This window comes from Homarus americanus, unplaced genomic scaffold, assembly GCF_018991925.1.
Source record: "Homarus americanus isolate GMGI-L3 unplaced genomic scaffold, GMGI_Hamer_2.0 scaffold3993, whole genome shotgun sequence".
Taxonomy (NCBI): domain Eukaryota; kingdom Metazoa; phylum Arthropoda; class Malacostraca; order Decapoda; family Nephropidae; genus Homarus; species Homarus americanus.
Window position 1 is genome coordinate 1 of NW_024752884.1, and position 66,298 is coordinate 66,298.

Sequence of the window (66,298 nt, forward strand, 5' to 3'; positions counted from 1 at the left end):
CTTTGTGTGTGTGTGTGTGTGTGTGTGTGTGTGTGTGTGTGTGTGTGTGTGTGTGTGTGTGTGTGTGTGTGTGTGTGGTGGGGTTGTGGTGTGTGTGTGTGTGTGTGTGTGTGTGTGTGTGTGTGTGTGGTATGGTGTGTGTTGTGGTGTGTGTGTGTGTATGTGTGTGTGTGTGTGTGTGTGTGTGTGTGTGTGTGTGTAACCTTGGTGGTGTGTGTGTGTGTGTGTGTGTGTGTGTGTGTGTGTTCTCTACACGATAACTTCATTAAATATAGAACAATATTGATGGAATTTTGTGTGGTTACACACACACACACACACACACACACACACACACACACACACACCTCAAAATTAACACCAAATTAACACCATCGTTAAAGATAGCTAATTTAACTCACCTGCGAATATAAAAATAAACTAATTTGCATATACGTGTGTCGGTGATAAACGCGAAATTTAACACTTTGCTAAAATTGACGGCACTCTCGCGAACAAAAAGGCGCCGTATAATATTTAGTGTTAAGTGCGTGTTAGTGACAAGAGAGAGAGAGAGAGAGAGAGAGAGAGAGAGAGAGAGAGAGAGAGAGAGTCAAAATTGCGACGAAACACAACCAGAGATTATAATATTGATGTGTGTGTATGTGTATGTGTGTGTGTATACATACCTATTCAAACACACGCCTACACATGTACACATTTTAAACGCTTGTCCACATAAAATTCCAGTATGTGTGTGTGTGTGTGTGTGTGTGTGTGTGTGTGTGTGTGTGTGTGTGTGTGTGTGTGTGTGTGTGTGTGTGTGTGTGTGTGTGACCTGACGTACATGGGGTGTGTGTGTCGTTTGATCTTACATGTCTTAGGTAATCCGGTCGGTGTAATGGGGGGAGGGAGGAGGAAGGGGAGGGGAGGTTCTATGTGTTGTTACCTGGTAATGTTAAAGGGGATAAACACCCCCCCCTCCTCCCCTTCCTCCTCCTCCCCCCCCCCCCTCCTTCCTCCTCCTCCTCCCTCCTTCCTCCTCCTCCTCCTCCCCTCCCTCCTTCCCCTCCTCCTTCCTCCTCCCCCTCCTTCCCCCTCCTCCTCCTCCCCTCCCCTCCTCCCTCCTTCCCCTTCCCCTCCTCCTCCCCTCCTCCCCCCTCCCTCTCCCCCTCCTCCCCCTCCTTCCCCCTCCTCCCCTCCTTCCCTCCTCCCCCTCCTCCCCTCCTTCCCTCCTTCCTTCCCCCTCCTTCCCTCCTTCCCCCTCCTTCCTCCTCCTTCTCCTCTATTGACCCAGGGGCGATAGATCAATGGTTATGGTGATTGAATGAAATATTAACAAGTATGAATGTCTGTAGTCAACCTGTCTATCTATCTAGACAGACAGATAGACAGACAGATAGACAGACAGGCAGACAGACAGGCAGACAGACAGGCAGACAGACAGAGACAAACAGAGACAGACAGACAAGCAGACAGACACATAAACAGACAGACAGATAGACAGACAGACACATAAACAGACAAACAGACAGACGGATAGACAGACAGATAGACAGACATCCTGTCTGCGGATTTTCGGATTTGTAATCGGATTTCAAGAGAGAGAGAGAGAGGAGAGAGAGGAGAGAGGAGGTTCTAAACAAAGGAAAATATGAAGCAACGAACACACGCACACACTCTCTCTCTCTCTAGTAGTCTTCTTTCTTTCTGTCTTTCTTTTCTCTCTTTCGTTCTCTTCTTTCATCTATCTATCCATCTATCACCCACAATGCAACACAGACCCACAGGAAACCAGACAAACATACCACAGCCGTCATCTTTATTTACACATGACGTCACAGCCGCCATCTTTTGTTTATACAGATGACGTCACAGCCGTCATCTTTATTTACACATGACGTCACAGCGCCATCTTTGTTTACACAGATGACGTCACGTACGCCATTAATACTCACGAACCTAAAAATTATTTCTCCCAAATAAAAACTATATTAATAAAACATATATAATGGTTATTACACCTATAACCTCTATACCAGGTTAAATTATAGCAACATAATTATAGAAACATAAATTGTCGTGAAATAGTTATTATATTTTTGTTTATCAGGAATTTAATGTTTAATAGAAATGTTTAGGCTGTGTGAAATATGTGTATGTAAGTTGTACATACATACATACATACATACATACATACATACATACATACATACATACATAATATATACAGTACACATGTATTTAAATTCTTCTTTCTTTTTTTTCAGATTAATTGAAGGAAGGAATTCAATTTTCTATCTAATTTTTAAAGGTCAGTAAACTTTATTAATTTGTCTTGAGAAATTATATATACTTTGGAAAATATGAAAGTTTGATATTGTTTAGTTAAAAAGTGAGTTAAACATTGACTTGAAACTACTATGGAAAAGTTTGAAATACTTTCATGATAAAAACTTTAAAACTTTTGAAATATGAATGAAAAGTTTGAAAATTCTTTGAAATTAATAATACTAAGATTAATTACTTTGGATATATGATCAAAAGTTTAGAAAAAAGAGAATTTAAAACTACGTGAAAATATTTAGATTAAAATTACTGAAAAATAAAACAAATTGAAACTATTTTTACGTACCTGAAAATTAATAGAAAATATTAAAACTTTGAGAAATTGTTTAATTTGTCTTCTGTAATCTTATTGGTCAGAGCTGATCGAAATTCAACGCTATTGGTCAGTTCCCATCAAAACACATTCCTATTGGTCAGTTATCAAAAACACACTTATTGGTCAGATAACTTCAAAACACACTCTTATTGGTCAGCTGCCTCAAACACTTCCTATTGGCAGATAACTTCAAAACACACTCTTATTGGTCAGCTGCCATCAAAACACATTTCTATTGGTCAGAAATCATCAAAACACGTCCTATTGGTCAGCTATGATCAAGGAACAAATTAAAATAAATTATCTTACGTAAAATCCGATAAAAAATTAGAAAAAATAATAAAACGACTATTAATTGATCAATAGCTTTAATAGCCAAAAAAAAACAATTTTCAAGAATAAATACAAAATAAATTCAGAAATAAATCAATGATGAAAACAAACTAAGAATAAATTAATACAAAAAATCCACAAATATAGAAAATCCAAATAAATTCAAGTGAAATAAATTCGTGTTGAAGACAATGTTAACTACCCAGAAGATCATTATTTTAGTGGTGAATATTTTGATCCAAACACACTTCATCATTGGCTGCTCAGAAAGGTAAGAGTTTGTAATTATGTGTGTTAGGGAAGTTCTGTGTGTGTGTAAATCTTAGTCAGTTTTTCTAACCAAACCACACACACACACACACACAGACACACACACACACACACACAGAACACACACACCCACACACACACACACACACACACACACACACTGATCAATCATAGGAATTATATTTAACATTGCAGACTCAGAGAGAGAGAGAGATGAAAGCAAGAAAAAAAAAAAAAAGAGAGAGAGAGCTCTAATGACCCCCGAGAAACTCCCTCAATAGAAATATCTTTAAATTGAAAGGGGAGAGAACTCATTCTTCCCGACCTGGTAGGTAGAAGCAAGTAATGAGAGAGAGAGAGAGAGAGAGAGAGAGAGAGAGAGAGGTAAGAGAGAGAGAGGTAAAATTAGACAGACAGACAGAGAAATTCACCTTTACATAGAAAACAGTGTGGTCGTTCTTTTGGTTTATTAGTCAACAACAAAGGTAACGGTAGGGGCACCAAGGTAGATTGCCTTAGTGGTAGCTATGTAGGTAGTAGTAGTAGTGGTAGTAGTAGTATAACCCAACCTAAACCACACGTTAACCAACCAAACCCCCAACCAAAACCCAAACCAAAACCCAACCAAAACCCCAACCAAAACCCCAAACAAACCCAACCAAACCCCAACCAAACCCCAACCAAACCCACCAAAACCCAACCAAACCAACCAAAACCCCAACCAAACCCCAACCAAAACCCAACCAAACCCCAACCAAAACCCCAAACCAAAACCCCAACCAAAAACCCCAACCAAACCCCAACCAAAACCCAACCAAAACCCAACCAAAACCCCAACCAAACCCCCAACCAAAACCCAACCAAACCCCAACCAAACCCCAACCAAAACCCAACCAAAACCCCAACCAAACCCCAACCAAAACCCAAACCAAACCCCAACCAAACCCCAAACCAAACCCCAACCAAAAACCCAACCAAACCCCAACCAAAACCCAACCAAACCCCAACCAAACCCAACCAAAACCCCAACCAAACCCAACCAAAACCCCAACCAAAACCCAACCAAACCCCAACCAAAACCCAACCAAACCCCAACCAAACCCAACCAAACCCCAACCAAAACCCAACCAAACCCCAACCAAAACCCCAACCAAAACCCAACCAAAACCCCAACCAAACCCAACCAAAACCCCAACCAAAACCCAACCAAACCCCAACCAAACCAACCAAACCCCAACCAAAACCCAACCAAACCCAACCAAACCCCAACCAAAACCCCAACCAAACCCAACCAAACCTCAACCAAAACCCAACCAAAACCCCAACCAAAACCCAAACTAAAACCCAACCAAAACCCAACCAAAACCCCAACCAAACCCAACCAAAACCCAACCAAAACCCAACCAAACCCCAACCAAACCCCAACCAAAACCCAACAAAATCCAACTAAACCCCAACCAAAACCCAACCAAACCCAACCAAACCCAACCAAACCCAACCAAACCCCAACCAAAACCCAACCAAAACCCAACCCCAGACACCATTTTCTAACGTAAACAAGAAACAACAACAAAGGTCAACAATTAACACAAAAAAACAAAAAATAACAAAAAAACTAAAATTAAAGAAAAAAAATTAAATCTTTTAGTGGGGAAAATTAAGAAGAGGAAGTGAGAGTAAAAGGGCATCTGCATCCTATACCAGGGGTCTATTGTGCCTTTGTTCCACGGAGGCTTGAACCCCGTGGTCCTCCCAGAAGTATTTAATTATGGCAATTAGCTCATGAGGTAATTAATGGGAGGTCAGGTATTATATATATTTAATTATCTAGCTAATTAGGTGGGGGATGAGTATTTTTATTAATTATGTTAATGTGTATTAATTTGTGGTTAATTAGGGTTAATTATGTATTTGATTATGTGGTTAATTATGGGGTTAATTATGTGTATTTAATTATGTGGTTAATTATGTATTTAATTATGGTTAATTATGGGGTTAATTATGGTTTAATTGGTGTTTAATTATGTATTTATATGTATTAATTATGGGGTTAATTATGTGTATTTAATTATGTGGTTAATTATGTGATTTATTTATAATAATTATGGGGAATTAATTGTATGTATTTAATTATCTAGTTAATTATGTTTAGTTAATTATCTAGTTAATGGATAATTTAGACTAATAATAGGTATTTAATTATATAATACGTGATAATTGTGTCTTTCTTAGTTAATTGTTCTTAATGTTGTTGGATTAATTAAAAGTAATAAGGTTGTTGTAGTGTCTGAAATAGGGTAATTAGAGAGAAAGAGAGGGAGACAGAGGAGACAGTGAGAGAGAGAGCAGAGAGAGAGAGAAAAAAAGAAGAATGAGAGTGAGAGAAGAGAGAGAGAAGGAGAGATCATTAGCAATTTAATGGATGAAGTTCACCCTCGGGACCCAAGATGAGGAGGTCAGAGAGAGAGAGGAGAGAGAGAGAGAGGAGAGAGAGAGAGAGACGTCACTATCTTTTATCTTTAATCAATCAATCTCCTTTCCTAATCTTCCTTCCTCCTCTTCCTCCTCCTCCTCCTCCTCCTCCTCCTCCTCCTCCTCCTCCTCTTCCCTCTTCCTCCTCCTCCTCCTCTTCCTCCTCCTCCTCCTCTTCCTCCTCCTCCTCCTCCTCCTTCCTCCTCCTCCTCCTCTTCCTCCTCCTCCTGCTCCTCCTCCTCTTCCTCTCCTCCTCCTCTTCTTCCTCCTCCTCCTCCTCCTCCTCCTCCTGCCCTCCCTCCTCCTCCTCCTCCTCCTCCTCCTCCTCCTCCTCCTCCTCCTCCTCCTCCTCCCTCCTCGACCGATTCAGTGAGAGAATTTTTCACAGGTTCTCGTCGCGGCGAATGGTCCTGTGAAGTTAAACATAACCAACCAAATCCTAACCTAACCTAACCAAACCTAACCTAACCTACCTGCAAGTATATTTAATAAGTCTATATTCAAACTATGCAATTAGCTTGCAATGTGATTCGTAACAGCACAATTAGACACCTGTGTTGCAATCGTAATAGCCTGTAAGTACTAATGCAGTAGATTCATTTCTGGGGAGGGGAGGGGAGGGGTCAGGGGGGGAGGTCTGGAGGGTGGGAGGCTCAGGGGCGGGGTGGTCTGGGGGTGGGAGGGTCTGGGTGAGGTCTGGAAGGGGTGGTCTGAAGGCAGTGGGAGGGGTCTGGGGGGCGGGAGGGGTCTGGGGGTAGGGTTCTGGGGAGCGGGAGGGTCTGGGGGGTGGCGGGGTGGTCTGAGGGTGGCGGGGAGGGGTCTGGGGGGCGGGGAGGGTCTGGGGGGGGCGGGAGGTCTGGGGAGGTAAGTGGTGAATCGACATGTTAAAATTATTAGAGTTCATTGATGATATTGCAAATCATGCATAATTTTCATGTTATTTTCCAGATTGCAATGACACTATAAACACAGTGATGCATCATTGTGATTTGTTTTGGTTTTAATCTGTGAAGTGGTTCAGTTTCCTAGAGCCTGTGTTTGGTTAGGTTTGGTTAGGGGTTGGTAAGGTTGGTTAGAGTGTTGGGGTTTGTTAGGGGTAGGGTTTGCTAGGTTTGTTGGGTTAGGGGTTTAGAGTTTGGTTAGGGGTTTGCTAGGTTTGTAGGTTGGTTGGTTAGGGTTGGTTATGTTTGTAGGTGATAGGCTTGCTAGGGTTGGTTATGTTTGTTAGGTTTGGTTAGGTTTGGTTAGGGTTGGTTATGTTTGGTTAGGGTTTGGTTAGGGTTGGTTAGGCTTGGTGAGTTTGGTTAGGGTTTGCTAGGGTTTGGTTAGGGTTTGGTTAGGGTTTGCTGGGGTTTGGTTAGGAGTTTGGTTAGGGTTGGTTAGGTTGGTAGGTTTGTAGAGTTTGTGGTTGGTTAAGCTTGGTAGGGTTTGGTTGGGTTTGGTTAGGGCTTTGTTAGGTTTGGTTAGGGTTTGCTAGGCTTGCTAGGCTTGGTTAGGGTTGGTTAGGTTGGTTAGAGTTTGGTTAGGTTTGGTTAGGGTTTGGTTAGAGTTTGTTAGGCTTGTTAGGCTTGGTTAGAGTTTGGTTAGGTTTGGTTAGGGTTGGTTATGTTTGGCTAGGGGTTTGTTAGGTTTGGTTAGGGTATTATGTTTGGTTAGGCTTGGTTAGGGTTTGAAGAGGTTGGTTATGCTTTAGGCTTTGTTAGGTTGGTTAGGCTTGGTTGTGAGCTGTTGGTTAGGCTTGGTTAGGCTTTTGTTAGGGCTTGCTAGAGTTTGGTTAGGTTTGATTAGGCTTGGTTAGGCTCCAGAGTTTGTTAGAGTTTGGTTAGGTTTGGTTAGGTTTGGTTAGGGCTTTATTAGGTTAGGTTAGGTTTGTATGCTATTGCTGTGTATATAGGCACATTAGCCTTAACCAGTACTACACATTAGTATCCATTCGTAGGCGACCCAATGAACCCACCACTCTCGTAGAACTACCTCACTCGTGACTAAACCATCTTGTCCACGCGATAACTTACGAACGGACGGACGAATCATCCTCAAATTTGGTTAATCAACTATTCCCTTTATGGTATAGGGTCAGTTCGATTATTGATCCGATTCGATTATTTTAAGACGGGGATTAATGGCGTTCGGGGATGGATTGGGTGCTCGAGTTGGTCATAGATCTTTGTTGTTGTTGTTGTTTTGCCTTTTCCTTGTTTTTGTTTTTGTTCGTCTCTCTCTCTCTCTCTCTCTCTCTCTCTCTCTCTCTCTCTCTCTCTCTCAGTAACCATAAAGAAGCTCCTTATAACTTATAAAGCTTCTCGTTAGTTACCAAGTCTTTTCTTTCGCTCTAACAATGTTTACTTATGACCAGGCTCAAGATATTCCTCCCCCCACCCTCTCTGTCTTCTGAAATTAGGTATTATTATTACTACTACTACTACCACTACTACTACTACTACTACTACTACTACTATCTACTACTACATACTACTTTTTTCTTTATTAACGTGGCCTCCAGCCTCCCCCATAGCCACACCGCCACCATTTTATTATTCAATGTTAAATATCCTAATACAAGTAGCTATCCTATCTGTGTTGAGTTAGTTGAGCCGCAGATCTATGCGGCATTCAGTGACTGTTGCCTCATAGTCAATATCTGCAACTGTTGTCGGCTTTGGGGCCGAAGCCCGTTCCCCTGAGGCAGAGCAAAGCCGACAGAAGGACAGTCGACATCTCATCCAGGCTGTAACATAACTTCTAGGCTGCTGTTTGTTCGGAGATCACCTCCGCGAGTCTGGCGTAACATCTTTGCACTTGGTCCCATCCACCAGAGGTGTGAACACACTAGAGGAGTGAAGCTGCCTTGATCAACGTTCTGAATCTTCCCGTATGACCTTATCTTGTCGTTCTCGTTCCTCCCGCATCGAGCAGGTTACGGTGATACGCGGCCATGGGATAAAAAATCCTGATGTCGAAGAAAGCCGCTGTCCCCGCGTCCAGAATCTCGAGCACTGACGTCAACACGGCTTCATTAGATGTGTTTGAAGTCCTATGTTGGAATCTCACCGTCCAATAGAAGGAGGGTCAGGCTCACCATGACATCACTACAGATTTCTTCAACATATTTGCTGTCAAACTTTATCGTCATGGCTCATGCATATGAAGCCCCTTTTCTGCACACCCGTGATCGAGTCATAAGAGCCACACACATTGGCATCTGTAAATTTGTTTATTAAGACTGAAACCATTTGCCCTTATCGGTAACGTAGTTAACCAGTTCGAGGCGCCCACCTCCTGCGCCAAAGCTACTTTTTTTTCAAATTCTCTGGTACTTGCAGCAATAGTTGTTGCAGCTTATCACTTGCCGCTGTCGTAATGGACCTTCGAATCTTGTTTACCTTCACTGGTATCCACCTCCTGTTGCGTTCCGAGCTACGTGTCCGAGGGCTGCCGTGAGCTTAACTGTTTTATGTTGCTGGCACCAAGCTCCTCTGGATTGGTCAGTCCCATTCTCCCCAGTCTCGGTGGTAGTGCAAGGAGGATCTTCTGCTGGAGTTAAGTCAGGGTGTTTACTAATTTGGTAATAAAATTGACACTGATCGCTTTTCCAGAGGGTGGAGAGAGGGTCCGATATCAGGGATAGTACTCATCAGGTAGTTCCAGCGATGCTTGACTCGGTGGGTGAATGATGCAAAAGCCGCATGTGGTTCTGGGCCGTCCTTTGTTATATTGACCTCACTTCCACCGAACACTTCCATTGCCCGCTCATAATGTTCTGGCTACTACTACTACTACTACTACTACTACTACTACTACTACTACTACTACTACTACTACTACTACTACTACAATCCCCAGTCACCAATTCCCATACACCACACCTCCACCTAACTCCACCAAACTCCACCTAACTCCACTTTCTGCCCACAGGTGTATGGAAGCGTGTTGAAGCGGTTGCAGGGAGGGAAGCCGTGCTGCCTTGTGGAGTGGGGACCTTTGAGCCTTCCGATATGGTGTATGTTGTGTTAGGTAAGAAATGGCAAAAAAGAGCCGATTTATAGTAAGTGTGTGGTAGGTGTGGTAGGGTGTGGTGGTGGTGTGGTGGGGGTGTGGTGGTGGTAGGTGGTAGTGTGTGGTGGGGTGTGTAGGTGTGGGGTGTGTGTGGTGGTGTATGTGTGTGTGGTGGTGTGTGATGTGTGGTGGTGGTAGGAGTGTGTGGGGGTGTGTGTATTATATAAATATTATTATATATATATATATTATTATATTTTCCTCTTTCTCCTCCTTCCTTCCTTCCTTCCTTCCTTCCTTCCTTCCTTCCTTCCTCCACTCCTCTCCCTCTCTCACCTCTCTCTCCAAGGACCCTACACATCTGGGATTTATACACCATATTTCTTTTCACTTAATTAACAAAGAAAGTAAATTCTAATTCTAACTTTACCAACTAGAAACTTTCACCCAAATCTAACCTTTCACTTCAAAGAGAAAAGTTCACACGAGGAGAAATTTTTACCAGTAAATTAAAAAGGATTGCGGTATAGATTACTTTTTTTGGGAGGAAGTTTGTTAAAAAAGTTTGAGAAAAAGTTATGGAAAGTAGTTTAAGAAAGAGTAGTTTATTGTTCATATCTCTCTCTCTCTTCTCTCCTTATTCCACCTTTATCCCATTTTCTCCTGTTCCTGCCTCTCGTCAACACCATAACCTGTTTTAACATGCGTTTACTTCCTATCTTAGTATGCTTTACGCTACTGTTATGTGACCCGGAATGATTCGTCTTTTATCTTAAGGGGTTTGGGAGACAGAAGACAGACAGATAGACAGACAGACAGAGAGACAGACAGATAGACAGACAGACAGACAGACAGACAGACAGAGATAGACAGACAGACAGACAAAAGACAGACAGACAGACAGAGAGACGTAGGGGAGACAGACAGACTGGAGAAAGAGACAGAGAGAGAGAGAGAGAGAGAGACAGACAGACAGCCAAACAGACAGACAGACAGAGACAGGATACAGACAGAGAGAGAGAGAGAGAGAGAGAGAGAGAGAGAGAGAGAAGCAGTCTTTAAAACACCACCTACAGTAAATAAACACAAAGTTTATAGAAGCTTGAGGCTGGGCATACACGAGGAGGAGGAGGAGGGTGAGAGGAAGGAGGAAGGAGGAGGAGGGAAGAGAGAAGGGGAAGAGGAAGAGAGCAGGAGAAGAGGCAGGAGAAGAGGGAAGAGGAGGAGGGGCAAGAGGAAGGAGGAGCAGGGAGGAAGAGGGAAGAGAGGAGGGAGTGAGGAGTGAAGAGGGAAGAGAGGAGGTGAAGAGAAGGAGGAGCAGGAGGAAGAGGGAAGAGGGTGAGGTGGGAAGAGGAGAGGGAGCAGGAGGAAGAGGGAAGAGGAGGAGAGCAGGGAGGAAGAGGGAAGAGAGGAGGGTAAGAGGAGGAGGGAGAGGAGGGAAGAGGGGAAGAGGAGGAGGTGAAGAGGGGAAGGGGAGGACAGGGGAGGAAGAGGGAAGAGGGAGGAGGGGTAAGAGGGAAGGAGGAGCAGGAGGAAGAGGGAAGAGGAGGGAGGAGCAGGAGAAGAGGGAAGAGGGGAGGAGGTAAGAGGAAGGAGGAGCAGGAGGAAGAGGAACAGGAGGTGCGGGTGGGGAAGAGGAGGAGGAGCAGGAGGGAAGAGGGAAGAGAGGAGGAGCAGGAGGAAGAGGGGAAGAGGAGGAGGGGCAGAGGAGGAGGAGCAGAGAAGAGGAAGAGAGAGAGGTGAAGAGGAAGGAGGAGCAGGAGGAAGAGGCAGGGAGAGGGCAGAAGAGGAGTGGAGGAGCAGGAGGAAGAGGGAAGAGGGGAGGAGGGGAAGAGGAAGGAGACAGGGGAGGGAAGAGGGAAGAGGAGGAGGAGGAGCAGGAGGAAGATGGGAAGAGGGAGAGGGAAGAGAAGGAGACAGGAGAGGAAGAGGGAAGAGGAGGAGGGTGAAGAGGGAAGGAGGAGCAGGAGGAAGAGGGAAGAGGAGGAGGGTGGAAGAGGGAAGGAGGAGCAGGAGGAAGAGGGGGGAAGAGGGAGGAGGAGGCAGGAGGAAGAGGGAAGAGGAGGAGGGGTGGAAGAGAAGGAGGGAGCAGGAGAGGAAGAGGGGAAGAGGGAGGAGGGGTGAAGAGGAGGGAGGAGAGAGGAAGAGGAAGAGGAGGAGAGCAGGAGGGAAGAGGGAAGAGGAGGAGGGTGAAGAGAGAGGGAGGAGAGAGGAAGAGGGAAGAGGGAGGAGGGTGAAGAGGAAGGAGAGCAGGAGGAAGGGAGGGGAAGAGGAGGAGGGTGAAGAGGAGGAGGAGGCAAGGGAAGAGGAGGAGGGGTGGGAAGAGGAGGGAGGAGGAGGAGGAAGTAGTAAAGAGGAGGAGGGTAAGAGGAGGAGGAGCAGGAGGAAGGGGGAAGAGGAGGAGGGGTGAAGAGGAAGGCAGGAGCAGGAGGGGAAGAGGGAAGAGGAGGAGGGGTAAGAGGGGAGGAGGGGAGCAGGAGGAAGAGGAAGAGGAGGAGGGGTGAAGAGGAAGAGGAGGGGGGGGTGGGGAGGGGAAGAGGGAAGAGGTGGAGGGGAGGTGGGAAGAGAGGGAGGGAGCAGGAAGAGGGAAGAGAGGAGGCAAGAGGGAGGAGGGAGCAGAGGAAGAGGTAAAGAGGGAGGAGGGCAAGAGGAGGAGGAGCAGGAGGGAAGAGGGAAGAGGGGAGGAGGTGAAGAGGAGGGAGGGGAGCAGGAGGAAGAGGGAAGAGGGAGGAGGTGAAGAGAGGGAGGAGCAGGAGGAAGAGGGAAGAGGGAGAGGTGAAGAGGAAGGAGGAGCAGGAGGAAGAGGGAAGAGAGGAGGGTGGGAAGAGGAAGAAGGAGGGAGAGGAGGAAGAGGGGAAGAGGAGGAGGCAAGAGGAAGGAGGAGCAGGAGGAAGAGGGGAAGAGGAGGAGGGGTGGGAAGAGGAAGGAGGAGCAGAGGAAGAGGGAAGAGGAGGAGGGGTAAGAGGAGGAGGAGCAGGAGGAAGAGGGAAGAGGAGGAGGGTGAAGAGGAAGGAGGAGCAGGAGGAAGAGGGAAGAGGAGGTGAGGGGGGAAGAGGAAGGAGGAGCAGGAGCAGAGGGAAGAGGAGAGGGTGAAGAGAGGGGAGGAGGAGGGAAGAGGGGAAGAGGAGGAGAGGAGGAGCAGGAGGAAGAGGGAAGAGGGAGAGGTAGGGGAAGGAGGAGCAGGTGAAGAGGGAAGAGGAGGAGGGTGGAAGAGAGGGAGGAGCAGGAGGGGAGGGGGCAGGAGGAGGGCAGAAGAGGAAGGAGGGAGCAGGAGGAAGAGGGGAAGAGGAGAGGGGTGAAGAGGGAAGGAGGAGCAGGAGAAGAGAGGAAGAGGAGGAGGGGGAAGAGGAGGGGAGGAGCAGGAGGAAGAGGAAGGAGGAGGTAGCAGAGGAGGAGCAGGGAGGGAAGAGGGGAAGAGTAGGAGGGTGAAGAGGAAGGGAGGGACAGGAGGAAAGAGGGGAAGCAGAGGAGGGGTGGGGGAAGAGGAGGAGGAGCAGGAGGAAGAGGGAAGGAGGAGGTGGGAAGAGGAAGGAGGAGCAGGAGGAAGAGGGGAAGAGGAGAGGGGGGAAGAGGAGGAGGAGCAGAGGAAGAGGGGAAGAGGAGAGGAGCAGGAGGAAGAGGGAAGAGGAGGAGGGGTGGAAGGAGGGAAGGAGGAGCAGGAGGAAGAGGGGAAGAGAGGAGGGGGTGGGAAGAGGGAAGGAGGAGAGGCAAGAGGGAAGAGGGGAGGGGAAGAGGGAGGAGGAGGAGAAAGAGGGAAGAGGAGGAGGGAGCAGGAGGAAGAGAGGAAGAGGAGGGTGGGTGGGAAGAGGGAAGGAGGAGCAGGAAGAGGGAAGAGAGGAGGGTGAAGAGGAGGAGGAGCAGGAGTGAAGAGGGAAGAGGAGGAGGGAGGGGTAAGAGGAAGGAGGAGCAGGAGTAAAGAGGGGGAAGAGGAGGGAGGGTGGGGAGGAAGGAGGGAGCAGGGAGGGAAGAGGGAAGAGGAGGAGGTGAAGAGGAGGAGGAGAGAGGAAGAGGGAAGAGGAGGAGGGGTGAAGAGGGAGGAGAGCAGGAGGAAGAGGGAAGAGGAGGAGGGGTAAGAGGAGAGGAGGCAGGAGGAAGAGGAAGAGGAGGAGGTAAGAGGAAGGAGGAGGCAGGAAGAGGGGGCAGGAGGAGGTAAGAGGAGGCAGGAGGAAGAGGGAAGAGGAGTGAGGGGTGGGAAGAGGAGGGAGGCAGGAGAAGAGGAAGAGGAGGAGGTGGGGAGGAAGGGAGGAGCAGGAGGAAGAGGGGAAGAGAGGAGGTGGAAGAGGAGGAGGAGCAGGAGGAAGAGGGAAGAGAGGAGGTGAAGAGGAAGGAGGAGGAGAAGAGGGAAGAGAGGAGGGGTGGGGAGGAAGGAGGAGCAGGAGGAAGAGGGGAAGAGGAGGAGGGTAAGAGGAGGGAGGGAGCAGAGGGGAAGAGGGAAGGAGGAAGAGGTGAAGAGGGAAGGAGGAGCAGGAGGAAGAGTGGGAAGAGGGAGGAGGCAAGAGGAGGGAGGGGAGCAGGAGGAAGAGGGAAGAGGAGGAGGGGGAAGAGGAGGAGGAGCAGGAGGGGAAGAGGGAAGAGGAGGAGGGGGAAGAGAAGGAGGAGGCAGGAGGAAGAGGGGAAGAGGAGGAGGGTGGGAAGAGGAGGGAGGAGCAGGAGAAGAGGAAGAGGAGGAGGAGCAGGAGGAAGAGGGGAAGAGGGAGGGGAGGGTGAAGAGGAGGGGAGGAGCAGGAGGAAGAGGGAAGAGGAGGAGGGTGAAGAGGAAGGAGGAGTAGGAGAAGAGGGGAAGAGGAGGAGGAAGAGGAGGGAGGAGGCAGGAGGAAGAGGGAAGAGGAGGAGGTGGGAAGAGGAGGAGGAGCAGGAGGAAGAGGGGAGGAGGAGGGCAGAGGAGGGAGGAGCAGAGGAAGAGGGGAGAGGAGGAGCAGAGGAAGAGGAAGAGGAGGAGGCAAGAGGAGGAGGAGCAGGAGGCAAAGAGGAGGAGGTGAAGAGGAAGGAGGAGCAGGAGGGAAGAGTGGAAGAGGAGGAGGGTGAAGAGGAGGAGAGCAGGAGGAAGAGGGAAGAGATGGAGGGCAAGAGGAGTGGGAGGAGCAGGAGGAAGGTGAGGGGAAGAGGAGGAGGGGCAGGAGGAGAGGAGTAGGAGAAGAGGGGAAGAGGAGGAGGGGTAAAGAGGAGGGAGGAGCAGGAGGAAGAGGAAGAGGGAGAGGTGAAGAGGAAGGGAGAGCAGGAGGGTAAGAGGGAAGAGGAGGAGGGTGAAGAGAAAGAGGAGCAGGAGGAAGAGGAAGAGGAGAGGGTGGGTGAGGGAAGGAGGAGGGAGGAAGAGGGAAGAGGAGAGGAAGAGGAAGAGGAGGAATTATCCAAATCTGAATTATCAAAATCTGAATTATCAAAGCTGAATTATCAAAAATTGGGTTATCAAATCCGAATTATCAAAAATCTGAGTTATCAAAATCGAATTATCAAAAATCCGAATTATCAAAAAGCAGAGTTATCAAAAATCCGTTATCAAAGCGAATTATCAAAAAATCCGAATTATTCAAAAGCTGAATTTCAAAACCCGAATTATCTAAGCTTAATTATCTAAATTCAGTTTTGGGCTATGTATTCGAACTCTTTTCCACAAGGTCCGATAAATTGGTGTGAATTCAGTACCAGAACTCAAGCGATTTTTATGACGTGTTTCGAATTTTAGTAGGGAAAGGAGAGGTGAGGGAGGGAGAGGGAAGGAGGGGGGAGGGAGAGGGAAGGAGAGGGAGAGGAGAGAGAGAGAGAGAGAGGGGGGGCGATAAAATAAACAAAACGGGAAAAGAAACAGAGAGAAGGATAGAATGGGAGAAAGAAGGGAAAGGAAGGGAAGGAAGGAAGGAAGGAAGGAAGGAGGGGGGGAGGAAGATGATGTTAATGGGAAGGAGAGATTATGGAAGGGGGAGAAAGACGTAGATTGATGTTATTGGAGCAGGAGGAGCTGGGTGATGAGTAGATGGAAGAGACGTCGATAAATAGGGGGGGGGGGGGGAAGGAGAGAGAGAAAGAGTGAGAGAGAGAGAACATCTCATCATTTAAAACTCTGTCTACAAATCAACCAATCAGAACCTTTTTAACTTTGTAAACACACACACACTCCCCCTCTCTCTCTCTCTTCCTCTCTCACCTACCTAGAGCTATCTCACATTATCTCACTATTATCTCTTCCCACAGCTACGATAACCGCCCAGGCCGTCTCCAGCCATCAGATCAACGCCACACCATCAAGAGTGACCTACTCAGAGGGCGGGTCACCTTCCACCCTGGTCAGGTCCCAGCACTACACATTAGACCGGTTATGACCTCTGATGAAGCCAATTACACCTGTAGAGTTGATTTTAGGATTGGTAAGTATAGGTTGTTTTAATAATTTGGTGATTTTGGGGGTTTTTGTGATTTTTAGTGATTTTTGGTGATTTTTAGTGATTTTTTGGTGATTTTTGGGGGTAATTTTTATGTGATTTGGGGTGATTTTAGTTGATGTATGGGTGGTTTTTTTAGCTTCCAGGGGCTATTTTTGTAGGGAAAGACAGACAGACAGATTGACAGACAGACAGACAGACAAAGACAGACAGATAGACAGACAGATAGAGAGACAGACAGACAGAGAGACAGACAGACAGACAGTTAGACAGTTAGACAGACAGACAGTTAGACAGACAGACAGACAGACAGACAGACAGACAGACAGACACAGACAGACACAGACAGACAGACACAAAATTGGTCCACCTTTCGATTCTGGGCCAAGGTTAGGGGCCAGTGAACCGGCGGCTCAAGGACCGATTGGTCTTTGTTTATCGGTCCGTGGTCCAAGGGCGGGGGCGAGGGTTAATGGGTCTAGCCAGTGCAGTTAGTCGAAATGTCTGGAGACACCAGGGGCAGTATTTTGGTTTTTGTGTGTGTGTGTGAGATAAGACAGTTACATTCATACATACATACACGTACATACATACATACACACACGTACATACATACATACATACATACACGTACATACATACACACGTACATACATACATACATACATACATACATACATACATACATTACAGTATCTTATTAACTTACTTATAAAACCACACACACACACACACACACACACACACACACACACACACACATGTACGTGAGGTCATCGTACACCTGGCAACATCGACCCACTCTCCTCTGATGTGTCGAAAACATTATTATCGGAATACAATACAAGTTTGTAACCTAACCTACACCCCTCTCCCCCACCACCATTACAGTCTTGGTGTAGTTTCGTCTCTTTGTATTTATTTATGAAATTATTTATGTATTTTAAGATGGAAGTTATCGACAGCTGTCAGAGAAGGGTGGTGGAGGTGTGTTGGTTGCCTCTTTATGATAGTGTTATGGTTTTTGTTGGTGTGATGGGGTCTGTTAGATCTGGGGTCTGTTAGATCTGGGGTCTATTAGATCTGGGGGTCTATAGATCTGGGGTCTTCGATCTGGGGTCTGTTAGATCTGGTCTATTAGATCTGGGGTCTGTTAGATCTGGGGTCTATTAGATCTAGGGTCTGTTAGATCTGGGGTCTATTACATCTGGGGGCTGTTAGATCTGGGGTCTATTAGATCTGGGGTCTGTTAGATCTGGGGTCTATTAGATCTGGGGTTTGTTAGATCTGGGGGTCTATTAGATCTGGGGTCTATTAGATCTGGGGTCTCATTAGATATGGGGTCTATTAGATCTGGGGTCTCTTAGATCTGGGGTCTATTAGATCTGGGGTCTGTTAGATCTGGGTCTATTAGATCTGGGGTCTGTAGATATGGGGTCTATTAGATCTGGGGTCTGTTAGATCTGGGGTCTATTAGATATGGGGTCTATTAGATCTGGGGTCTATAGATCTGGGGTCCATTAGATCTGGGGTCTGTTAGATCTGGGGGTCTATTAGATCTGGGGTCTATTAGATCTGGGTCTATTAGATCTGGGTCTATTGATCTGGGGTCATAGATCTGGGGTCTATTAGATCTGGGGTCTATTAGATCTGGGGCCCATTAGATATGGGGTCTATTAGATCTGGGGTCCATTATTTCTGGGGCCCATTAGACCCAACACTAACACGTAATTTCCTATAACAACCAACTTCGTGTTTCCTAACTACCTTCTTACCAATTAGAACACAGATCCTCCCAAACGAGGTTTTATTGGCTGACTGAGCTCCTAGTTGCCACCTCTCTCACGTTTTCTTGTGTTGAAAAGCTTGTGATTAATGTGTTCATTGGGTCCGCTATATCGAGGGTCCGTTAAGTGAAACCTCCATATAACGGACTATAAGTAGATGATAGTCGTTATATCGAGGTTTCACTGTAATACCAATAATGAATTTGATTGGTCAATGTCCTTAGGTAATTAAAGATACAAGAGCTCCCATTGGTCCATTACTGAAAAGTGGGCGGGGCTTATACTTTACGTTAGATCAGGTCAGGTCAGGTCAGGTCGGGTCGGCCAGGTTACTTCAGGTCGTCAGGTTACGTCAGGTCAGGTCGTCAGGTCAGGTCAGGTTACGTCAGGTCAGGTCGGGTCAGGTCAGGTCAGGTCGGGTCAGGTTACGTCAGGTCAGGTCGGGTCAGGTTACGTCAGGTCAGGTCAGGTCAGGTTACGTCAGGTCAGGTCGGGTCAGGTTACGTCAGGTCAGGTTACGTCAGGTCAGGTTACGTCAGGTCAGGTCGGGTCAGGTCGGGTCAGGTCGTCAGGTCAGGTCAGGTCGGGTTACGTCAGGTCAGGTCAGGTTACGTCAGGTCAGGTTACGTCAGGTCGGGTCAGGTAGGTTACGTCAGGTCAGGTCGGGTCAGGTCAGGTTAGGTCAGGTCAGGCCGGTTACGCGGTCAGGTTAGGTCAGGTCGGTCAGGTCAGGTTAGTCAGGTCAGGTTGCGTCAGGTCAGGCCAGTGGTCAGGTTACGTCAGGTCGGGTCAGGTCAGGTTACGTGTCAGGTCAGGTCAGGTTACGTCAGGTCAGGTTCGGGTCAGGTTAGGTTACGTCAGGTCTGTTAGGTTATGTCAGGTCAGGTTGGGTTACGTCAGGTCAGGTCAGGTTACGTCAGGTCAGGTCAGATATAAGTAACTACAGTTTGTTTATAAGTTAATGGCCTTTATAAGTTAAAAGTACTTACGAGTTTGTTAATTAAGGTAGGGAGAAATTGAGAACTAATTTGCATATTAATTTGCATACCAATTAGCATATTGTATGTAAGTTTATTAAATTACTTCACGTGTCCCAAAACGTACATAGTGTCACATAGACGTGTGTATTCTCTCACACTCACACACCCACCTCCACTCTCTCTCTCTCTGTCTCCCTGTCTCTCACCTGTCTCTCACCCGTCTCTCACCCCCACAGAAGCATCTCGCCGTACTCACCACTCTACTGGTGGTCGTTCCTCCTGGTTCACCTGTCCTCACCCGTCTCTCACCCGTCTCACCCCACAGAAGCATCTCGCCGTACTCACCTCACTCTACTGGTGGTCGTTCCTCCTGGTTCACCCGTCCTCACCCGCCTCACCCCCACAGAACTCCCGCCGTACTCACCTCACTCTACTGGTGGTCGTTCCTCCTAGTTCACCTGTCTCACCCGTCTCACCCCCACAGAAGCATCCCGCCGTACTCACCTCACTCTACTGGTGGTCGTTCCTCCTGGTTCACCTGTCTCACCCGTCTCTCACCCCCACAGAAGATCTGCCGTACTCACTCACTCTACTGGTGGTCGTTCCTCCTGGTTCACCCGTCTCTCACCCGTCTCTCACCCCCACAGAAGATCCCGCCGTACTCACCTCACTCTACTGGTGGTCGCCTCCCGGTTCACCTGTCTCTCACCTGTCTCTCACCCCCACAGAAGATCTCGCCGTACTCACCTCACTCTACTGGTGGTCGTTCCTGGTTCACCCGTCTCACCCGTCTCTCACCCCCACAGAAGCATCTCGCCGTACTCACCTCACTCTACTGGTGGTCGTTCCTCCTGGTTCACCTGTCTCTCACCCGTCTCTCACCCCCAAAGCATCTCGCCGTACTCACCTCACTCTACTGGTGGTCGTTCCCAGTTCACCCGTCTCTCACCCGTCTCACCCTCTCACCCCCACAGAAGCATCTCGCCGTACTCACCTCACTCTACTGGTGGTCGTTCCTCCTGGTTCACCTGTCTCTCACCCGTCTCTCACCCCACAGAAGCATTCCGCCGTACTCACTACTCTACTGGTGGTCGTCTCCTGGTTCACCCGTCTCACCTGCCCTCACCCCCCACAGAAGCATCTCGCCGTACTCACCTCACTCTACTGGTGGTCGTTCCTCCTGGTTCACCTGTCTTCACCCGTCTCACCCCCACAGAAGCATCTCCTGCCGTACTCACCTCACTTACTGGTGGTCGTTCCTCCTGGTTCACCTGTCTCACCCGTCTCTCACCCCGAAGCATCTCGCCGTACTCTACCTCACTCTACTGGTGGTTGTTCCTGGTTCACCTGTCTCACCCGTCTCTCACCCCCCACAGAATATCTCGCCGTACTCACTCATTACTGGTGGTTGTCCTCCTGGTTCACCTGTCTCACCCGTCTTCACCCCACAGAAGCATCTCGTACTCACTCACTCTACTGGTGGTCGTTCCTCCTGGTTCACCTGTCTCTCACCCGTCTCTCACCCCCAGAAGCATCTCGCCGTACTACCTCACTCTACTGGTGGTCGTTCCTCCTGGTTCACCCGTCTCTCATCTCTCTTCTCTCACCCCCAAGCATCCTGTACTCACCCCTCACTCTACTGGTTGTCGTTCCTCCCAGTTCACCGTCTCTCACCCGTCTCTCCACCCCACAGAGCATCTCGCCGTACTCACCTCACTCTACTGGTGGTCGTTCCTCCCAGTTCACCGTCTCTCACTCTCTCACCCAGAAGCATCCGCCGTACTCACCTCACTCTACTGGTGGTCGTTCCTCCTGGTTCACCCGTCTCTCACCCGTCTCTCACCCCCACAGAAGCATCTCCTTGCCTCACCTCACTCTACTGGTTGTCGTTCCTCCAGTTCACCGTCTCTCACCGTCTCTCACCCCGTCTCTCACCCCCGAAGCATCTCACCTGTACTCACCTCCACTCTACTGGTGGTCGTTCCTCCTGGTTCACCCGTCTCTCACCGTCTCTCACCCCCACAAGCATCTCATGGTACTCACCTCACTCTACTGGTGGTCGTTCCTCCTGGTTCACCGTCTCTCACCGTCTCACCCCCACAAGCATCTCGCCGTACCCCTCCCACTCTACGGTGGTCGTTCCTCCCGTTCACCGTCTCTCACCCGTCTCTCACCCCACAGAAGCATCTCGCCTGCACTCACCTCCACTCTACTGGTGGTCGTTCCTCCCGGTTCACCCGTCTCTCACCCGTCTCTCACCCGTCTCCACCCACAGAAGCATCTCGCCGCTCACCTCCTCTACTGGTGGTCGTTCCTCCTGGTTCACCGTCTCTCACCCGTCTCTCACCCCACAGAAGCATCTCGCCGTACCACCTCACTCTACTGGTGGTCGTTCCTCCTGGTTCACCGTCTCTCACCGTCTCTCACCCCACAGAACATCTCGCCGTACTCACCTCACTCTACTGGTGGTCGTTCCTCCCGGTTCACCTCTCTCTCACCCGTCTCTCACACCCCCCACAAGCATCTCGCCGTACTCACCTCACTCTACTGGTTGTCGTTCCTCCCCAGTTCACCCGTCTCTCACCCATCTCTCCTCACCCCACAAGCATCTCGCCGTACTCACCTCACTCTACTGGTGGTCGTTCCTCCCGGTTCACCATCCTCCTCACCCGTCTCACCCCCACCAAAGCATCTCACCTCCCTCACTCTACTGGTGGTCTGTTCCTCCTGGTTCACCGTCTCTCACCGTCTCTCACCCCACACAGAAGCATCCCGCCGTACTCACCTCACTCTACTGGTGGTCGTTCCTCCCAGTTCACCCGTCTCTCACCGTCTCTCACCCCCACAAAGCATCTCGCCGTGCCCACCTCCTCTACTGGTGGTCGTTCCTCCTGGTTCACCGTCTCTCACCGTCTCTCACCCCCCACAGAAGCATCTCCGCCGTACTCACCTCCTCTACTGGTGGTCGTTCCTCCTGGTTCACCGTCTCTCACCCGTCTCTACCCCCAGAAGCATCTCGCGTACTCACCTCCCACTCTGGTGGTCGTTCTCCTAGTTCACCCGTCTCTCACCCGTCTCTCACCCCCACAAGCATCTCGCCGTACTCACCTCCTCTACTGGTGGTCGTTCCTCCCAGTTCACCGTCTCTCACCCGTCTCTCACCCACAAAGCATCTCCCTGTACTTACCTCCTCTGCGTGGTCGTTCCTCCTGGTTCACCGTCTCTCACCCGTCTCCTCACCCCACAGAACATCTCGCCGTACTTACCTCCACTCTACTGGTGGTCGTTCCTCCTGGTTCACCCGTCTCTCACCCTCTCTCACCCCCACAGAAGCATCTCGCCGTACTCACCTCACTCTACTGGTGGTCGTTCCTCCTGGTTCACCGTCTCTCACCGTCTCTCACCCCCACAGAAAGCATCTCGCCGTACTCACCTCACTCTACTGGTGGTCGTTCCTCAGTTCACCCGTCTCTCACACCCGTCTCTCACCCCCCACAGCATCCATCTACTCACCTCCTCTACTGGTGGTCGTTCTCCAGTTCACCTTTGCATCTCTCACCCGTCTCTCACCCCACACATCTCCTCCTCACCTCCCACTCTCTACTTGGTCGTTCCTCCCAGTTCACTCTCTCCCCTCTCACCCGTCTCTCACCCCACAAGCATCTGCATACTCACCTCACTCTACTGGTGGTCGTTCCTCCCAGTTCACCGTCTCTCCCCATCTCTCACCCCACAGAAGCATCTCGCAGTACTCACCTCACTCTACTGGTGGTCGTTCCTCCCAGTTCACCCGTCTCTCACCCTCTCTCACACAGAAGCATCTCGCCGTACTCACCTCACTCTACTGGTGGTCGTTCCTCCTGGTTCCTCGTCTCTCACCGTCTCACCCCAAAACATTCTCGCCGTACTCACCTCCCTCTACTGGTGGTCGTTCCTCCCAGTTCACCGTCTCTCCCGTCTCTCACCCGTCTCTCACCTCTCTCACCCCAGAAGCATCTCCGTGCTCACCTCTACTGGTGGTCGTTCCTCCTGGTTCACCGTCTCTCACCCGTCTCTCACCCCACAGAAGCATCTCGCCGTACTCACCTCACTCTACTGGTGATTTCCTCCGTTCACCGTCTCTCACCCATCTCACCCGTCTCTCACCGTCTCTCACACCCCACAAAGCATCTCGCCGTACTCACCTCCTCTACTGGTGGTCGTTCCTCCCAGTTCACCCGTCTCTCACCCGTCTCTCACCTCTCTCACCCGTCTCTCACCCCCACAAAGCATCTCGCCGTACTCACCTCCTCTACTGGTGGTCGTTTCCTCCCAGTTCACCCGTCTCTCACCGTCTCTCACCCCACAAGCATCTCGCCGTACTCACCTCACTCTACTGGTGGTCGTTCCTCCTGGTTCACCGTCTCTCACCGTCTCTCCACCCCACAAGCATCTCGCCGTACTCACCTCACTCTACTGGTGGTCGTTCCTCCTGGTTCACCCGTCTCTCTACGTCTCTCCACCCCACAGAAGCATCTCCTTGCTCACCTCACTCTACTGGTGGTCGTTCCTCCTGGTTCACCCGTCTCTCACCGTCTCTCACCCCACAAGCATCTCGCCGCCTCCTCACCTCACTCTACTGGTGGTCGTTCCTCCTGGTTCACCGTCTCACCGTCTCTCACCCCCACAGAAGCATCTCGTGTACTCACCTCACTCTACTGGTGGTCGTTCCTCCCGGTTCACCCGTCTCTCACCGTCTCTCACCCCCACAAAGCATCTCGCTGTACTCACCTCACTCTACTGGTGGTCGTTCCTCCTGGTTCACCGTCTCTCACCCGTCCTCTCACCCCACAGAAGCATCTCATCGTACTCACCTCCCTCTGGTGGTCGTTCCTCCTGGTTCACCGTCTCTCACCCGTCTCCACCCCCACAGAACTTCTCGCCGTACTCACCTCACTCTACTGGTGGTCGTTCCTCCTGGTTCACCCATCTCTCACCGTCTCTCACCCCACAGAAGCATCTCGCCGTACTCACCTCCCACTCTACTGGTGGTCGTTCCTCCTGGTTCACGTCTCTCTGCGTCTCTCACCCCACAGAGCATCTCACCTTACTCACCTCACTCTACTAAGTGGTCGTTCTCCCAGTTCACCGTCTCACCTCTCTCACCCGTCTCTCACCCGTCTCTCACCCCCACAGAACATCTCGTACTCACTCACCTCACTCTACTGGTGGTCGTTCCTCCTGGTTCACCCGTCTCTCACCCGTCTCTCACCCCCACAGAAACATCTCGCCGTACCACCTCCCACTCTACTGGTGGTCGTTCCTCCTGGTTCACCGTCTCTCCCGTCTCACCCCCCACAAAGCATCTCGCCGTGCTCACCTCACTCTACTGGTGGTCGTTCCTCCTGGTTCACCCGTCTCTCACCCGTCTCTCACCCCCACAAGCATCTCGCCGTACTCACCTCCCACTCTGGTGGTCGTTCCTCCTGGTTCACCCTCTCTCATCTCTCACCCCCACAGAAGCATCTCGCCGTACTCACCTCACTCTACTGGTGGTCGTTCCTCCTGGTTCACCGTCTCTCACCCGTCTCCTCACCCAGAAACATCTCGCCGTACTCACCTCACTCTCTACTGGTGGTCGTTCTCCTGGTTCACCCGTCTCTCACCGTCTCTCCCCCCCACAGAAGCATCTCCGTACTCACCTCCACTCTACTGGTGGTCGTTCCTCCCAGTTCCACCCACTGAGGGTCAGGGGTCTACCTGCTACTGACGGTGTCTTGGGGCCACTACAGGAAGGTCACACCTGGATATTACCTGTAGTGTGGCTGGGGGTGTGCCTCCTCCTGATCTACTGTGGCAGAGAGGTCATCAGGTAAGGTGTGGTGGAGGGTGGCTGGCATGTGTGTGTGTGTGTGTGTGGTGTGGGTGTGTGTGTGTGGGTGGGTGTGTGGGTGGGTGGGTGGCTGTGTGTGGTGGGTGGGTGGTTGTGGTGGGTGTGGTGTGTGTGTGGGTGGCTGTGTGTGTGTGTGTGGGTGGGTGGCTGTGTGTGTGTGGGGGGCTGTGTGTGTGTGTGGTGGTGTGTTGTGTGTGGGTGTGTGTGTGTGTGTGTGTGTGTGTTGTGTGTGTGTGTGTGTGTGTGTGTGTGTGTGTGTGTGTGTGTATTTGTCTATCTATATAATCCAAATTCTAAATCTCTCTCTCTCTCTCTCTCTCTCTCTCTCTCTCTCTCTCTCTCTCTCTCTCTCTCTCTCTCTCTCTACAGATCCTCGACTCAACGATAGAATCCCGAACGAGCTCGCTAACGACCAACCAACTACGGATACTCAAACTAGACAGGTCTTACCATAACAGCCAATTGGTTTGTTTAGCTTCCAATAACAACGTAACGGAACCACTTCAAGCTACCATTACTGTTACCTTGAACTGTGAGTGTTATGATGCCCTTAAACAAGCATATTTACCTCTAGGTGCCCTTAAACAAGCATATTTACCTCTAGGTGCCCTTAAACAAGCATATTTACCTCTAGGTGCCCTTAAACAAGCATATTTACCTCTTGGTGCCCTTAAACAAGCATATTTACCTCTAGGTGCCCTTAAACAAGCATATTTACTTCTTGGTGCCCTTAAACAAGCATATTTACCTCTAGGTGCCCTTAAACAAGCATATTTACCTCTTGGTGCCCTTAAACAAGCATATTTACCTCTTGGTGCCCTAAAACAAGCATATTTACCTCTTGGTGCCCTTAAACAAGCATATTTACCTCTTGGTGCCCTAAAACAAGCATATTTACCTCTTGGTGCCCTAAAACAAGCATATTTACCTCTTGGTGCCCTTAAACAAGCATATTTACCTCTTAGTGCCCCTAAATAAGCATATTTACCTCTTGGTGCCCTTAAACAAGCATATTTACCTCTTGGCGCCCTTAAACAAGCATATTTACCTCTTAGTGCCCCTAAATAAGCATATTTACCTCTTAGTGCCCCTAAATAAGCATATTTTACCACTTGGTGCCCTTAAACAAGCATAGTCTCCACATACTACTACTACAAAAACAACAACAATAATAATAATAACAACAACAACAACAATCATAATACAGTGGTGCCAAATCTACAATCACCCCTTAATCTCCCCCCCCTCCCTTATCTCCCCTTAGTACGGCCCTTAGTGACGAAGCTAGACGCCCCCCCTAAGGGCTTAAGGGTCGGTAAGGAATATGAAATCAGATGCGCTACTGCCGGTTCTCGCCCTCACCCTAACATCACCTGGACACTTGGCAGCGTCGCATCCCTCATTCCACTGGTGCCACATGTAAGTAAATAATTGAATTTTTTATTTATTTATTGTTTGTTTGTTTGTTTACGTCTCATGTGTTTGTGGAATGTTTGTTTATATAATTTTCTTTGTTTATTTACTTGTTTAGTTGTTTTGTTTGACCTAACCTCTCACTTTCACCAGATGGGCTCTTAACCACCTCTCACTTTCACCAAACAAATCCCTCTCCCACTCAACTAATCCCTCACCCACTCAACTAACCCCTCACCCACTCAACTAACCCCTTACCCACTCAACTAACCCCTCACCCACTCAACTAACCCCTCACCCACTCAACTAACCCCTCACCCACTCAACTAACCCCTCACCCACTCAACTAACCCCTCACCCACTCAACTAACTAACCCCTCACCCCACTCAATAACCCCTCACCCCTCGCTTCTTCCCTCTCAACCCCTCACCCACTCAACTAACCCCTCACCCACTCAACTAACCCCTCACCCACTCAACTAACCCCTCACCCACTCAACCCCTCTCTAATCCCTCTCACTTTCGACAGACAGAGCACGGGGTCAACATGAGTACCTCTCAGGTTAAACTGATAGCATCAAGGGGTCACCATGGTCAGCGAATCACCTGTACTGCCCATAATCCGTTGTTTCCTGCCTACACACTGAGCGATTCTGCCTTGCTTAACGTAACATGTAAGTATACTGTGTGTGTGTGTGTGTGTGTGTGTGTCTGTGTGTGTGTGTGTCTGTATGTCTGTCTGTCTGTGTGTGTGTGTGTGTTTGTCTGTGTATGTGTCTGGGAATGTCTGTAAGTGTCTGTACATCCCCATTCATCTTAAATCACCTCAAAACAACCCTTAATTACCATCAATCACCTCTAATCACCTGCTAATCACCTTTACAGATCCGCCAATCGCCACCATGGAACTAGGAAGGGGCGTGACGTCGACAGTTAAGGAAGGCGAGGATGTGTATTTTAATTGCAATGTCGACGCTAATCCTTCCACGTACAAGATCTCCTGGTCAAAAGAGGTAAGTTAGGTTAGATTAGTGTTAAGTTAGGTTAGGTTAGTGTTAAGTTAGGTTAGGTTAGTGTTAAGTTAGGTTAGGTTAGTGTTAAGTTAGGTTAGGTTAGTGTTAAGTTAGGTTAGGTTAGGTTACGACGAGTGTTAGGAGCCCACGACCTTGCCGGCGGTACACAGGCTGCCAAATCCACCGAACATTGCCCGTTAAAGTACCTGTAAAAGAGAGAGAGTGAAGCAACATTGTGGTGAAGAGAAAGGGAAGAAAGATTATCAACTAAAGGAGGAGAGTTAAAATGCCTTTGATTCCACCCTATCCAACAGAGCCACCCCAGATATGAGAGCAGTACTCCAAGTTAGGACGAATGAATCCCTTATATACTTGAACCAACTGTACAGGAGTGAAGTAGCTACGGCATCTGTACAGTATTCCCAGCTTTCAGGAGGCAGCTTTAGCTATGTTGAGGATGTGTGGCTTCAGTGACATATTAGAGGAAATGGTGAGGCCTAGCATATCTGTTTTAGAATTTGGCAACGATGATCGCGTCCTGAAATGTAATTGGTGGGACATCGTCTAATTTACAAAGTGTAATTGGTAAATATTGAGTTTTATTCCTATTGACTTTAACCAAGTTTGTATCTCCCCAGTCAGAGATGCTGCACAGACCCGCGTTGATAGAAGTAATGATATCAGTTCTAGAAACAGATCTAGTTTGAGAGTTAGGAGGAAGGGGAAACTGTGAGGAAGAGTGAAGAGTAGAATCATCGGCGTAAGAATGGATAGAATTAGTCGCAGTGTGAAGTAAATCATTGATAAAAAGAAGGAAGAGAGTTGGTGAAAGAACAGAACCCTGTGGGACGCCACTACTGGTAGAGAAAGAGCGAGAGATTGATCCCTCGACAACAACTGCCATGGATCGGTCCTCAAGGAAGCTAGAGATGAGAGAACAAAGTGGGGGAGAGAAACCAAAAGAGGGAAGTTTAGATAGCAAAGACTTGTGCCATACCCTGTCAAATGCTTTGGAGATGTCGAGGGCCACGACAAAAGTTCCCCATAATCCCTAAGAGAGGATGACCAAAGATGGGTGCAATAGGAGAGCAGATCACCAGTAGATCTCGCCCGGCTAAAGCCATACTGGTGATCTGACAAAAGAGAAAGGCATTCAAGGTGACGGAGAAAATAGGAGTTCAAGATAGTTTGGATAAGGATGAAGTTAGGGCGATAGTTAGAGGTTCAGTGGGAAGAGCAAGAGTCATTAACATAGAAATTATATTAAATTTCTGAGGGCTTATGTCTCTCTCTCTCTCTCTCTCTCTCTCTCTCTCTCTCTCTCTCTCTCTCTCTCTCTCTCTCTCTCTCTCCTCTCTCTCTCTCTCTCTCTCTCTCTCTCTCTCTCTCTCTCTCTCTCTCTCTCTCTCTCTCTCTCTCTCTCTCTCTCACCCCCTCCCACTCACTCCCTCTCACCACAACAGGAGAACCCCATCCTCCACTCGCCTGACGATGGCATCCTCCTGAGTGGGAACAGCCTGGCATTAAGAGGCGTCACAAGGCATCAAGCAGGGCCATACGTGTGTTCCGCTTCTAATGTGGAAGGTGACGCCCACAGCCCTCCTCTCAACCTCTCTGTCAACTGTAAGTATTGGTTGGTGTTTGGTTGGTGTTTGGTTGGGGTTGGTTGGGGTTGGGTTGGGGTTTGGTTGGGGTTGGGTTGGGGTTTGGTTGGTCGATAGATAGATAAATAGATAGATGGATTCTCAAAAGAGTTCTACATTAGAATTTTCCTCCTATGGGTGATGTGAGGACGTATCTAACTAACCAATCACAGCCACCCTTCACATAAAACTAACCAATCACAGCCACCCTTCACATAAAACTAACCAATCACAGCCACCCTTCACATAAAACTAACCAATCACGTCTCTCCTTCACCCCCATAGACTCTCCCGTATGCTATGAGTCTCCAGCAGCCAGCAGGGTCTACGCCACTGGGTTAGGTCAGGTCATCAACGTCTCGTGTGAGGTCATGTCAGCGCCTCGGACTGTCAGATATTCTTGGGTCTTCAATAATTCCATCACTTCACATAGACTTCCGGGTGACCAGGTCTTCGAAACGCCAGGTAATGTCTGTCTTTCTGTCTGTCTGTCTGTTTTGTCTTTCTGTCTGTCTGTCTGTTTTGTCTTTCTGTCTGTCTGTCTGTCTGTTTCTGTGTACATTTTTCACTGTTTCTTCTTGTCTGTGTGTGTGTGTGTGTCTTTCTCTGTCTGTCTGTCTGTCTGTCTGTGTCTGTCTGTCTGTCTCTGTTTCTCTCTGTCTCTCTCTCTCTCTCTCTCTCTCTCTCTCTCTCTCTCTCTCTCTCTCTCTCTCTCTCTCTCTCTCTCTCTCTAACCTAACCCAACCCCACAAAAAATCAAAATAAACAATCAATGACGTCATATCACGGCACGATGACGTCATAAACTGGTTCCCAATCCATGTGAAATTTCATCCATATATAAACTAGTAAATAAACTCACCACAGACACTTAAACAGACAGACTGATAACAGCAAACACCCCCACACACCCTCTAGGTTTATGGCGGGGGTTAAAATGACACACAGGAGCGATATTTAACACAAAACAAGAGAGAATTTAACAAGGGAGCCATTAACTAAATTTCCCGAGAGTCAGCTGGATATTGTTGTGTATATTTTCCTGTACTTGGACTGGATAAACAGACGATACCCACGTATTTTTAAGTCTGTCTGTCTGTCTGTCTGTCTGGTTGTCTGTCTGTCTGTCTGTCTGGTTGTCTGTCTGTCTGTCTGTCTGGTTGCCTGCCTGTCTGTCTGTCTGTCTTTCCGTGACGCATAAACAGAGACAGACAGATATATAAACTGACAGACAGATAGACAATGAATGCCAACTTTCCACTCTTGTATTCACTGCTACTGTAATCTAACGTAACCTAACGTAACCTAACCTCTGTAACTCACTGTAACTTACTGTACCCTCACTGTAACTCACCACTGTAACTCACTGTAACTCACCACTGTAACTTACTGTACCCTACACAGATGGCGGTAGTGTGGTACAATTCGTGGCGAGAACACATCAGGATTACGGTACGCTACAGTGTTGGGCCCAGAATACTGTAGGAAGAATGACTCAGCCTTGTCTGTTTCATGTGGTACCCGCAGGTGAGTGGGGTGTGAGAGGGAGTGGGGCTTAGAGGTGAGATCAGGTAGTTGAGTGGGATAAAGGTTTACCCAGGTGAGAGGGAAATCAGAGTGGGATGAGAAATATTATGAAGAGGTATTGTTATTATTATTATTATTATTATTATTATTGTTATTATTATTATTATTATTATTATTGTTATTATTATTATTATTGTTATTATTATTATTATTATTATTATTATTGTTATTATTATTATTATTATTATTATTGTTATTATTATTATTATTATTATTATTATTATTATTGTTATTATTATTATTATTATTATTATTATTGTTATTATTATTATTATTATTGTTATTATTATTATTATTATTATTGTTATTATTATTATTATCATTATTATCATCATCTTCACTACAGGGCGGCCGGAACACCCTGTCAGCTGCTCAGTTGTCAACAAGACATATGACTCCCTGGCTGTCAGCTGTCAGCCTGGATTTGACGGGGGGCTTAGTCAGCTGTTTGTGGCTAAGGTAAGAACCTAACCTAACCAAATCTAACTTAACCTAACCGAACCTAACCAAAGCTAACTTAACTTAACCGAACCTAACCAAAGCTAACCTAACCAAAGCTAACCTGGCCTAAGCTAACCTGACCTTGCACGTAATATTTTAAGTTGTATTCTCAAGTAAATGTCAAAAGTATCACTCCAGAGGTCACACTCAGAGGTCACACTCAGAGGTCACACTCAGAGGTCACACTTAGAGGTCACACTTAGAGGTCACCCTTCTACCTCAACAGGTCTTCGAGGCAGTTAGTGGCAAGGGCGAGGTATCAGTGACGTCACAACACCCCAGGTTCACTTTAGAGGGGTTAACGCCTGGTCTTGATTACGTCATCAAGGTTATGGCTACCAATGCTCTCGGCACCTCTGACCCCGTTAAGCTAGACGCCTTTACTTACAAGATGGCAGAAAATAGAATGCGTAAGTAATAGTAGCATTAGTAGTAGTAATAGTAGTCTCATCATTACTACAATATCATTATTACCACTATAATTATCATCACCATAACTTAACGTAACCTAACATCAATCCAACGTAACCTAACATCAATCCAACGTAACCTAACATCAATCCAACGTAACCTAACATCAATCCAACGTAACCTAACATCAATCCAACGTAACCTAACATCAATCCAACGTAACCTAACATCAATCCAACGTAACCTAACATCAATCCAACGTAACCTAACATCAATCCAACGTAACCTAACATCAATCCAACGTAACCTAACATCAATCAACGTAACCTAACATCAATCAACGTAACCTAACATCAATCCAACGTAACCTAACATCAATCCAACGTAACTCAAACTTAACCTAACCATTGTTTTTTGGTTCAAGGAGACGATCAGATGCTCAACACTGCTACCTCAGGGCCGGTGGCAGGGTAAAGCAAGTGGTGGTGATAGTGGTGGTAGTTGTGGTTGTGTTTGCTGTCGGATTTGCTGGGCAGGAGAACGGCGGCGGCAACAGCAAACAGGACACAGCAATCGGGACAGTTGTGTTTACGTCCCAGCCGACAGCTCTACCGCGAGAATATCCAGTAAGAATAACTAATTTGGGTGGAATTGGGATATTTTTTTAACATTTTGGGCGATATTTTAACGTAATTTAACGTATTTTAGGATAATTTAACGTAATTTAACGCCTTTTAGGATAATTTAACGTAATTTAACGTATTTTAGGATAATTTAACGTAATTTAACGCCTTTTAGGATAATTTAACGTAATTTAACGCCTTTTAGGATAATTTAACGTAATTTAACATATTTTAGGATAATTTAACGTAATTTAACGCCTTTTAGGATAATTTAACACAATCTAGGTTATTTTCCACATATTAAGTTAAATTTACATTGTGTAGTGTTAAAGTTATAATGCATGTTAATATGATCATTCTCCACGTTAAAAATGTTAATAAGACCCACTTTTTCACCTTGTCGAAGCCATAGTATTAGTGAGAGTCAACAGGGAGTCCCAGCAGGTTCTGACGGCTGTTATAAGACAAGATTCAAAGAGCCTCTTATAACAGGGATAAACACGAGTAAACACAACCCAGTCTTGTTTACGTCTGAGACTGTAAGGGTAACACTGGTTGGTAAACACTGATAGCACCTCGTAAACACAACCCAGTCTTGTGTTTATGTCTGTAAACACTGGTTGGTAAACACTGATAGCACCTCTAAACCAACCCAGTCTTGTTTACGTCTGAGACTGTAAGGTAAACAATGGTTGGTAAACACTGACAGCACCTCGTAAACACAACCCAGTCTTGTGTTTACGTCTGTAAGTAAACACTGGTTGGTAAACACTGACAGCACCTCGTAAACACAACCCAGTCTTGTGTTTATGTCTGTAAGGTAAACACTGGTTGGTAAACACTGATAGCACCTCGTAAACACAACCCAGTCTTGTGTTTATGTCTGTAAGGTAAACTGTTGGTAAAACTGTGAGACTGTAAGGTAACACTGCTGGTAAACACTGACAGCATCTAACACAACCCAGTCTTGTGTTTATGTCTGTAAGGAACACTGGGTAAACACTGATAGCACTGTAAACACAACCAGTTGTTTACGTCGAGAAAGGTAAAACTGGTGGTAAATGACAGCACCTCGTAAACACAACCCAGTCTTGTTTACGTCTGAGACTGTAAGGTAAACACTGGTTGGTAAACACTGACAGCACCTCGTAAACACAACCCAGTCTTGTTTACGTCTGAAACTGTAAGGTAAACTGCTGGTAACACTGAAGCACTGTAAACCAGTCTTGTTTATCGAAACTGTAAGGTAAACACTGGTGGTAAACACTGAAGACTCAAAAACCCTCTTGTGTTATGTCAAAACACTGTGGTAAACACTGATAGCACCTCGTAACACAACCCAGTCTTGTTTACGTCTGAAACTGTAAGGTAAACACTGGTTGGTAAACACTGACAGCACCTCGTAAACACAACCCAGTCTTGTGTTTATGTCTGTAAGGTAAACACTGGTTGGTAAACACTGATAGCACCTGTAAACACAACCCATCTTGTTTACGTCTGAGACTGTAAGGTAAACACTGCTGTAAACACTGACAGCACCTCGTAAACACAACCCAGTCTTGTTTACGTCTGAAACTGTAAGGAACACTGGTTGGTAAACACTGACAGCACCTCGTAAACACAACCCAGTCTTGTGTTTATGTCTGTAAGGTAAAACGTTGAACACTGAGCACAACCAGTTTTCGAGACTGTAAGGTAAACACTGGTTGGTAAACACTGACAGCACCTCGTAAACACAACCCAGTCTTGTTTACGTCTGAGACTGTAAGGTAAACACTGGTTGGTAAACACTGACAGCACCTCGTAAACACAACCCAGTCTTGTGTTTATGTCTGTAAGGTAAACACTGGTTGGTAAACACTGATAGCACTGCAAACACAACCCAGTCTTGTTTACGTCTGAGACTGTAAGGTAAACACTGGTTGGTAAACACTGACAGCACCTCGTAAACACAACCCAGTCTTGTTTACGTCTGAGACTGTAAGGTAAACACTGGTTGGTAAACACTGACAGCACCTCGTAAACACAACCCAGTCTTGTGTTTACGTCTGTAAGTAAACACTGGTGGTAAACACTGATAGCACCTCGTAAACACAACCCAGTCTTGTTTACGTCTGAGACTGTAAGGTAAACACTGGTTGGTAAACACTGACACCTCGTAAACACAACCCAGTCTTGTGTTTATGTCTGTAAGGTAAACACTGGTTGGTAAACACTGACAGCACCTCGTAAACACAACCCAGTCTTGTTTACGTCTGAGACTGTAAGGTAAACACTGGTTGGTAAACACTGACAGCACTCGTAAACACAACCAGTCTTGTTTACGTCTGAGACTGTAAGGTAAACACTGGTTGATAAACACTGACAGCACCTCGTAAACACAACCCAGTCTTGTTTACGTCTGAGACTGTAAGGTAAACACTGGTTGGTAAACACTGACAGCATCTCGTAAACACAACCCAGCTTGTTTACGTCTGTAAACACTGGTGGTAAACACTGATAGCACTGTAAACACAACCCAGTCTTGTTTTGTCTGTAAGGTAAAACTGGTTGGTAAACACTGATAGCACCTCGTAAACACAACCCAGTCTTGTTTACGTCTGACTGTAAGGTAAACACTGGTTGGAAACACTGATAGCACCTCGTAAACACAACCCAGTCTTGTTTACGTCTGAGATCAAGGTAAACACTGGTTGGTAAACACTGACAGCACCTCGTAAACACAACCCAGTCTTGTTTACGTCTGAGACTGTAAGGTAAACACTGGTTGTAAACACTGACAGCACCTCGTAAACACAACCCAGTCTTGTTTACGTCTGAAACTGTAAGGTAAACACTGGTGGTAAACACTGACAGCACCTCGTAAACACAACCCAGTCTTGTGTTTATGTCAAGGTAAACACTGGTTGGTAAACACTGATAGCACTCAACTAACCAGTGTTTACGTCTGAGACTGTGGTAAACACTGGTTGGTAAACACTGACAGACCTCGTAAACACAACCCAGTCTTGTTTACGTCTGAAACTAAGGTAAACACTGGTTGGAAACACTGACAGCACCGTAACTTCTTGTGTTTATGTCTGAAAACGGTTGGTAAACACTATGCACCTTTAAACACAACCCAGTCTTGTTTACGTCTGAGACTGTAAGGTAAACACTGGTTGGTAAACACTGACAGCACCTCGTAAACACAACCCAGTCTTGTTTACGTCTGAGACTGTAAGGTAAACGGTTGTACTGACCGTAAACAAACCAGTCTTGTGTTTATGTTGGAAACACTGGTGGTAAACACTGATAGCACTCGTAAACACAACCCAGTCTTGTTTACGTCTGAGACTGTAGGTAAACACTGGTTGGAACACTGACAGCACTCAAACACAACCCAGTCTTGTTTACGTTGAGACTGTAGGTAAACACTGGTTGGTAAACACTGACAGCACCTCGTAAACACAACCCAGTCTTGTTTACGTCTGAGACTGTAAGGTAAACACTGGTTGGTAAACACTGACAGCACCTCGTAATTCACTTGTAGGTCACTTTTCTTGTTTTCTGTCGCCTTTTTAATATTTATCAATTTTTAACAGTTTTATCATTTTATTCCATATACTTAGTTTAGTCAAGATAACTTTTTTTTTGTTGTTATTACAGTGACAAGATAACATTCTGAGATTTTTGTTACGTTTTTACAGTTAAAATATTCACCAAAATCAATATTAATGGATAATTTAACATTTTATATTATTTTAACCTGCATAAACCTTCAATAAAACACAAAAGGTGATTAATTTAACGTCATATTAACACAATGTTAAATCTTATCCCGTTCGTGTATTACATTAACATTGTACGATATATATGACAACAAACCCTCCACATGTAAATTGTCCTCTGATTGGATGACGGGTTGTTCGCTCTGGGTGCTAATTGGTTGATGGAGTATTCGCTATCGGTGTGATTGGCTGATGGGATATTCACAACTCTACGCTGATTGGTTAATGGGTTATTCGCCACGCGGTGTTGCCAGTTCTTACAGCTGGTGAAAGACGAGCCTAATGCAACTTGTCAATAGTTATTAAAGTTTGAGTCTTGAGGGACATTTGGCAACGTTGCTATCGAGTGAGTACCTTTGGTGATTATTTATCTGTGTATGTATGTATGTATGTATGTATGTAGTTGACGTAGGCACTGTGTACAGAGCCCTGGATCGAACCCGAGTCCTCAGGATACGTTAGTGAGACAATTGCATAATATGTTAAGTAAGACAGAGCCATGAATATTTTCTCTCTGTCTCTCATTATTGTACACACAAAGGGTTAACACTATCTTCACCAGTATTTACCTCCCACATAATACTAACTCACCTAAGCTGCTTCCACCAGCATTTTACCTAACCTAACCAAAAACCTAACCAAACCATAACATAACCCAAACCAAACACTAACCAAACCCAACCAAACCCAACCAAACCCTAACCAAACACTAACCAAACCCTAACCTAACCATAACCAAACACTAACCAAACACTAACCAAACACTAACCAAACTCTAACCAAACTTTAGTTTATGTAATTTAACTTTTAACAGATGTTGTTTACAATTAATTATAAAACCAAATAAATAAACAAACAAATAATTACGTAAACAATTAAATCGACCAAAAAAAAGTGAAAAATATTGTATAAACTTTAATAAATGTTGTTTACACTTCATTACAAGGCCCTTCGCCCTCGCAAGCTCTCTGTTTACATAAGCTGTTTGACTTAGGCTGTTCAAGGGAAAAGATTGTTTGTCGTAGCACAGTCAGGTAAGGTTAGGTTAGGTTTTGGTCGGGGTTACGTTGGGTTTGGTTAGGTTTTGGTCGGGGTTACGTTGGGTTTGGTTAGGTTTTTGGGGGTTACGTTGGGTTTGGTTAGGTTTTGTCGGGGGTTACGTTAGATTGGTTACATAAGAACATAAGAATGGATGAAACGGTAACTATTGGTCCATACTGACAGTCCTGCTTACACCCAACCCCTATTGCTCATATATCCATCCAACCTGTGTTTGAAGCTATCCAGCGTATTCGAGTTAATGATGATATTTTAAACTTGTTCCACCTGTCCACTGCTCAATGTTTACCTATTTCGCCTAAATCTAAATTTGTCTAATTTAAAACCATTGTTACGAGTTCGCTCCTGGTTGGATAGTTTGAGTACTTTGTAATGTCACCTTTGTTCAGCCCTGACTTCCATTAATACACCTCTATCAGGTCGCCCTCGCTCTACGTCTCTTGAGGAGTGTAAATTAAGATGCTTTAACCTGTCTCTGTACTCAAGGTTCCTAATGCCCTGATTAGTCTTGTCATTCTCTGGATTCTTTCCTAAGGATTCTATATCCATTATGTAATACGGTGACCAGAATTGAACTGAGTAATCCAGGTGTGGTCTCAAGGCACAAGATATAGTTTTAGGATGACCTCCTAGTCTTGTAGCTAACATCTTTGTATGAACCCAAGTATTCTTTATTAGCTGTTACGAGCAAATACACATTGTTTACTTGGCTTAAGATTCCTACTTATCATTACTCCTAAATCTCTCTCGCAGTCGGATTTCTCAATAACATCGTTGTTCATCTGGTATCTGGTTTCCCTGTTTACATCTATACTGAGTACTTTACATTTGTCCACATTGAATTTCATCTGCCATTTTTCAGACCATTGGAAAATTTGTTTAGATCTTCCTGTAGTTTTGCTGAGTCCTCGTCAGATTTAATAACACGTCCTATTTTAGTGTCACCAGTAAATCATCTTATGTTGCTGTCTATGCCGATATCTATGTCGTTTATGTATATAATAAATAATAATGGTCCAAGTACTGAGCCTTGGGGAACTCCACTAGTGACGCTACCCCAATCAGATTTAGTGCCGTTAGGTTAGGTTAGATTAGGTTAGGTTAGATTAGATTAGGTTAGGTTAGGTTTTGGTGACGATACAATATAATGTTTGTTTGTTTCTTTGTTTCAGATGATGACGAAATTCACTTTGAGGTCAGAACTATAAATCTTGATTCACACAGAGAGGAAATTACGGTGAGTTAGCTCTCTCTCTCTCTCTCTCTCTCTCTCTCTCTCTCTTTATCTGAGTTAATAAAAGTACAAATAATTAGATCGATAATTAATTAAATCTATTTCTTTCTCAACAGCGAATAGCAGACGAGGCCATGTGAAGTGTTTCTGTACATACATACATACATACACACATACATACATACATACATACATACATACACATCTATAGTACAGACAGCATTACACACACACACACACACACACACACACACACACACACACAAGAATCTCATTGGCTGTTTGTGGAGAAAAAAAAACTCAAGCCAGCCAATCACAAGACCGTATTCGATCTCCAGGTGTGACGTAAGCAAACCCCGGCCTTGGAACCAATCAGCTCACCCTAACCAAAGACTAACCAAATCCTAACCAAATCCTAACCAAATCCTAACGTAATTAATAGGCAGAAAATGACATAAAGACAATTAATTTCTACTTATTTGTAAATAGAACGGATAGCAACTACGAGCCTAATGAATTGTAAATAATAACAATGAGTGTTTGTTTGTCTGTTTACATGTAGGTAATATAGTTTTGTATTGTGTAAATGATATGGTGTGTAAATGATGTATTTTTTTACTATACGGTTTTTGTAAATATGATGCCTTTGTGTGTGTGTGTGTACGTATGTATTATGTATGTATGTATGTATGTATGTATGTATATGTAAAAAAAAACATTGTTAGTATTAAAAAAGTGATTAATATTTGTTTGTTTTATTTACAAGAATTTTAATAATGGTAAAATAATATAAATAGTGTATTAATGTTTTAGCATCATGAGGTGAAGTAAGGTACCAGGGGCTATTAAACCTTCCTAATACCATAGATTAATAATATTTGACGTTCTTTGTTTCCTTGAGGTAAAATACTGAAGCTATGGGAGGAATTAGAGACTTAGTAAGTATTTATAAGGTGGATAATGAAGACGAACCTTGCTAGCTTATACGTCGAAATATTTATCCACCGATGTGTTATTTGATGTTTATTTTCTTACTATATTTTTATTAGTGAATTCTGATATAATAGTCATTTCTTGGGAAAATTATTCATTTGGTAGATAATTAGGTAACTAGGCGGCACTACTTTATCTTCTGAGCGGTAATGCGGCTGTGACGTCACATACCCAGATGTCAACAGCCAATCATATTAACGTATCCAATTGAAGTCTACGCTCAGTGTACTTCATGAAGCGGAGGGAGGTGGTTATCGGCTCTCATGTCCACAGAAAAACGTAAAATTACACCATATCATAGTAAGTCCCTTCTGTTTAATATACCAGTTAGGTTTAATATAGTTTTGCTTAAGTTGAGTTATGTTTAATTTAGGTTAGATTTAACTTAGTTTAGGTTAAGTTAAAATTAAGTCATCAATTAAGATCTTTTATTTACAAGTCCATTAATTAATTCCGCCTCAGGTAACAGACATCTCGACTACATAACCCGTATCAGGTTCACAAACTCCTCTACAATAGAGTAATGATCCAACTTATTGTTCCATCTATCTGTCTTCAATCCTACAAGGGGTGGGGGGGGGGGTTAAATCCTCTCACCAGATGCTCATTTGTTTCTCCTCTTAAGAGTTTCGATCCTTTATACATATATAGAGAAAGATAACGTAATAGAAGAATAATGAAGGAAATAACGAAGAAAATAAAGGAAATAAAGAACTCTCAGATCATCACCACCACTACTACCACCACCACCACCACTACAACAACTAAATCAACCACCCCTTCCTCCTCCACTTCCTCCTCCTCGAAGACAAATACTCGAGCCTTAACATGGAGTCTTATCTCTCCCGTAAATAAATCAGCTTCAGGTCAGTTGTCTTATCTGCTCGGTAATTGGTCAAGATAAAGCTATACCTCGAAGACTAGTAGCTATTCCTTGAAGGCTAGTGGCTATTCTTTGAAGGTTTGTAGCTATTCCTTGAACATACACACACACACACCTCCTACACATACACACACCCACACACACACACACGCCTCCTACACACACAAACACACACACACACACACACCTACACACACACACTCCTCCTACACACACACACACACACACACACAATACACGCCAAATCCACCCTACACAGGCTATACGCACACACACACACAGGAAGTGAGCCGTCATTCATACACACCGCTATCAGAAGAGTATTCAGTATTCAGCTCCAATATACACGAGTTGTATAGAATACTGTCGAGATAAAACAAATACATTTTAACCCACCCAATATTGTGGCTTTGTGTGTGTGTGTGTGTGTATGTGTGGTTTTATATTGACTTAACTTTAGTTTAACCTAGTTTAATCTGACTTAACTTAACCTGACTAATATGTAGAGTACTTGAGAGTATTATCAGAGATGCCGCAATGGAATATCTAATACGAAACAATCTTTTAAAGGATTGCCAACACTGTTTTATGCCGGGGCGCTCCTGTTTAACACAATTGCTCAAGGTATTGGATATTTGGACCCATATTCTAGAACGGGGTGGTAATATCGACAATATTTACCTAGGTTTTGCCAAGGCTTTCGACAGTGTACCCCACGAAAGGCTGAAAATCAAACTGGAAGGGTACGGGATTCGGGGAAATGTCCTAGCGTGGATAGAAGACTTTCTACATGACCGCAAGCAGTGTGTGGTGATTAATGGCACGAAATCATCATCGTACCTGTCACAAGCGGGGTACCACAGGACAGTGTATTGGGCCGCTGTTTGTTTGTTTCATAAATGACATGCCTGACGTTGTACACTCCTCCATCAAATGTTTGCCGATGACGCCAAGTTATTTCGGGAAATCAAGAACCAAGCGGACTGTGAAGAGCTGCAGAAGGACCTCTGTGGGCTCCAGAATGGTCGAAGAATGGCTGCCGAGATTCAATGTCACGAAGTGTAAGGATGCACCTGGGGCGTACCAACGGTAAGGAGGCGTATCATATGTCCCAATGGGATGAAGAAACTGCACTAGTTGAGACTGAATGTGAGAAGGACCTAGGAGTGTATGTTGACAATGAGCTGAAGTTCTCGGGCCATTGCGAGAAGAAGGTAAATCAGGCAAATAAATTGTGGGTCTTATAAGAAGGTCGTTCAGACATCTAGACAGTCCGTCCTTGTAACGATCTTCAGAGTGAAGTGCTTCCCCATCTGGAGTACTGTCACCCGTCTGGTCCCCAGATATGCTAGGGACTGTCAGTTGGTTGAAAATGTTCAAGGAGGGCCACCAGACTGGTGCCTGCACTACGATTCCTCAGCTACCCTGAGAGATTGGAGCGCCTGAACTTGTCCAGCTTATACTACAGACGGGCAGGGGACCTAACTGGGGTGTATAAGCATCTCAAGGGGCACTACTCAGTTGAGTGTCCTTACTTGGAGCTGGCGGACGCTCGCCCACAAGGGGTCACAGCTCAAGGTTGAAGAAGCCACAAGTCCAGAAAACTGTGAGGGGTAACTTTTTCGGAGTGAGAGTTGTGAACTGTTGAAACAATCTGCCAGAGAGTGTTGTGACGGCACCGAGTGTGGTGTTTCAAGACCAGACTTGACCAACACTGGAGCAGGTTCAGGTACATTCAGGAGCCGGTACATGCCCAGTACTTGCCAACAGTGCGTGACAGAGACGTGACCGATCACCCAAGCGGCTAACGAGCCGATCAGTGGCGAAGAGGATAAAAGTAAAAGTAAACGCTGGACCATTGATAATTATTATATTATTATTATTATTATTATTATTATTATTATTAGTAGTAGTAGTAGTAGTAGTAGTAGTATTATTATTATTTGTATTATTATTATTATTATTATTATTATTATTATTATTATTTAAAGAGATAGTAACATAACATCATATGGTGTTATAGGCCTTTAAAATAATCATAGTATTATAAATTTAATAATAAAATAATAAACTACTATTAAATAATTAAAAAGAAAATAATAGAACGATTTATTATGATTATTTATTTATTTTCTTATCCATTTCGGCAAAATGATTCTATAATTGTTCGATTCTCCATCTCTCGACTTTAACTTAGAATAAAAATAAAATATACCACTAATAGAAACATTTAACATAACGAATATAAAATAAAAAAATACAATTAATTTATCTTATTTAATTATGCTGTTAAAAAGTTAATAAAAGTTTACGAATAATTATATATAAAAGAAAATATTATACTAATCCACATGAAGGGAATCGGACTCAGCCATGCACCTTAGTCACTTGACCACGGGAGAAGCTGAACAAATATCTGACATTTTAGTGAATTTCCTCAAAAATGGGGATATTCTCCGCCGCTACGCCATTCGACCAGGTTGTGGGTAAGTTAGGGATTATATATAACCAGTATGACGTTATAGACATATGATATAAGCTGTGGAGAAGCGGGTAATTATGTGAGGTGAGGGAAATGTCTTGGGTGTTGTGACAGGTAATTACAAGACATTTGGTTTGGTTAGGTTAGGTTATTGTTTTTTGGTTATATTATGTGATTATTTATAGTGGAAGACTAGTTATTGTGGGTAATTATTGGGAATTATCATATATGTGGTGTTATTTACGTGTGTGTGTCATTATCATGTGATGGTCTGTTTTAAGTAATTATTCTATGATTATCAATGATTATTAGTCATTTATGATTATTTATAACGATAATTTATGATAATGATTCGTTTTTATGCCATAATGGAATTTTTTATAACTGAATTGGGATTTAATTAATTTTTATTATGATTTATTGTATTTTCATATTTTTAATTACCTAACGTAAACTAACCTAACCTAAACTAACCTATATTTTAATTATTGTTGGTTATTTATTAATATACGACTGAGTTGCCAAAATTTTCCTTATTATTGTTGTTTCTGTAAATCTAAATTAGGTTGGGTTAAGGTTAGGTTAGGTTAGGTTAGAGTGTGTTTTGGTTAGGTGAAATTAGATTAGGTTGTGCGTTATATTCAGGGGTGATAATTGCTATATTTTCCAGAACGAACGACTGGCAATTGACACTAAAAAACAAAATAATATCATATTTTTGTGTACGTGCGACTGGTAACCCCAAGGCAGTGACGACACCGGGGGAGGGGCTGCAGTTTCCCATAATCTCCATCAGTCCCCAAAAAGCCACCCCAGGCCCCCTAAATAATAAAGTTTTTCAGAATAACCTTCCTCCCCCAAATAAAATAATTATCAAAACCTAACGATTCCACCACAGAACAGAAGTCTCCCACCACTAACAGCAAACACACGCCATAAGACCGTTTAGGTACGACGTTATAGAGCAAAATTTATCATCTAGTAAATTATTCAACGTCTGGGCAGCTCTATATCGCATTTAAAGTTTCCATATTAATTTCTACATAATTATAATCCACGACTGTCGCGGTAGGATTTCTGCGGAGTATTTATAATTACTTACTTAACTGAATCAGTTTAGAGACCATACACATCTTTATATAGCCATTTAAACAAAAACCAATTATTATAGATGGATTCACTACAGGATTAATTTATTTATGAATGCTATTAGCTCTTGGGTCAATATATAAGACTATAGACAAAATAAGGTACTGAATTTGTGTTTGAATTCAATACTCAATCGTTTATAGTTTATATGGTATTAGAATATTTCCCTGATAACGTCTACACTAATACAAGCTGTTTAGTGTGGCATTCTGATTCTATTTTCTATATGTGTGTTACTGTTCAGGTAGACATTATTCCTTGTATGTTTGTATCTATATAAACTAGTGTGCATCAGCGTGACTTTGCCAGTTAAGTCTGCAGCATGTGAACACAGTTTTACCTGCCTACGACTGACAGAAACTTGAGGAACAGCAGTAGTGGTGGCAGAACAAGTTATGTGTTGTATCTATAAATTCACAAAGAGCCAAGAATCTGAATGTTGAAGACACCGAAGAATCACGCTGCTATAACTTCTGTTTTTAGTTGTCCTGAGTCTTTCATCTGAGAGTAAATATATTAAGTTCTTGCTGCATATAAATTATTTCTAATTTCTTCTTCTTCATTATTTTGATGACTTGCATATTGATCTAATTTCATTTTGTATATATTGTTTTTATTCTTTATTAGGTACAGTAAGTAAAACAACTATCTGTGTATACTTTGTGGGAAACAGTATTAGACCAGGGATGATAAATATTGGTATAGGTTGTACCTCTCTAGTCCGGCATTCTGTGGTCCGGTAACTCCCGTGGCCTGGAACGACTTTAGTTTGCCCATGGAGAAAATTAATTTGAGTCTCGTACTTTCGATGTTTGGCTAAATTTTGCCTTATTTACCCTACTTTTTGGGCGAATTACTACCTGCAATAAAGCAACATCCTAATAAACCAACGAAAATAACACAAAGTTAAATCAAAACTAAAAACAACACAGAAAAGTTCTTATGTTGTACAGCTTCAGCTAGAGTTGAACCTGATGACTTGGCAACTTTGTCATCCAAGTAAAAACACACACAACAACATTGGCTGTCCTTATGTTTTCAACTTTACCACCACTGGTGGGTAGAATTTTTGTTTTAAATTCAGAAACATTAATTAAAATATATATGAACAGTAAATAAGTGTTGCTTTTATATTCTTATGTAGAGTAATGACGATATGTTTACACATGTCGACTTGCTACTTCCATTGTTCCATTTATTAACACAAAATAACATTACTTCAAACAACCATATTAATTTTACTACAGCTACAACCAGGGTCTTATTTTCTTCAGTTTTATATGTAGAACCAATCAGTCACTGGTTTTGTAAACATTAACGAAAACAACGACGTCTCGTGTGTTTTAATATTCTACGTATTATTAATGAATTGTATCGTTCATTTTGCACACATAAACATTAATTCAATCAAAAAGACATTTAATAATAAACAATAATGAATCATTTGTACATAGAGAAATGACGCTGTTTACACAATTGTGCACGCCTTCAACGCTGGCGGTCAGCTCAACCATTTAAATTTAAGCTCACGAAATTTTAAATTATGAGTGGTTTTTTTGTGTCCAAATAAAAAACGTTGAATTAAAAACTTGCAAAATTTGAGAACCTACTGTACAACATTTAACCCTTCAATATGTCTTCAAAGTGACCGTGAAGCAGTGAAAGTGGTGCTAGTGCTTCCAAGCGTAAGCACAAGTCACTATCTATCCAGGAAAATGGTGAATTTCCATGGTCCGGAAATTTCTTTGGTCCGGCACCGGTCAGGTCCCGAGGTTGCCGGACTAGAGAGGTACAACCTGTATGTGAAGGCTGTCACTAGTCACACGTCAACTTTGGGAGCATACCGACCCCCACCTGCACAGATAGTTGTTTTAACTACTATACTATTGCATGGTTTGTCAATCTTATATAAAGTGTGAATAAATGCATCTTTAGAAACTTGCTATTTTTATTAATATGTAATACACATTGTAAGTAGAAAGTGTTCCTCTACAAACTCACCTTGGAAACAAGTCCCCTAGCCCCCTCTTCCAACCAAAATTGCTACCCCTAAGCTCCTCCTGTATAGAAATTCTGTAGCCCGTGCTGCCCCAAGGTAAACACCCCACCACATCAAACCGCTAACTCTCGGTGTATTTTCCAGACCCTTCGACTGGTGACCCCAAGGCAAATTAAACAATACCGTCATTTATTATTGTGAGCTTGGCCCGGTGACCGCATCAAACTCGCTAAACCTCGGTGTATTTTCCAGATCGTGCAACTAGCGAGAAACAACACTCCGATGACTGGAGTCAGATAATGGACATATGCGATAAGGTCAAAGAAAGTACTGTGGGCCCCAAAGATTGCCTTAAGGCCCCTCTAGACTAGCCTCGACCAACCCCAGAATTGTCCTTCAGGCGATAACGGTAAGTGTTGATGTTCCTTCTAGCGAGGTTGGTGTTAGAGTGAGACTTCCTTATAATGGAGTCTTATCTCTTCGTATAGTTCATTAAATAGAGGTTTTATATCTAACGGACCCTCGATATAATGGAATTTCCTCTCCATACAGTTCATTAAATCGAGGTTCCGCTATATCAGACCAACATCACAGGCTTTGTTTACTGTTTGCAGCTCCTCGATGCCTGTATCAGCAACTGTGGCCGCAAGTTCCTGCTAGAGGTCGCAAGCAGAGACTTTGAGCAAGAGTTACGCAAGCACATGACCAGCCCTCGTACACATCACAAGGTTAGTATGGGGTCAACTGGGGTCAGGGGTCACAAATACACCCTGATATTACCCACCCATACACACCCTGATTACCCCTCATACACATTCTGATTACCCCCTGGGACACATGACTTAAGGCTACATAACTACCAGTGTCACTTTGTACCCACTGGTGATACATAATGGGCGTGTCTCATCGTCCATTAGTCACCTCAGCCAGCGTAAACATGAGTAACGATACACTCGATTCATTGCTATTCGAATTTCACTCTTCCTATAGACTTCAGGCGATTTACAACTTCCCGATATAAAACCTCCCGATTTGCACCTTCCCGATAAAACCTCCCATTTACACCTTCCGATATAAAACCTCCGGTTTAAAAACTTTTCTATATGAGGAACTCCAGGTTGTAATCCACTAAGTATCGAAATAGAAAATGGAGGAAAATGCCCAGGTAGGAATGTGTGACATACATTAATATTTTCAGAAAACTCACCCACTGCACAGTCGGCCTAAGATGCATCGACCTCACCCTGGCTTTCAAACTGGCAATTTTACCTGACAGTACCTGGTAAATTAAGGCTCTGTGTGTAATGGTGATTGTAAGTCTCCTAAACTAAGGCTCTGTGTATAATGGTCATTGTAAGCTCCCTCAAATGTGAAACAATTTACCATACAATCTTCATCATTTCCTCCTCACAATCATCACCAGTTCTCTCAGGTTTCAGAAAGACTGCGGCAAAGCTTAAAGAAATGGGCCGAGGGTGACTTCAAGGGCGACCCACAGCTTAGTCTCATTCCAGCGCTCTACGCCAAGCTTAAGCAGGAGGGTTATGACTTCAACGTCCACTCGGAATCGGTAAAATATCTCGGTGTGCGTTTGTTTACGAGTAGGTCCGTCGAGGGTAGAGTTTCCTTAGGGGTTGACTGATAGCTTGTTCGGTTCACCTGATGATTTGGCACCACAGTTTATTTAACTTATTTAAACATCCTAATGCTATGTGGGAGGGTTAGGTTAGGTTTGGCTATGTTAGATTAGATTAGGTTTGGCTATGTTAGGTTAGATTTGGCTATGTTAGGTTAGATTTGGCTATGTTAGGTTAGGTTTGGCTATGTTAGGTTAGATTTGGCTATGTTAGGTTAGATTTGGTTATGTTAAATTAGGTTTGGTTATGTTAAATTTGGTTAGGTTTGGTTTGGCTATGTTAAATTAGGTTAGGTTTGGCTATGTTTGGTTACTCAATGTTGTGTTGGATTAGGTTAGCTCCCTAGTTTATTTCATTTGATTAAACACCAAAATTCAGCAATGACCAGAATGATTTTGAATGAGTGTGTTTACTATGTTTCGGCCCCAAACTGTATTTCCTTACTGTATTACAGCTAACTCCATTTCTCTACTGTATTTCAGCCGAAGAAAACTCCACCAAAATACAGTACTGACCCCAATGTAGTTGAGAGTAAACAAGAGGACGATATAGCAGGGCCATACAGCTGTCACTCCAGGACAACGGGACCACCAAGACCCCCCCCGGCTCCCAGTCCTCGTCCCGGCCAGCCTCCACCGGCCTCTATTCCTCGGCCTCGGCTGCCCTCTCCGGCGATGTGGATCCCTCGGCCGCAAAGGAGACTCAGAAGGCCGGCGTCACGACTTTGAGGCGGTCGAGGATAACGAGCTGACTTTTAAGGCCGGAGAAATAGGTTAGGTTATTTGATTGATAGATCCGTATTTCTATTGATTATTTACTTATTTCTTGGTTTTTTTACTTATTTGATTTTTTTTTAAGTTGATCTCGGACTGATTTAAGAGAACGGCCGAACCCGGAAAAGAAATCGTCGTAGAAATTATTTTGTCATCACTGTGTGTAGAGATATGTCCTGAATCACATACTTAAAACCACCATTAATTCACTTTTGGGGGAAATTATTTTTAACAAGGGTTTAGAATTAGAACCGTTGATGGCTGTGTTTGTTTTAGGTCAAATGAGAAGCTTTCATGGCTCTGTGGTTGTTTTAGGCGCCATCAATATAAGTTTCCCCTGTTGCAACTGTTGAACCTGTGTCCCCTGTTGCAACTGTTGAACCTAAGGGATGAGTTTTATCAAGTCCATTTGAATTGTTCTTCTCAGTACAGATTTGTCGATCTTTCTGATAAATTGTTCCTTGAAGAGAGAGATATAGGAATGGCTGTTGTCTCATATGTAAAGTAGAAAGCCATATCATTATTCTCTCTTGGTGCTGAGGCAAGACATCGCACGAATTAAACTGATGGGTCCGTTTGAATCTCCCGCTTGTGTACTTTAATTCCAGGTTGATTGTCTGTACACACTATCTGACTTCTGTTTTTTGTTGCATCACTCCCAGGTTGATTATCCATACCACGTTGTACCCCAAGGCTCACCCTCTCGGTTTCATCGCAGTTGATACCGTCGCTATCAGTAGCCGTCAAACCAGTAGCTAGAGATCCAAATTCAGGACTCCATTGGTTCCAGATGTACAATTTATTTAATGGATTGTGCATCAGAGACCAGTCTAGGATATTTTTTTTCATGTCTTTCATATACTGTTCCTGTCTACCTATCCCAAACTCCTTCTGGTGACAGCTTGTAGTGCGTTGTCTGCCCATCAGTACATTGTGAACTGCTGCAGGAGTGTGTATAGTGTGCACCCACTCTTGCCGAATACTTTCCGTCGTTCCTCTATCTCTGGTGAGGCTCCCGAGGCTTTTCAAAGACTTAATCATAACTTATTAGGTCAAGAGATCAGTCCAATATCCAGCCCAAAGCCTCTCACTCCTTCCTACTGTATAATAACCATCCTCAAAATTACTTATACAGCTTCTGCATCATTTAGAGAGAGGAACACTTTCAACATAACTGATGTGTCCTGTTGCAGCTGAGTGATTAAGTTATCCACAGCTACCAAATGATCCTCCCAGAGTGTTAGTCTCTTTTGATATGATCCATCGTTGGCTTACAGTTTCATGTTGTTCATTTGATCATTGGAAATAGCATGTAACTTTACCCACTGGTGAGGTTTGGGCCTTGTCTGAAAGTTAACTATGCTGTCTCTACTCATCTGATGATTGCCCTTCAGTCTGTTAACTCATAGTGTTGACAATATTATTCACTTCATGCCCCCTTCACACACACACACCCCTTCACACACACCCCTCACACACACACCCCTTCACACACACCCCTTCACACACACACCCTCACACACACACCCCTTCACACACCTTCACACACACCCCTTCACACACACACCCCTTCACACACACACCCCTCCACACACACACCCCTCACACACACACCCTCACACACACACACCCTCACACACACACCCCTCACACACACACACCCCTCACACACCACCCCTTCACACACACCCCCTCACACACACACCCCTTACACACACACCACAAATCCTGATAAAAAACAAAGATAATTCCTCGGTATTTTATTAAGTATTTCACTAACAAAGAAACAACAATGGTTATAAACTTGACTTAACACACACCATTAATTGAGTTTTCTTATAGTCTCCCCTAATTCACTTGACTGAAAATAGAAAACGTGGCCTTGTAAAAAATATTCCTCCATAGGTAATTAATAAGGTTTTTTTTAATATATGTGATTTATGACATTTCACCGCTTGATGCTGTTATGATTTCTATGGGAATTTTGGCTTCTCCTACAGGGCTATTATACTGTACTTGAAATTGACCTGAATATGTAAATATGCAATTATTCATTCTCTTTCATTCATTCTTTCTTCACTTATCCATTCATTCATTCTTGAGTCTTCATTCACTGGGTATTCTTTCATTTTCTCTCTTCATTCATACAGTTTTTAAATATCAAGGGTTCATTAGATGTTAAACCCCCATCTAATGAACTATATAGAGATGAAAGTCCATTATATCGGTGTCTGTTAGATGTTAAACCTCCATCTAATGAACTATATAGAGATGAAAGTCTATTATATCAAGGGTCAGTTAGATGTGAAACCTCCATCTAACGAACCATATGGAGGAAGAATTCAATATATCGAGGTCTCACTGTATAAAATGTACACTCGCTCCATAAATCTATCTTTACTTGAGGTGATCGGTGAATTCCAGAGTGAGCCTCACGACTCCTGTTGTCTCGATAGTGTTGTCAAAGCTTTCGTTTATTGTCATATTGTCTAACACAGAATCGTAAAGATGCTTTTTGAAGCGTGTGTAAATAATGAGTAACTTTTGTCCTCTAATTCGAATACAATTTAGGTAGTGTACTTGTACTCTTAAGAACATTTTATCATATTGTACTCTTAAGTATATTTTTTTGGTATTGCTTGTACTCTAACTTAATCACAGTACTGTACTCTAACCTAACCTGGCCTAACCAAACCTAACCTACCCTACCCTGACCTAACCCAACCCAACCCAACCTGCCCAAACCTAACCAAACCTAACCTGGCCGAACCAAACCTAACCTACCCTGACCTAACCTAACCTACCCTGACCTAACCTAACCCAACCCAACCCAACCTGCCCAAACCTAACCAAACCTAAAAACTAAATCCTGGTTCTATATTTACAGTCGTGGTACAGGACAGCAGCGATCCCAATTGGTGGAAGGGGACCAATCACAGAGGAGAGGGTCTCTTCCCCGCAAATTTCGTCACCTTAGACTTGGCACCCGATCCTGAGCCCTCTTGTGAGTGTGTGTGTGTGTGGCTACCTTATACGACTGTGGCGCGGCGGTGTGGCTACCTTATACGACTGTGTGCGCGTGTGTGGCTACCTTATACGACTGTGCTGCGTGTGTGGCTACCTTATACGACTGTGTCGGCGTGTGTGGCTACCTTATACGACTGTGTGTGTGGTACCTGGCGTGTGTGTGTGGCTACCTTATACGACTGTGTGCGATGTGGCTACCTTATACGACTGTGTGTGTGTGCGTGTGTACTTCTGATAATCACCACTTCAGCCTATCCCACCCTAATGCTAACCTAACTTAACCCTTCTGTCCAGGTAGCATAAGAGGGTGAAATAACCAAGGAGGTCTATTGCTATCTTTTTTTTGGGTTATATTAAGAAATACAAAATACAGTCTTTTTGTAGTGGTGAGGAACAGTACAGTATTTAGTCGGGGGTTAAATTACAGTAGTGTCTTAGGGTTACGTCAATGTCCAGATCGGAGAAATATTCGTAAATCATTTTTTGTGTAAATCTCGGGCACGTCAGGTCAGGTCCGGTCAGATGCTTTGGTTTGTAACGTGGCATGCGTGTAAACATATCCCGTTGGTACCGACAACGTGCGGATATCTTGTAAATCCAGACACCCACTTTGCAGCTACCCCTAATCTCCGTCTCACCCAGCAGGTATGGAGGGCGGCAAGAGGGTGTCGTTTTCTGAGAACGTGCAGGTGACGGAGGTAGAGGAGGCGGGGAGGGAGGAGGCAAAGACACCCCACAGGTCACCGGAGAGATCGACGAAGAGATAATCGATACACTCCTCCACGTCCTGCAACCCGATCCTACCGGCGAACGACCCGACCACCATATTGGCTTTGCTTGAAGGTCAGTACCGGGGTACGCGACGTAGCGTGGGTCGTTGTATCGTTTACTAGACGACCAGACGAGCTTTGGTTTATTTTGGGGCGACTTGGGAAATTTAACTGTTTTTATCTTCTAAAATGTATTCAAGTTTTGTTTAAATATTAATGTTAGTTAATTTTTGGTTTAGGTTTATCTGATTTTTTATTATTTCCATTTCTGTTATAGTGAATTACTGTATAATATAAACCTCAACACACACACACACACACACACACACACACTTAGTAACAGTAAGACACACACACACACACACACATACAAGTAACAGTAAACACACAACAACTATAGTAACAGTAAAACAACACACACACACACTATAGTAACATAAAAACACACACACACACACACACTTAAGAGTAAGAACACACACACACACTATAAAAGTAACACAACACACACACACACACCTAGTCAGTAAACACACACACACACACACACACACTATACAAAGTAACAGTAAACACACAACACACACACACACACACACTTGTAAGTAAACACACACACACACACACACTATACAAGTAACAGTAAGCACACACACACACACACACACACACTATAAGTACAGAAACCACACACACACACACACACACACTATAGTACATAAGCAACACACACACACACACACACACACTATACAAAGTAACAGTAAACGCAACACACACACACACACACACACAACAATTACAAAAACCATACACGACACCCAAACACAACACGAACCTAACAAGTATAAAAACACGAAGAGTTAATTAATTATATCGTTCTCGTTGACCCCCAGAGCAAGTCAACGCCATGGCCCCAACGACTGACTCGGAGCTCGAACAGATCGACAGGAAACACGCCCAGTTGGCTCGCCTCAGCACCGACCTTGTTGATGCTCTCGGCCTTTACCACCAGGTGAGTTATGGGGGTATTTAACCTAACCTAACTTGACCTAAACCTAGTCTAACTTAACCTAACTTGACCTAATCTATCTTGACCTAAACCTAACCTAACTTGACCTAATCTATCTTGACCTAAACCTAACCTAACTTGACCTAAATCTAGTCTAACTTAACCTAACTTGACCTAATCTATCTTGACCTAAACCTAATCTAACTTAACCTAAACCTAATCTAATCTAACCTAACTTGACCTAAACCTAATCTAACTTGACCTAAACCCAATCTAACCAACCCTAACCTAATCCAACCAGACCCCTAACCTACCTTAACCTAACCCACCCTAACCTAACCAAATCTATGGACAATAATATAGAAACATTTCTTTTTTTAGTTGATGCGAGATCTATCTCCTGGTCTGCCGGGTCACTACCACCTCATAAAGCCCCCAGGTCCCCAGTCTGCACCTGTACCTGGCTTCCCTCCATCAGCAGGACCTGGTCTCCCCCCACAGGTGTAGTACTGATTGTGTTTTATGACCTGACTCGGCCTAACCTAACCTGTGGCGACTTTTTACACACACAGGGCAATAGCATCACCATAATTGCAATTTGGTTTTATTATTTTGTGTATTTGTGTTGGAGTTTTACTAGTAACATATATATATACATTATTATTAGCTTAGAAATGCAGATATTACCTATTAAAACTAGTAAAAAAAAATGCATAATATCCCCATTATACAGCTCCTCCCCAACTTACGACCACCCGCACTTACGACCCGCCTCAGTCGTACCAAAATTTTGTCAAATTACGCATTTTCGAGTCCCGGCGTCGGTACACAGAAAATATTCTTTTGTAATTCACTTTAAAATGGCTGGTAAGCTTAAAAGTGAGAGTTTTGTGGTGATGAGAAGAAAAAGAGACACCTATTTTAGATTTTCTATGTATTATTTAAGCATTTTCGACTTACGACCTGGATTTGGGTCCCTAACCCCGTCATAAGTCGGGGAGGAGCTGTATATGAGTTTTTTTAATTCATACAAAATCACAGTTAACTACAAGATAAACTGTAGACAAACTTTGTATTTGTTAATGATCTTTGAATTATACTGTATACCTATGACAAAACCTCCTTATATCATGTGTACCATCAGTTTAGAGGCATTACAGTGTATCATGAGTAAGATACACTAATGATTCTTATACCGATGATAATCAATCTCTACCTTCTTATTAAACAATCATATAGTTCCTATTTATCTTACCTCGTACCCCAGAACTAAATAAACAACTAAGGCGATTCTATTGTTATTTAAATAGAATGTCCACGGCATTTGTGAGTATGCGTCAGAATCATAATTTGACTGACTTGATGAATTATCTTAGTTCCTCTTCACTAACATCCGTAGATAACATGGTTGTGTCATCCATTGATACTCATATTTCCTGTTGAATCTGATCACCTTCAAACCATTTTATTGTGTACTGTCGTGTTTGAGTTCCCAACCTCAGTCTTCTGCTTGTCACTGTACTGAGTGGTCTGTCTTCTTCCATACTCGTGCTACATAGTTTGTACGCTTAATCTTTTTACCCTAAACTGTTCTACATGGAGGAAGACGCTCGGATTACTATCATTAATGATTTCAATTGGATGCCGATGAATGATAGGTGCATTATTTTGCCTAAACAGACCAAATCTTCCATCATTCACACTGTTATCTCTCCTTCCCCATAGAGAGTACACACAAATGATTCGAATGACAAGATCACCTTAGACTTCTCCATGTCGTGTTTGCGTGAATGATGATGTGTAGTCTCATCCTGTCAAAGTATATATTGCTGGTAAGGCAGAGCAGATGGTCTCTCTAGGGCCTACATATCTACGAGAGTTGTTGCTGTCATCTAAACTGTGGTGGCACCTCTGTAAAGAAGGATCACTAATATATCTGTGTCATTTGCTCTAACATCATTTCCTTGATATGGTTCACAAATCGTGTGTCTGCTTCCTCATACTGACGGCCAAGTTCACAAACACTGATTCTCTTTTTAATTCAAATTTATAACACTTCTTCTAGTGCTAGATAGATATAATGACCATCTAACATTTCTTTGTATGTGTCCTTTTCCCATTCATCTGCAAGGAATTTGAAGAGTGGTGTATTGAATAGTCCAGATGACGGTGTTTGACTAAAGTTTTTTGGCCGTTTGTGTTCAGGGTCAGCAATAACAATGTTGACCTTAGTTGTACCACACATATGTCGTTCATTATCTTGTTCAAGTATCACACACACAGTCCACACGTCTAGCACGAACACACAACTTTGGCAGAAGGACTTAAGCCACCATGCCATAGGTAACAGGGAACCTGACAAAGATCTGATGAGAAACATTCAACCTATAACACAACTGTGGAAGATGGCCCAATGTTTACTTTCAAGTTTGTTTATAATTCCAGACTTTCCTGTTCTATTGACGAGGCTTAATTTCACCAGGTGTCAAGTTAATTAATTGTTAGTTAATGTTAAGTGATATAGTTCTAACCATAACCAGGTAATAATTAATTGAAATTTGACAGGTGTACAATACCCCATGTAATAATAAAGTAACATTTTGCAGGCATATGGTGCTCCTGGCCAGTTCATGCCCTATATGCCACACCCATCTCAAGCAGGTGTCGCGGGGCCACCAATGCCCTACCCAAATATGCTACCATCGACTATGCCCGGAGCAGCACCAGGCATGCCCCCTAACCTGGGCCAGCCTCTACATATCCCGGCTATGCCCGGACCTCAAGTGCCTATGGGTCAAACGATACCCCAACCCGGCGAGTACCCACAGATGCCACCAAATAGGTAAGGTTAGGTTAGGTTGTTGTGTTTTTGGTAGGTTAGGGTAGAGTTATGTTAGGTTAGGGTAGGATTTTTGTTAGGGTAGGCTAGGGTAGGATTAGATTAAGTTTATATTCACCAGGCCATGACCTCATTCCTCATCCCTATACATCTAATAACTTGACCTGACCCCATCTGACCTCCGAAGACGCGAATTATTCAAAAACGCTCTGGAGTTTTGCAGTTTATTTCCCTCGGTGACACCAACACACGTGGGTCATACACCTATCTTGATTTATTTGTGTATATCATCCAGGTGGGGATATAATACAGTACAGTAAGGTCGGGATATATCGCAACTACCAAAATTATAGAGATTTTCCTATACGGCTCCTCCCTGACTTACGACCACCCGGACAAACGACCGCCTCAGTCTTACCAAAATTTTGTCAAATTACATATTTTCGAGTCTCGACGTCAGTAATTGCTCTGTGTACTGACAAAATATTCATTTGTAATTCACTTTAAAATGGTTGGCAAGCTTAAAAGTGAGAGTTTGTGGTGCTGAGAAGAAAAAGAGACAACCATTTTAGATTTTCTATGTATTATTTAAGCATTTTTGACTTAGGACCTGGATTTGGGTCCCTAACCCCGTCATAAGTCGGGGAGGAGCTGTATATAGTGAACATCGTTGGACCCTATCTGGTGATATATCCCGACCCTACTGTACATGATATATTTCAGGTACAAGAGATTATTGATATATTTCACCCTGGAGAGCTTCAAACATTTGGATGGCTATATGAGTGATAACGGTTGGGTGTAAACGGAACTGTCTAGTATGGGCCAATAGTTACCATGTTCTTAACCTAACCTAACCCAATGCTAACCTAACTTAACCTAACCATTTCCTCCGTTCTTATGTTGTTCTTTATATTTCAGCCACGACGGATCGGCGGGTAATATCGTCCCCGGGTATGGCCATTTCCCACCAAGTCAGTATGGCCCATCGGCTCACCCCAGTGGCCCACCGGATCCTGCTAATGTCCCTCCGAATGTATACCCTGTTTGTCGTAAGGTCCAACAGCCTCTGCTATAGACCTTTGGAGTGTCTCTCTCTCTGTCTCTCTCTCAAGATTTTTTTATATATTTTCTCAACTCTCTATTTCTCTCTCTCTCATTATATCTTTACGACTGTCTCTCTCTCTCTCTGTATCTCTCTCTCTCTCGATATGGCTTTCAGATATTTAATTCCTTCTTCTCTTCAACCATCATCTGTGCTCTAACTATCAGATAGCCCAATGGTCACTTTCTGTACAGGGTGTGTCATAAGCATATTTCGCCTGAAGATTAGACACCCTTATGTAAATCTACTTTAAACCTAACTTAATGTACCACAACACCAACCTAACCTAACCCAACCAAACCCAAACCTAACCTATCCAACAGATCAAATATGCTAGGGTATTTGCCACAACGTAAACACAACTACCCTGAAGAGAAGGAAATGTGGTAGATGGGGCATTTTGTCTTCACCCCCTTTGGCTTCACCCCCTTTGTCTTCACCCCCTTTGGCTTCACCCCCTTTGGCTTCAGCTAGAGTAAAGTCAAATAGTAGGCCTTTCAACCTTACCTGCGGGGGGGATATATTTGTTAAGTGACAGGTAGAGATTTTTGTTTTTAGGCCTAAGGAGTAATTGTTTTTTTGTCTTATTAAGCGACAAGTTGATATTTTTCTAGGCCTAAGGAGTAATATTTTTGTCTGTTATTAAATGGCAAGTGGATATTATGTCTGTAGGCCTAAAGAGTAACATTTCAGTTATTAAACAAGTAGTCATTAGTATTGTTTCTATAGGCCTAGGGAGTAATATTTCACTCTTATTTAGACTACAATTAGACATTATGATTTATATAGGCCTACACAGTCATTTTCCTGTGTTATTATTTCTATAGGCCTAGGTAACAAACTCCTTCAGCTTGTGCTATCAATAAATACCAATTTGTATAGAACTAAATAATTTGTATATTGAAGGTGTATTGGTGATGTAATTTTAATAGCTTTCAGAGAGGGACAATGTTCGTGTGTAGTGTTTATAGTTACGGCCGTTCTAGTTGTTTATATAGATGTGTATGGGGGTTTAAAATTGCCATGAGCCAATTTATATAGATTTGTATTGGGTTAAGTCCCCCTTAGCTCATTGCTCTGTTAAGTCTCTAATGTGTATAGAGTATTTTCAAATGGATTAGTATAGTTATTTTGTCAATTTTATTTCATATTTATATTGGATTTCTCTTCTTTTCTTTAGTCATATACATTTTTGGGTTGAATTCGTTTTTTATATAAATTTTTGGGTTGAATTCGTTTTTTATATAAATTTTTGGGTTGAATTCAATTTCTTATATAAATTTTTGCGGTGAATTAATTTCTACAGTATTATGATTCTTGGATTGAATTCATTTTTTATATTATTTTTGGGGGTTGAATTCAATTTCTTATATACATTTTTGGCTTGAATTCAATTTGATTATATGATTTTTTTGATCGATAAATAATTTTATATTTGAGAAATGTTAAAAAACTTCATGTATTTCCCATTAATTTACAAGGAGACCAATTGACATATATTTTATAAGGCTTGTTCAGTATAATCTATACATACATTATATTATAGAACACTGACAGAAACTCTACTCAATGACCTATGTTTCCCTGAGGATAATGTCTCGGGTGCCCGTTCACAGCTGGGTGGACCAGGGGCACCTCGGGATTGAACCACTGCTTCTCAGGTTCCATAGGCTGGGCACTCCTAGTTGACCCAGGTGTCCATTGGTACAGGATTTTTGGTTTATTATTTATCCATGCAGCGAAACCTCTATTTAATGGACTATATAGAGATGAAAGTCCATTATATCAAGGGTCCGTTAGATGTGAAACCTCCATCTAACGAACTATATAGAGATGAAAGTCCATTATATCAAGGGTCCGTTAGATGTGAAACCTCCATCTAATGAACTATATAGAGATGAAAGTCCATTATATCAAGGGTCCGTTAGATGTGAAACCTCCATCTAATGAACTATATAGAGATGAAAGTCCATTATATCAAGGGTCCGTTAGATGTGAAACCTCCATCTAATGAACTATATAGAGATGAAAGTCCATTATATCAAGGGTCCGTTAGATGTGAAACCTCCATCTAATGAACTATATAGAGATGAAAGTCCATTATATCAAGGGTCCGTTAGATGTGAAACCTCCATCTAATGAACTATATAGAGATGAAAGTCCATTATATCAAGGGTCCATTAGATGTGAAACCTCCATCTAACGAACTATATAGAAATGAAAGTCCATTATATCAAGGGTCCGTTAGATGTGAAACCTCCATCTAATGAACTATATAGAGATGAAAGTCCATTATATCAAGGGTCCATTAGATGTGAAACCTCCATCTAACGAACTATATAGAAATGAAAGTCCATTATATCGAGGGTCCGTTAGATGTGAAACCTCCATCTAATGAACTATATAGAGATGAAAGTCCATTATATCAAGGGTCCGTTAGATGTGAAACCTCCATCTAATGAACTATATAGAGATGAAAGTCCATTATATCGAGGTTACACTAAACTTATATATATTTCATTATATTACACGTATATTATAAAGGAAAGAATTAGACTATGTATAATGCGTTTACAATATGTACTAATTCACTCTACTGTCTGTAACATGTACTATATCTTGCAGTTCTCTCTGTTACATGATTCATGCAGCTGTACCAAGTGGCTGTACTATATTAATAAACTTAAACATATTGTATAATTTAACTGTTAATAATCCCCTTTAGTATTATATTATTTAACAAACATTGAATGAAAAATATATAATTTGATAATTTATGATTTAGTTATGGATATTTTTACAGAAGTTACTCTGATCTGATTAATGACTTGTAGTTGGGACTGTATTTGACAACCTTCTCTTCTTCAACTAATGTTAAGTACCTGTCAAGAGGATGTGGTTGTTTGAGACGATCCAATATATAGTGATGACTCGAGCAATACCACCAAACAGGTAGAAGAAAGAGTCAGGCCTCCTGTTGAAACAAGAATCTGACTAAGATACCATTGATTGATCTGTCCACTCTCAATGTGGTCGCCTCGTTTAAGTTTATACCTCTATATGAAGTGTGATCCAAGAGTTCCCGGTCTGGCTTCATATTACAGAGAAACTTTAGTCACCCTTCAAATACTCACTAGAGTCTTCAATGCAGTCCTAGATCACCACTCCATCCATGATCTTCCCCTTGAGGTATAACTATATCTTGGAGAACAGCCAGAACTCACAGGGGCCTGATCTGGAGGGTGATGGGGGGGGCCTCTGGTATGTTGTGTTTCACCAGACAATTATTCAGAGGAGAGAGTGCGTGCAGGTGGATTGTCCTAGTGAAGCAGCCAATTACCAGTCCTCTACAGTAATCTACACTACTCTACTCTACTCTACTGTATTCTCTTCTACTCTACATTAATTTCGTTTATTATTCACAGGTTGAAGGGTTAAAAGTTGGTACCATAGGCCTGATTGTCTATTAGGGGCAGTGTGGATACAGCAGACTGTAGACCAAGCCATTTTCTGGTGCACAAGGAGACAGTGTGACTGGCATGACCTAAGGCAAAATATTTTGTTTCAGATACTGTGATGTCTCATCTCAAGACCAAGTGTAACTATTGTAAGTAGACGTTCACAATGTCAAGCAGAGATAAAAAGTTCTCCTGTGAGGAATGTGGGAAACAGTTTGCACAATAGAATTATATCAAGGCTGTACATTACCAACTGTGATGTACTAACATGTACTGTACATTACCAACTGTGATGTACTAACATGTACTGTACATTACCAACTGTGATGTACTAACATGTACTGTACATTACCATCTGTGATGTACTAACATGTACTGTACATTACCAACTGTGATGTACTAACATGTACTGTACATTACCAACTGTGATGTACTAACATGTACTGTACATTACCAACTGTGATGTACTAACATGTACTGTACATTACCAACTGTGATGTACTAACATGTACTGTACATTACCAACTGTGATGTACTAACATGTACTGTACATTACCAACTGTGATGTACTAACATGTACTGTACATTACCAACTGTGATGTACTAACATGTACTGTACATTACCAACTGTGATGTACTGTACTGTCAGATGCTACTAGGTACATCCCAAGGGCTCTGTGTAATATATAATGTATGTTCTTATGGTAATGTATAACATACATTCATGTTATGCTAATCTGTGTAATTTGTTGTATATAGTGAGTTGTTGTATATAATACATAATGGTGGTTGGGTGTGAAGTTGGCTTCTTGTACAAGGTGTTCCAAACTTGGGGTCTTGTGATGTTACTCCAATTATTAACTTATATGTTAATGTTAATTGAAGTAGTTTGAGGTGTCTACTTAATTGTCTTTTATTGTAACTTGTTGTAATTGTTTCATTACTAATTTGTGAATTAATGTAACTGTGATGTTATTAGCCACAATGCTTGGTGGGAGAGTTGAGGAGGGAATGAAGGTAGAGAGAACCGGGAGGACTCACTGTAGACCAGACCTGTGTGTCTCGCTGCTTCACACAACTCAGTTGAGTTTAGGTCTGTGTGGATGGTCTTTGTCTGTGTGGATCTATCCTGTGAATCTACCTTGTAAATAATAATTGTACCAAGTACAGAAAGCAGGAGTTGGTGGCTATCCTTTGTCTTCCAGCACTGGTCCCCGTGAACACTTGACATGCACTGACAACTGTAATAGGCCTCATGGGTTACTTGTTAGTGCTGTCAACTACAAACCCATAAGACACAGGTTCAGTGTTGTGGCCAGGCAGGGTTTGTGGGTCATTATCTTGTGGTGGTCTACACATAATATATGTAATATTACCTTTAATAAAAACATTAAATGATCAAATATATACTTGGCTGCTCACTAATGGAAGAATGAGAAGATGCTGTCATTTAAAACATATAAAATTAAGATAAATTGTTCAAAGGTTAATGTAAATTTTATATCAATATTGTTAATAAAATGTTTGTTATAATTTTGTTTTATTATTCACATGAAATTATTAGGAGGAAAAATAGTTCCTTTAAGATTGACTTATATGTATGAGAGTAATATTTATCTGTCTGTCTTCTTTATTTATCTAACATATTTATGTGGGGTGGATTATGGGGTACAGAAACCTCTCCCATATTTATGGGGGGTGGATTATGGAGTACAGAAACCTCTCCCATATTTATGTGGGGTGGATTATGGGGTACAGAAACCTCTCCCATATTTATGGGGGTGGATTATGGGGTACAGAAACCTCTCCCATATTTATGTGGGGTGGATTATGGGGTACAGAAACCTCTCCCATATTTATGTGGGGTGGATTATGGGGTACAGAAACCTTTCCCATATTTATAGGGGGTGGATTATTTGGTACAGAAACCTTTCCCATATTTATGTGGGGTGGATTAAGGGGTACAGAAACCTCTCCCATATTTATAGGGGTGGATAAAGGGGTACAGAAACCTCTCCCATATTTATGTGGGGTGGATTATGGGGTACAGAAACCTCTCCCATATTTATGGGGGGTGGATTATGGGGTACAGAAACCTCTCCCATATTTATGTGGGGTGGATTATGGGGTACAGAAACCTCTCCCATATTTATGTGGGGTGGATTATGGGGTACAGAAACCTCTCCCATATTTATGGGGGGTGGATTATGGGGTACAGAAACCTCTCCCATATTTATGTCGGGTGGATTATAGGGTACAGAAACCTCTCCCATATTTATGTGGGGTGGATTATGGGGTACAGAAACCTCTCCCATATTTATGGGGGTGGATTATGGGGTACAGAAACCTCTCCCATATTTATGATGGGTGGATTATGGGGTACAGAAACCTCTCCCATATTTATGGGGGGTGGATTATGGGGTACAGAAACCTCTCCCATATTTATGTGGGGTGGATTATGGGGTACAGAAACCTCTCCCATATTTATGTGGGGTGGATTATGGGGTACAGAAACCTCTCCCATATTTATGTGGGGTGGATTGGGGTACAGAAACCTCTCCCATATTTATGTGGGGTGGATAATGGGGTACAAAAGGTGCCATATTTATTATAATAAAATGTAAAACATTAAATATTTCCATTTAATGATCATTCATTACTTATAATGTAAGTTTCATAAACCACCTATCAATATCTTATTTAGTAATGGTTTACACAGTTGATTTAGTCCAAGTAAACTATTTTATACCTTACGTGATGTATCATGTTGAGGAGCACGTCTTCTATGAGGGTCAATAAACAGTAATAGTTTACCCTCAAATACTAAAAGTTTTCTTTGGTAAGTTAGTCATTCAGTCACCAGGCGGCACTACGGGTCAACCTGTGGTGACTAATAGTGGAGAGTTGTTCTTCCTTATTGGATATTCCTTGACAACAACAACAACACGCTTCACCATCTTGTATACTTCCGTCAATTTTCTCGTAAAACAGTTTATTTCTCCTCCTCCTGGACATTACAGCAAGTGTTTGGTGAGTTATTAAGAGTGCAGGTGTGTTATATGACCTTGTTTACCTTAACTATGTGTAGTGAACGTGGAGGAGTTATGGATTAGTTACACCTGTACTTACAAGAAGAAAATGGAATTTATTTAGTTTGTGCATTATTATTATTACTTATTATTATCCTATTGTACTTCTCAGTGTTATATATTTGTATTATTAGAGGAGTTTTCACTATTTGGTTGATGTACCTGGACTTAAGGCAAAAGTGTTCAATGTATGTCAGAAGATAACTTGTAGGTAAGCAGTGAGTGTGGTGTCAGGGTGTTATCACGTTACTGGTAAGTCAAGTTATTTAATCCATGTTGGTACTGTTCTAGAGTAACCCTAAGTATTAAGGGTTTATGTCAAGGTTGTAAGGGCTAGTCCTCCCTGAAGATATATGTTCCTCAGGGCTAAAGAACCTTTCTTGTGATAATGTGTGTTAATTTCGTCACCACTGCTGTACCCGTTTCGTCACCACTGCTGTACCCGTTTCGTCACCACTGCTTTACCCGTTTCGTCACCTAAGAACACAATGAGTCTGCAATAGGCCGGTTGGTCTGTGCATGGCAGCTCCTGTCAAGAGTTACTACCACTCTCTATCATCCATGAATCTATCAAGCCTCGGGACATTACAAAGGTACTTCAAACTATCCAACCAGGAACGAACTCGTAACAATGGTTTTAAGTTAGACAAGTTTAGATTTAGGCGCGAAAGGTAAACACTGGTTTGGAAATAGAGTAGTGGAACAAGTTACCAAATATCATCATTAACTCGAATACACTGGATAGCTTCAAACATAGGTTGGATGCTTATATGAGCAATAGGGGTTGGGTGTAAATGGGACTGACCAGTATGGGCCAATAGGTCTGCTGCAATTTCCTCCATTCTTGTTCTTATGTTCTTTTAAAACTCTCCAGCGTTCCAGCATTTACTACAAAGTTGCTAAGCTTGTTCCACTCGTCCACCACCCTATTTGTGAACCAGTTCCTTCCTAGCTCCCTCCTAAACCTAAACTTATCCAACTTAAATCTGTTGCTACGAGTCCTATCCTGCTCGGATATTATAAGAACTTTATCTATATCCCCTTTATTGATTCCTTTCACCCACTTAAATACTTCTACCACATCTCCCCGCACTCTTCGTCTTTCTAAGGAATGCACGTTTAGTTTCTTTAACCTATCTTGATTTGGAAGGTTTCTAAGTCCGAAATCATTTTCGTCATTCTTCGCTGCACCGACTCCAGTGAATTGATATCCATTCTATAATAGGGGCACCAGAACTGAACCGCATAATCGAGGTGCGGCCTGACTAGCGCAAGATATAGTTGCAATAAGACCTCTGCACTCTTGTTACTTACACTTCTAGATATAAAACCCAATACTCTGTTTGCCTTATTTCTAAGATTAACGCACTGTTTTCTAGGCCGTAGGTCCAGGCTTACGAATAACCCTAAGTCTCTTTCACAAGTTGACTTCTCTAGGTTGATGTTGTTAAGGCTGTATACATTGACAGTATTTGTTCTTCCAATATTAAGTACGCTGCACCTGCTGGTGTTGAATTTCATTTGCCATTTTGCTGACAACTCCTGCAGTTTATTTAAATCCTCTTGTAGTGCATTTCCATTCTGCCCTGAATTAATCTGCCGCCCAATTTAGTGGTGTCATCGCTAACTGTTGCTGGTATTAGTGATAAATTTGCGTTATTATTTTACACGAACAAAAATTACACATGTATACTGACTCGAGAATTATTGTGTTATTATTGTTATTATTATACGTAAATATTAATTATTTAATAAAGAAAACTATTAAAACATTGATAAATAATTAGATTCCAGAACAAATAAAGGTTATTTGGCACCAGTGCATCAATCACCGAGCAGTGAGATGATTACAGGCGCATTAACAATGTTTTTATTATCGTCTTTAACCCTTAAGCCCCAGGTTAGGGTGGCGGGAATCAGCGGACGTTCTGGAGCGTCACTCGGGGCCTAATAGTTAATAAATTGTCTTAGTGTTTTTGACTATGTTCTATCCCAAGCAACAGTTATTTTTGTGTATTGATGGGATGAACGCGGTGACGTAAAGGGTAGAGGGTTCAGCAGCAGTGACGAAACGGGTTAAGCAGTGGTGACGAAACGGGTAAAGCCATGGTGACGAAACGGGTAAAGCAATGGTGACGAAACGGGTAAAGCAATGGTGACGAAACGGGTAAAGGGTTAAGCAGTGGTGACGAAATGGGTAAAGCAATGGTGACGAAACGGGTAAAACAGTGGTGACGAAACGGGTAAAGCAATGGTGACGAAACGGGTAAAGCAATGGTGACGAAACGGGTAAAGGGTTAAGCAGTGGTGACGAAATGGGTAAAGCAATGGTGACGAAACGGGTAAAACAGTGGTGACGAAACGGGTAAAGCAATGGTGACGAAACGGGTAAAGCAATGGTGACGAAACGGGTAAAGGGTTAAGCAGTGGTGACGAAACGGGTAAACAACTTGTGACAAAACGGGTTACGCAGTGGTGACGAAACAGGTAAAGGGTTAAGCAGTGGTGACGAAACAGGTTAAGCAGTGGTGACGACACGGGCAAAGCAGTGGTGACTACCCCAGGCTGATATAACCTGCCACAGACTACCCAGGCTGATATAACCTGCCACAGACTACCCCTGGCTGATATAACCTGCCACAGACTACAGGTTGATATAGCCTGCCACAGACTACCCAGGCTGATATAACCTGCCACAGACTACCCCAGGCTGATATAACTGCCACAGACTACCCTGGCTGATATAACCTGCCACAGACTACAAGGTTGATATAGACTGCCAGAGCTACCCCAGGCTGATATAACCTGCCACAGACTACCCCAGGCTGATATAACCTGCCACAGACTACCCTGGCTGATATAACCTGCCACAGACACCTAGGCTGATATAACCTGCCACAGACTACCCCTGGCTGATATAACCTGCCACAGACTACCCAGGTTGATATAACCTGCCACAGACTACCCCTGGCTGATATAACCTGCCACAGACTACCCTAGGCTGATATAACCTGCCACAGACTACCCCAGGCTGATATATCCTGTCCCACTGGCTCAGTATTGGCAATATGCCCAAACTCCGATGAGCCAGTCCGTC

The 66,298-nt window shown here is 43.6% G+C and overlaps 2 protein-coding genes and 1 pseudogene across 2 annotated transcripts; all 3 read left to right on the top strand.

Moving 5' to 3' along the window:
* Window positions 1-13,911: 13,911 nt before the first annotated feature.
* Window positions 13,912-15,528, top strand: LOC121855212 (annotated as a pseudogene).
* A 9,049-nt stretch (window positions 15,529-24,577) lies between these two features.
* Window positions 24,578-38,641, top strand: LOC121855215 (nephrin-like). Its single transcript, XM_042350078.1, has 12 exons — window positions 24,578-24,710; window positions 25,101-25,263; window positions 25,996-26,150; window positions 26,674-26,818; window positions 27,030-27,157; window positions 28,621-28,780; window positions 29,086-29,265; window positions 30,205-30,327; window positions 30,734-30,846; window positions 31,115-31,298; window positions 37,924-37,988; window positions 38,102-38,641. The coding sequence occupies exons 4-12, from the start codon at window positions 26,692-26,694 to the stop codon at window positions 38,123-38,125; spliced, it is 1,104 nt and encodes a 367-aa protein (XP_042206012.1). The 5' UTR covers window positions 24,578-24,710; window positions 25,101-25,263; window positions 25,996-26,150; window positions 26,674-26,691; the 3' UTR covers window positions 38,126-38,641.
* Window positions 38,642-42,223: 3,582 nt separating this feature from the next.
* On the top strand, window positions 42,224-58,473 carry LOC121855213 (signal transducing adapter molecule 2-like). The gene is given in 16 exon segments (XM_042350077.1): window positions 42,224-42,347; window positions 45,744-45,848; window positions 45,851-45,900; window positions 46,106-46,219; window positions 46,915-47,061; window positions 47,611-47,674; window positions 47,677-47,838; window positions 47,841-47,900; window positions 50,789-50,905; window positions 51,571-51,660; window positions 51,663-51,758; window positions 52,595-52,713; window positions 53,092-53,211; window positions 55,317-55,552; window positions 56,471-56,624; window positions 56,992-58,473. Coding segments are annotated over 16 exon segments (1,875 nt in total). The 5' UTR covers window positions 42,224-42,304; the 3' UTR covers window positions 57,190-58,473.
* Window positions 58,474-66,298: the final 7,825 nt, after the last annotated feature.

Coding starts and splice junctions, on each gene's coding strand:
- LOC121855215 (XM_042350078.1), top strand. CDS start 26,692: ATGAGTACCTCTCAGGTTAAACTGATAGCATCAAGGGGTCACCATGGT. Junction 26,819..27,029: donor TGCCTTGCTTAACGTAACAT/GTAAGTATACTG, acceptor TCACCTTTACAG/ATCCGCCAATCGCCACCATG. Junction 28,781..29,085: donor TCTCAACCTCTCTGTCAACT/GTAAGTATTGGT, acceptor TCACCCCCATAG/ACTCTCCCGTATGCTATGAG.